The sequence below is a fragment of the Ascochyta rabiei genome, chromosome 11 (assembly GCF_004011695.2).
Source record: "Ascochyta rabiei chromosome 11, complete sequence".
NCBI lineage: Eukaryota > Fungi > Ascomycota > Dothideomycetes > Pleosporales > Didymellaceae > Ascochyta > Ascochyta rabiei.
The window spans coordinates 12089-80155 of record NC_082415.1 but is presented as its reverse complement, the minus strand read 5'-3'; the positions used below and the strand labels follow the sequence as shown (position 1 = coordinate 80155).

At 37.3% G+C, this 68067-nt stretch overlaps 6 protein-coding genes across 6 annotated transcripts, besides 134 other annotated features; all 6 read left to right on the top strand.

Annotated features, from left to right (window-relative positions):
• Window positions 1–259: 259 nt before the first annotated feature.
• Window positions 260–916: a mobile genetic element.
• Window positions 387–437: a tandem repeat.
• Window positions 917–1028: 112 nt separating the features above from the next.
• Window positions 1029–1179: a mobile genetic element.
• Window positions 1178–3044: a mobile genetic element.
• Window positions 1183–1186: a direct repeat.
• Window positions 1187–2423: a long terminal repeat.
• Window positions 1187–11167: a mobile genetic element.
• Window positions 2146–2312: a mobile genetic element.
• Window positions 2149–2315: a mobile genetic element.
• Window positions 2482–2639: a mobile genetic element.
• Window positions 3045–3371: a mobile genetic element.
• Window positions 3381–3437: a dispersed repeat.
• Window positions 3438–8573: a mobile genetic element.
• Window positions 8032–8085: a tandem repeat.
• Window positions 8565–9070: a mobile genetic element.
• Window positions 9066–9090: a tandem repeat.
• Window positions 9070–9227: a mobile genetic element.
• Window positions 9264–9923: a dispersed repeat.
• Window positions 9316–9355: a tandem repeat.
• Window positions 9356–9379: a tandem repeat.
• Window positions 9380–9397: a tandem repeat.
• Window positions 9930–11167: a long terminal repeat.
• Window positions 9930–11796: a mobile genetic element.
• Window positions 11168–11171: a direct repeat.
• Window positions 11797–14262: a mobile genetic element.
• Window positions 12184–12240: a tandem repeat.
• A 35-nt stretch (window positions 14263–14297) lies between the features above and the next one.
• Window positions 14298–14734: a dispersed repeat.
• Window positions 14365–14405: a tandem repeat.
• Window positions 14405–14778: a dispersed repeat.
• A 15-nt stretch (window positions 14779–14793) lies between these two features.
• Window positions 14794–15319: a mobile genetic element.
• A 229-nt stretch (window positions 15320–15548) lies between these two features.
• Window positions 15549–16355: a mobile genetic element.
• Window positions 15805–16656: a mobile genetic element.
• Window positions 16657–17047: a dispersed repeat.
• A 119-nt stretch (window positions 17048–17166) lies between these two features.
• Window positions 17167–17356: a mobile genetic element.
• Window positions 17350–18986: a mobile genetic element.
• Window positions 17353–17356: a direct repeat.
• Window positions 17357–17884: a long terminal repeat.
• Window positions 17357–24301: a mobile genetic element.
• Window positions 17521–17598: a tandem repeat.
• Window positions 18987–23105: a mobile genetic element.
• Window positions 20503–20702: a mobile genetic element.
• Window positions 20530–20678: a mobile genetic element.
• Window positions 20953–23937: a mobile genetic element.
• Window positions 21423–21472: a tandem repeat.
• Window positions 23762–24301: a long terminal repeat.
• Window positions 23938–23988: a tandem repeat.
• Window positions 23989–24301: a mobile genetic element.
• Window positions 24300–24625: a mobile genetic element.
• Window positions 24302–24305: a direct repeat.
• Window positions 24625–24683: a mobile genetic element.
• Window positions 24680–24683: a direct repeat.
• Window positions 24684–24852: a long terminal repeat.
• Window positions 24684–25595: a mobile genetic element.
• Window positions 24684–31809: a mobile genetic element.
• Window positions 24807–24841: a tandem repeat.
• Window positions 24842–24856: a tandem repeat.
• Window positions 25590–25664: a mobile genetic element.
• Window positions 25740–27706: a mobile genetic element.
• Window positions 26090–26099: an inverted repeat.
• Window positions 26090–26140: a mobile genetic element.
• Window positions 26131–26140: an inverted repeat.
• Window positions 26297–26691: a mobile genetic element.
• Window positions 26300–26691: a mobile genetic element.
• Window positions 26363–26649: a mobile genetic element.
• Window positions 26381–26640: a mobile genetic element.
• Window positions 26384–26649: a mobile genetic element.
• Window positions 26696–26820: a mobile genetic element.
• Window positions 26696–26823: a mobile genetic element.
• Window positions 26831–27048: a mobile genetic element.
• Window positions 27460–31803: a mobile genetic element.
• Window positions 27945–28001: a tandem repeat.
• Window positions 29780–29831: a tandem repeat.
• Window positions 31641–31809: a long terminal repeat.
• Window positions 31806–32788: a mobile genetic element.
• Window positions 31810–31813: a direct repeat.
• Window positions 32760–32797: a tandem repeat.
• Window positions 32796–32942: a mobile genetic element.
• Window position 32943: 1 nt separating this feature from the next.
• Window positions 32944–33328: a mobile genetic element.
• Window positions 33329–33778: 450 nt separating this feature from the next.
• Window positions 33779–34132, top strand: EKO05_0006724 (uncharacterized protein; the record flags this gene model as incomplete). The annotated part of the gene is made up of 1 exon (XM_038940642.2): window positions 33779–34132. One exon carries the CDS (start codon window positions 33779–33781, stop codon window positions 34130–34132), a length of 354 nt encoding a protein of 117 aa, XP_038797262.2.
• Window positions 34133–35182: 1050 nt separating this feature from the next.
• Window positions 35183–35593, top strand: EKO05_0006723 (uncharacterized protein; the record flags this gene model as incomplete). The annotated part of the gene is made up of 1 exon (XM_038946196.1): window positions 35183–35593. The coding sequence occupies one exon, from the start codon at window positions 35183–35185 to the stop codon at window positions 35591–35593; it is 411 nt and encodes a 136-aa protein (XP_038797261.1).
• Window positions 35594–35636: 43 nt separating this feature from the next.
• Window positions 35637–35882: a mobile genetic element.
• Window positions 35871–35942: a mobile genetic element.
• Window positions 35879–37745: a mobile genetic element.
• Window positions 36670–36782: a mobile genetic element.
• Window positions 37746–38691: a mobile genetic element.
• Window positions 37887–37947: a tandem repeat.
• Window positions 38687–38691: a direct repeat.
• Window positions 38688–45985: a mobile genetic element.
• Window positions 38692–38891: a long terminal repeat.
• Window positions 38692–45982: a mobile genetic element.
• Window positions 40311–40346: a tandem repeat.
• Window positions 43487–43722: a mobile genetic element.
• Window positions 43487–43737: a mobile genetic element.
• Window positions 43487–43743: a mobile genetic element.
• Window positions 45783–45982: a long terminal repeat.
• Window positions 45983–45987: a direct repeat.
• Window positions 45983–46741: a mobile genetic element.
• Window positions 46742–47403: 662 nt separating this feature from the next.
• Window positions 47404–47450: a tandem repeat.
• A 725-nt stretch (window positions 47451–48175) lies between these two features.
• Window positions 48176–48209: a tandem repeat.
• Window positions 48210–48836: 627 nt separating this feature from the next.
• Window positions 48837–48901: a tandem repeat.
• Window positions 48902–49225: 324 nt separating this feature from the next.
• Window positions 49226–49237: an inverted repeat.
• Window positions 49226–49327: a mobile genetic element.
• Window positions 49316–49327: an inverted repeat.
• Window positions 49328–49395: 68 nt separating this feature from the next.
• Window positions 49396–49416: a tandem repeat.
• Window positions 49417–49487: a tandem repeat.
• Window positions 49488–49513: a tandem repeat.
• Window positions 49514–50158: 645 nt separating this feature from the next.
• Window positions 50159–50191: a tandem repeat.
• Window positions 50192–52040: 1849 nt separating this feature from the next.
• Window positions 52041–52073: a tandem repeat.
• A 457-nt stretch (window positions 52074–52530) lies between these two features.
• Window positions 52531–52565: a tandem repeat.
• Window positions 52566–52619: 54 nt separating this feature from the next.
• Window positions 52620–52658: a tandem repeat.
• A 1052-nt stretch (window positions 52659–53710) lies between these two features.
• Window positions 53711–53777: a tandem repeat.
• A 212-nt stretch (window positions 53778–53989) lies between these two features.
• Window positions 53990–54027: a tandem repeat.
• A 348-nt stretch (window positions 54028–54375) lies between these two features.
• EKO05_0006722 (uncharacterized protein) lies at window positions 54376–56028 on the top strand (the record flags this gene model as incomplete). Its single annotated transcript, XM_059636863.1, has 1 exon — window positions 54376–56028. The coding sequence occupies one exon, from the start codon at window positions 54376–54378 to the stop codon at window positions 56026–56028; it is 1653 nt and encodes a 550-aa protein (XP_059492846.1).
• A 117-nt stretch (window positions 56029–56145) lies between these two features.
• Window positions 56146–56184: a tandem repeat.
• A 271-nt stretch (window positions 56185–56455) lies between these two features.
• Window positions 56456–56667: a dispersed repeat.
• A 199-nt stretch (window positions 56668–56866) lies between these two features.
• Window positions 56867–56895: a tandem repeat.
• A 41-nt stretch (window positions 56896–56936) lies between these two features.
• Window positions 56937–56989: a tandem repeat.
• A 519-nt stretch (window positions 56990–57508) lies between these two features.
• Window positions 57509–57583: a tandem repeat.
• Window positions 57584–57727: 144 nt separating this feature from the next.
• Window positions 57728–57736: an inverted repeat.
• Window positions 57728–58187: a mobile genetic element.
• Window positions 57771–57808: a tandem repeat.
• Window positions 57913–57969: a tandem repeat.
• Window positions 57930–57938: an inverted repeat.
• Window positions 57930–58199: a mobile genetic element.
• Window positions 57977–57986: an inverted repeat.
• Window positions 57977–58278: a mobile genetic element.
• Window positions 58155–58227: a tandem repeat.
• Window positions 58179–58187: an inverted repeat.
• Window positions 58191–58199: an inverted repeat.
• Window positions 58269–58278: an inverted repeat.
• Window positions 58279–58707: 429 nt separating this feature from the next.
• Window positions 58708–58751: a tandem repeat.
• Window positions 58752–58917: 166 nt separating this feature from the next.
• Window positions 58918–59108: a mobile genetic element.
• Window positions 59109–59305: 197 nt separating this feature from the next.
• Window positions 59306–59496: a mobile genetic element.
• A 94-nt stretch (window positions 59497–59590) lies between these two features.
• Window positions 59591–59737: a mobile genetic element.
• A 911-nt stretch (window positions 59738–60648) lies between these two features.
• EKO05_0006721 (uncharacterized protein) lies at window positions 60649–62592 on the top strand (the record flags this gene model as incomplete). Its single annotated transcript, XM_038940723.2, has 1 exon — window positions 60649–62592. The coding sequence occupies one exon, from the start codon at window positions 60649–60651 to the stop codon at window positions 62590–62592; it is 1944 nt and encodes a 647-aa protein (XP_038797259.2).
• Window positions 60886–60911: a tandem repeat.
• Window positions 61981–62247: a mobile genetic element.
• Window positions 62356–62432: a tandem repeat.
• A 1269-nt stretch (window positions 62593–63861) lies between the features above and the next one.
• EKO05_0006720 (uncharacterized protein) lies at window positions 63862–64086 on the top strand (the record flags this gene model as incomplete). The annotated part of the gene is made up of 1 exon (XM_059636862.1): window positions 63862–64086. One exon carries the CDS (start codon window positions 63862–63864, stop codon window positions 64084–64086), a length of 225 nt encoding a protein of 74 aa, XP_059492845.1.
• A 2168-nt stretch (window positions 64087–66254) lies between these two features.
• On the top strand, window positions 66255–67511 carry EKO05_0006719 (uncharacterized protein; the record flags this gene model as incomplete). The annotated part of the gene is made up of 2 exons (XM_038940873.2): window positions 66255–66616; window positions 66686–67511. The coding sequence occupies 2 exons, from the start codon at window positions 66255–66257 to the stop codon at window positions 67509–67511; spliced, it is 1188 nt and encodes a 395-aa protein (XP_038797258.2).
• Between the last annotated feature and the right edge of the window lie 556 nt (window positions 67512–68067).

Genomic DNA, 68067 nt, shown 5'->3' with positions numbered 1-68067 from the left:
CAATTATAGGTTTTGTTACTTAATTACTATACTAATACTAGTCCTGCCTAGAGCTCTTGTAGAGGCCTATAGGGTTATCTGTATTTATTTAGTCTACGCCTTTAAAAGGGGGAGGGAGGTTGATTATAGCTTCCTTAAGGCGGTATTGTCTAAGTGTGCTTATTGCACGCTTAAAAACAAGAAGTGTTACCTAGTAAGTATAATCTTTTCCTGTTCTTACCTAATACTAACAGTTTCTAGGTTCTAGTTTACGCTAGTCTGGTATTGTTAAATAAAAGGTATTGGAGAAATAGGTTAGGCGATATACCTGCTAAGAAACTGTGTATAGGCCCCCACCAGAACCTAGATAAGACGAAAATCACCCTTACATAGAACAACAACAGAACATTAATACATTATTATTAACTTATTACTATTACTATCTAATCTAACAATTAAGAGTCTTACTGCCACTACAATAAGCGCTAATAATAAGCAAAATAGCAACTAGCTAAAGCTAAAGGGACGCGACAGTTATTCTTACTAACTTAAGCAACTAGGTCTCCTAGTACTACTAACTTAAGATTAAGTGCCAGTTGTAAGATATATAGCTACTAGCAGACCCTAAAGAGGTGCAACTCTAACGCATACAACTAAAGGCGCTACTACCTCTAGAAATTACGTAATATAAACTAGTAATAAGCATAAGCAACACCTTAACTATATTATTACAGACTATCTAAGTAGGTTAAAGCAGGACTTACAGAATAATATATAAAGTAATAGACATGTTAATAACTATACTGTAAACACCTATAATCCTAATATAGGTATTAGACCTTTTAGAAAAGGGACAAGAGGTATATAAAGAAGATTGTAAAGAATATAAGCTTTACCTTAAGTTATATAAGATACTTAAAAAAAACTATTAAGATAAGAAAATTAAAATATTAAGAACAGTTGAGAACATTCTTGCGTAAATAGATAACTACCCTCTAAGACACTATTAGAGTAGATATAGACAATGAACAGGTGTAAGTACAAGAAAGATACTACGCTACACTTAGACTAATACAAATAACTACAAATTAGGAGACATAGCTAAGTAAATATAATTAGGCTGTAACTTAAGCTAAGACCCTTAAGGTAGCTGAGGTTATACAAACACAAGCTGTTATAAATAATTTTCTAGGCTCTATAACGTACTCCACGGGTAAGCGGATCAAACGGGTGAGCGGATCACTCTGCCAAGACCACACCAAATTTCTACCCTATTATAGCTCGCATTAGCCCACTTTGGCCTTGTATACAGTAGTGCAGTACATAATATTATTTAGAAATATCTTCTATAGCCTTCTTACATGTACGCAAGTTATGTCTAACATTGTAGCACTTTGTACAGCGTCTTTGGGTTACTTCCCCTCCTTTAGCGCGCACTCGCTTCTTTGCCTTCTTACCATCACCACGCGCCCTAAACTTAGTTAGAGTAGTTAATTAAATGCCTTCCTTAGCTGTTAGGACTCTCTCCTGCTGTAATTGCTTTCTTTTATGCGATTTACGTCGCATAGCAGCCTTATTTACTGCTCGAAGCCTAGTAATCTCCCTTTAAGCCAACACCAGCTTATGCGCTACTATAGCTGCGCCTTTAGCAAGCTTTTTAAAGGCCTTAACTATTAAAGTTAGTAAGCTGCTTGCATGCCTTTGAATCCTCTCTCAAACCAGCGTTAATTGCGACCCTAATTGCAGGGTAGTGCTTGGGGTTTGGGACTGCCAGGGCTTATCTTCTACAGTAGGTAGCGGTAGGGTACGTAGGCGGACATCAAGACCTATTATAACCCGTTCTAGGTTAAGGGGGACTATTCTAGCGCCTTAGAAGCCTCCTTAGATATTGCTAGAAGTAAATGTCTCCTTATAGGCGTCTATAAAGCATAGTAGGAACTTAGTTTTAGTAATATAAGTAATGTAGTTATATATAAGATTCTTGGCTTAGCGCCTATATGCCTTCTTTAGAGGGGCAAAACAACCTATATTTAGTGGTTATAAGAGGTAAGATAAGTGTAGAGGCATACACAGTGTAACAATCTTTACTTCCTTGCAGTATTGTTAGAAGTTAAGGGAGTTGTGGCTCTTGTGGCTGTTAATAAGGAGCAGCTAGTGTACTCCTTAGGTGCGCGTCTTTGTATAGGCATTAAAGTGCTTCAACCAGTCTAGACCAAGCTTGTTGGTAGTCCATCTGTTCTCAGAGACTCTAATAACCCAGTCATGGGGCAGATTGTCCTCTTTGTACCAGGCAGAGAGGTGGTTGCGGCCTTTGAAGATAATAAAGGGTAGAATAGCCTACCCTGTGCTATTGATGCCCTGTATAACCGTTGTCCACTCTTAATTGCCCTGCTGCACTGCCTTTAGCCGTCCTTAACGCTCTAAGCCTGTAATAACTGCTCCTGTTAATATCTGGCCTATTATAAAGCCTGTCTTATTAAAGTTGTATATGTTATTGTCCTAGATGCTATACTTAGCTTTAACATTTGCTACAAGCCTAAACCAGCCCCTAATAATCTCTAGATCCTCACAGAGGGCTCTCTTGTAGTCGTACTTGCGATTAAACCTTACTTTAAGGTTAGGGCGGCGCTTAATAAACGTGTTAGGCCAGTTTATGCCAACATGGCCTATATTGCGCTCAGCACGCAAAGAATTAGCTATATCAGCTACAGCAGCCAGCTAAGGGGCAAATCCTTGTGCATCTAGCTTAAGGATGTACTCAGTAATCACGTCCTCCTTAGTCTGGTCTATAATCTGTTGAACTGGCGTACAATTAGCTTGTGCAGGTCGTCCTGTGTATTAAGCGTGTAGTGTGCTGTAAGGCGCGTTATATATAGCTGCAGCGCGTTACAGGGTAAGCGTTGCGTCTTGTTTAATTGCCTAGAGCGCAAGCTGTATTGCAGCTTCTCTTAAGGGCGTAGATTAATGTTGTTGTTGAGGCATTGCGTGGTAAGGTGGAGGTTTGGTGTGGTCTTGGCAGAGTGATCCGCTTACCCGTTTGATCCGCTCACCCGTGGAGTACGTTATCTAAGATAGCATTAACCTAGACTACAGCATTCTAAGGGCTAGGATATAATAAGAAAGCTATAAATAGGAAAAGAATAATAAACCTCTTCTATATTTATATAAGCCTTTAACATCTACTAAGAGGGAAGCCTAAGAGCGCCTTTGTAGTAGAAGAGGCATTATAGGCAGTAAGTAGTAAATCTAACTTAAACCTATAAAGAGACGCCTTTAGTAGAGAACTAAAAGCGCTATCTAACAACAATTATTAAGGCTAGGGAAGCCCTAGGCAAAACAAAAGAAAGATAGATAGCTAAAGTGCCAGAACTAAGCAGTTTCTAGAGAGGAATTGTCAGATAACCGACCTTGCCGAACCAAGTTGGGGGTTTAGGGTTAACGTTGGTTAACTTAGGGGCTAGCGGCACACACGCATAAAATGGGCCATTAAGACAGATAATTATTAATTAATTACCTTTATTATTAGCTTTGCACATTAAGCATATTATCTAATAATTAAGAGTCTTGCTAACACTACTAAAATACCCTTTTAATATGTTGCTATTAACTATACGCAATTTAATAATAATTCTTATAAATTACATAACCTACACACCTTAGTTGCATTAACTACAGACCTGCTACGCCTCTCTGGACGTATAGGAGAAGATAGACCTAAACCAGACTATCCCTCTAAGGACTAAGCTACAAGTACCTAACGCCCTAGACATTACTAACTATAAAAGGAGGCTAGCCCTTAGCAATAATAAATAAGGAAACCCTTAGCTTCTAGAAATCCTATCTAAAATATTAGCTAACAGCCTAAAGGCATAGAAGGAAGATAATAACTATTAGAAGAGCTCCCTTAAATCCTATAAGATAGCGGATAGAGACTACTATAAGAAAAAAACTAACCTAGATAAGGTAGTAATATCTATCTAAAGCTTAGTATTACCTTAACTTATAAAGAACTACTACTAACTAGGTAAATTAATTTAAATATAGCTTATTAGCCTAAAATACATAGTTAGTATTAATGCTAAAGAAGAACAATTACGCGCACGCCACTAATACCTAGCAGCCCTTAAACTAATAAGATAACCTAGGTGCTAAGATACCTAGCTTCTTAAGTATAATTATGCTGTAACTAACACTAAAATAGAGGGCGTTGCTAAAATATACAATATAAAAGACACTTTCTAAGACTTCTTAGATTTAGTAATAAAAATAGCGCTAACCTAGGTAACAATATTCTAGGACTATAGTAGATAAGAACAAAGTATAACTTATAAAGAAATAATGAAACACTTCTAAGAGCATATAAGCAAGTACTACCCTAAGGGGAGATAGTAAAGAGGCGCCTTTGCTGCAGGGAATAACTTAACTCTTACTACTGGTAGTAAATCCACCCTAGACACTAACAGGGACGCCTTTTATATTGTTAAAGACATATTATCCACTCCTACTACGCAGGGGAGTTAGGGAAGCCTTGTTAAAAACAGAACATTAGTTAAATAACTACATCTAAGCAGTCCCTAAGAGGGGATACAGCAGCAGCTAGAGGAGCAAAATGCCCTACTTATAGACAACGCTATAGACTAGAGGATTGCTACTACGTCTACAAAGATAAAGCACTAGAATATTTTACCCTATGTAATAGAATTACTAAAATAGTACAATTTAGGATAGAACAAAATGCTAACCTTTAAGATTAGGTTAGATCTGCAAAACAAGCTTACACTAAGACACTAGCTATTAAGACATCCTAAACACTAGAGGCACCTCTAGAATAACTACAGAGACAGAAGATATTAATAATTAATATAAGTCTAGTTAAAGAATTATATAATATAGAGCTACTAAGCTACCCTCTTAGGAATTCCTTTATTCTTAACTAAGGATTAATAATCTACATTATAAACAACAAGGACTAAATATAAGACCTTACTCTACCTACATTAAATAACTACCTATAGGCAGGAAACTCCTAGGTATAAATATAGAGATATAGCACTGTCTATCTCTATCTATTAAACATAAGCTAACTAACTACTCTTAAACTACACAATATAGCATAGTACCTAGACATACCTTGCGACCTTGTCTCTTTCTAATAACTACGTTAATAGGGCATCTAGTAGGTTACAAAAGGAGATCTAACTTAGCTTAGACAAGTAGACAACACAGCTATTATATCCTTAGATAAAACAATATAGACAATAGGTACTTAGAAAACAGCTACAGACAGTATTTGTAATATAATTAACATAAGGCTAAATACCTAAGACTGCTACTGCTCTGCTATAGCACAAGCAAATAGGGCACCCTAGAGCTGCTACTATTAAACACCTTATCTAACAATCTTAGGGGGTAAGAGTTAGGGGTATGACTACAGTCTAATGTAATACTTGCAGATAAGCTAAGACTAAGAGGCAAATTATTTAAATACCACAAATAAGCAATAAAGACTAGGAGAATATATAGTAATTAACTTCAACTTATATAAAGAAGAAAGCGTTACTAAGGAAAAGAGCAAATTACTTGCTATTAATAGGCAATCTAGCTTCCTCTAGGACTTCTATTTTAAAAACAATTAACTAGGAAAGACAATTATCTACTTCCTAGACATTCTTACATAATTCCTGTTAAAACAATACAAGATCTAGGTTAAGGTAATTAAGTGTAATAGTAAAATTACTATAATAAAACTAGAAGTATTAAAATAGTGCGCTGCACAATTAATTAGGCTTAAGCCTTCTGCACCAGACACCTAAGCACAGAACAGAGGTGCTAAACGCTTAGAGGGTGTAATAAAAGATAAGGCACGCACTATAAGATTAGACGTAAACCTACTATAGGAAATATAGCTAGAGATTATAAGGGCAGCAGTATACCTACATAACTAAATACTAAGGTTATTAAATAACTAGAAAATACCCTATAATGTGTTCTTTACCTATACAGCTTAACTAGCTAGCCTAAACATATAAAGTAGGAAACTAAACTAAGTATATCTAAAAGTATATAGATGTAAAGCCTTTGCTCTTATAAGTAACACCCTTTAATAAAAATTACAACTCTAGTAACTAGACCTAAGAGTATAGGTAGGATACCTAGTAGGATACTAATCCTTAAAGATATATTAGATATAGATTCTTACCTTAGTAAAAGTTATTAGCACAAGAGACGTAATCTTTAATAGGGATACTGTCTTTAGCAGCTAGACTTAGGACCTAATAGACAATCTTATGCACAGCACTCTTAAAGAGATAGCAATATAGACAAGAAGCGTAGAGCCTCTACCTCTACCCTAAAATAAGGCTAAAATCTAGTTATTCTATAACGACAACACTATTACACACTTAAATACTACAGAAGATTAACTAGAATATAATAATAGACAGAAGGCTAGACATATATATCTAACCCCTCCTCTAACTCTACTACTAGTTACGCTGTTAATAAACATGTTATTGCTATCCTAATTAGCAAGAGGTAACAGCTAATTAGGAGTTAGCAGGTAGCACTAGTTAACTGCTAATTAGTTAGAATTAACGCTAGCGCAATCTTAAGGAACTTTATAAACTATCCTGTAGAAAGCTGTATTTATAGCTAGCATATAAGGCAAATGCATAGGCACATACTAGGGCAATAATATTAATAAGGCTAGGTTAAAACAAATGTTAATAAAAGGGCTTAAGCCTTATTAAAGCCAACCTCTACTAGAGCTAACAGCACAATTAAACCTAGAGGACCACCTGCTTTACTAATAGTTTAAGGAAGCTAAGTAAGAGCACCTTAGCAGCTATTAGAACATAAAGTTATAGTCTAAAGTACCCCTAACAAAGCCTAGGGTAGTAGGATACTAGATACTTAACTGTATGTAGGTATACATATATAAGCTTAATAAGAACTACTACCTACTTAAATATAAGGCGCAACTAGTAGTCTAAGGTAACTAGCAACAAAACATTACTTCTAAAGATACCTACGCAGCAACACTAGCTAGCAGGTCCATTAGAATGCTTATAGCACTTTTAGCCGCACATAACCTAGAACTTAAGTAGTTTAATATTATAAACACCTTTAATTTATATATTAATTAACAGAGAGGTCTATATAAGGATGCTACGTAGGCATTAGAAACTAGGTACAGTTCTACAGCTACACAAGGCACTATATAGACTAAGAATCTCTGTACTCCTCTAGCAGAAGGAATTTACATCTACTCTAACAAGCTATAGATTTGCAGTTGTTCCCTATAAACCCTACTGCTTACTTAAGAATAGAGTTACTATCTTCTTCTATATAGACAATATTATTATAGCTTATTACTTAACTAGAAGACATAAGGCAGATAAGGCCCTTAGCTATATTACTAACAAATACTCTGTTATAGGAGGAAACAATCTGCAATAGTTCCTAGGAGTAGAGATAACCTAAGATTAAGACAACCTAAGGATCCTCTTCTTATAGGCGTTATACATTAACAAAATTGTCTCCCTAGTAGATAAGACAGACATATAACACAACACACTAATATTAAGCATTAAGCTTCTACTAAATAAAGGAGAAGCTGCAGCATTAGAAATTAACAAATACTAGAGAAAGATTAGATCTCTCCTCTTTACTGTAGTTACTACTAGGCCTAACATTACCTTTGCTATATCTAGGCTGGCACAGTTTCCAACTAACCCTAGACAGCAGCACTATAACACAGCAGATTAAGTACTATTGTACCTATAAGGAACACAAGACCTGTCCCTTCCCTTTAGAGGCAACAAGCACTTAGTAGTTGCTAGTAATACATTATTTGCTAATAATACTCTTAATAGGAAGAGCTTCTAAGGATATACTATTAAACTATATAGAGGACTTATTACCTAGAGAGCTAATAAATAAGACACAGTTACTACATTAACAACTAAAGCAGAGCTACTTACCCTAGTATAGGTAGCTATGGAAGCTATCTTTATCTTATAACTATTATTAGAACATAGTATACACCTCTTATAATTAATAATTACTATTTAATATAATAATACCTAGACTATCTAATTAATTAATAAGAAAGTCTAAAAACTCTAAACTAAACTATAACATGTAGACATTTATAACTACTAGCTGTAATAAGAGGCAAACAAAGGCACTATAACAGTAACCTAAGTCCTATCTACTAAAATGTTAGCTAACAGACTTACAAAGGCTCTTCCTGTAAGCAAGTAGTTAACCTTTTTAAGGCAGCTAGGACTAGAGAAACATACTGAACGAAGAAAGCCAGCCAACACCTAGATGGAATTACTTAACTAAAAGCTCGCTGACCTAGAGGTATAATAAGAGCCAATTGTGTCCAGCTTTAATTAGGGCCTTAAAGCTAAGGGGGTGTGTTAGATAACTGACCTTGCTGAACTAAGTTAGGGGTTTAGGGTTAACCTGGGTTAACCTAGGGGCTAGCGGCACACACACATAAAATGAGCCATTAAGCCAGATAATCATTAATTAATCACCTTCATCATCATCTTTGCACATTAAGCATATTATCTAACAGGAATATAGTAAGAGCTAAAGACATATATCCTGCCTGTAAATAGCATTATAATATATCTAACTACTACTACATAAATACAGCTAAGGCACCTAAGTAGTTTAAGCTAAATAGAGGTGTTATAAAACTAGTATAGTATAAGCTTAAATATAACAGTAACTTATAAAAAAGAATATAGGTAATGTCTTAAGGAACTAAGTAACTATAAATAACAACAGCGTTATAATTAATTACTCTAAACATTAAGACATCTTAAACACTAGATAAGATTATTAAGTAACTAGATAGCTAGGAAATTGCTTAGGTTAATATAGGTAGTATAATTTTAGTATATAGTGTAAGTAATTAAGGATATCTAATAAGGGGGCATTTCTTCTAGATTCTAGCTTAACTACGTATATCTATAATAACCTCTTAAGACTTAGAGACGTACGCTAGCCTGCAATAGAAGACTATATCTAGACTAGGAACTTTAAGGTCTAGATATAAGGATATAGTACTGTTGATTGATTAATTAATTAATTAATAAGTTTAACGTCCTGTGTGAGTCTAAGACTATATAAGACAAGAGCAGTTAAGCTACTCTAGTAACTTAAGGAGTGTGTTTCTTTAAAGGGATAGTAAATGTGTGTTCGTAGTCCAAAAGTGAGGGCCTGTCCCCTGGTTTGTTGAGAAGAGCCGTTGCCCTGTTAAATTAGGGTTGTGTAGTACTATCCTACAAGTAGGTAGTTCTAGCGTTTGTTGTTTGTTATCTATTGCTAGCTATTGCTATTGCAGTCGACGGTCTATGTATTGTTGTTGTTGTTGTTGTTTGTTTGTCTATTACTATTGCTAGTAGTAGACTGCTGGGGGTGTTTAAGCCGTTGCTTAGTCGATTTCGTAGGATATAGCTAGGGATATAGACCTGCTACTTCACTAAGGCAGCAGGTATTTATAGGCCTAAGGAGAGAGCCGTTGCTTTGTCGATATAGTGTTCCTATTAGGTAGGTTTAAGCCGTTGCTTAGTCGATTTTGTTGTCTAGGTATAGGAGGTCGGTATAGCTAGTTATGATAGGAGGTATTCGTAATAAAGTAATAGCTGTATAGCAATTGCTAGGCAGGCAATAGCTATCGCTAGGAGTTCTCTGTTTGTTGTGCCTTCGACCGGTCTAAATCTTCAAGCGCACGGGCCATTGCAGAGATTTCATCTCAACTAAGACCAGATAACCACTCTGTTTAGCTTACAATAGCCAGCGCGCCTGTTCCAGCGCCTACACTACAAAACAGACGCTGGAAATAGATGTTAGGAAGGCATGTTCGTAATATTGGGATAAAAAATCGATGGAAATTGACCTTTCTCCAACTATGAAAAGTTGGTGTTTGGTGGTAACGTATTCAACGGGTGAGTCGGCCACACAGGCAAGTCGGCCACTCTGCTAAGACCACACCAACATTCTACCCTATTATAGCTTACATTGGCCTATATTAGCATTATTTATAGTAGTACAGTATATAATATTATTTAGTAACACCTTCTTTAGGCTTTTTATACGTGCGTAAGTTATGCCCTACGTTGTAGCACTTTTTACAGCATCTTTAGGTTACCTTACCTCCTTTAACACATACTTGCTTCCTTGCCTTCTTACTATTACTACACGCCCTAAACTTAGTTAGAGTAGTTAATTAAAGGCCTTCCTTAGCTGTTAGGACTTTCTCCTGCTGTAATTGCTTTCTTTTATGCAATTTACGTCGCATAGCAGCCTTATTTGCTGCTTAAAGCCTAGTAATCTCCCTTTAAGCTAACACTAGCTTGTGCGCTACTATAGCTGCGCCTTTAGCAAGCTTTTTAAAGGCCTTAACTATTAAAGTTAGTAAGCTGCTTGCATGCCTTTAAATCCTCTCTTAAACTAGCGTTAATTGCGACCCTAATTGTAGGGTAGTGCTTGGGGTTTGGGACTGCCAGGGCTTATCTTCTACAGTAGGTAGCGGTAGGGTACGTAGGCGGACATCAAGACCCATTATGACCTGTTCTAGGTTAAGGGGGACTATTCTAGCGCCTTAGAAGCCTCCTTAGATATTACTAGAAGTAAATGTCTCCTTATAGGCGTCTATAAAGCATAGTAGGAACTTAGTTTTAGTAATATAAGTAATATAGTTAGGTATAAGATTCTTAGCTTAGCGCCTATATGCCTTCTTTAGAGGGGCAAAATAACCTACATCTAGTAGTTGTAAGAAGTAAGATAAGTGTAGAGGCATATATAGTGTAATAATCTTTGCTTCCTTATAGTATTATTAGAAGTTAAGGGAGTTGTAGCTCTTGTGGCTGTTAATAAGGAGCAGCTAGTGTACTTCTTAGGTGCGCGTCTTTGTATAGGCATTAAAGTGCTTTAACCAGTCTAGACTAAGCTTGTTAGTAGTCCATCCGTTCTCAGAGACTCTAATAACCCAGTCATAGGGCAGATTGTCCTCTTTGTACTAGGCAGAGAGGTGGTTACAGCCTTTAAAGATAATAAAGGGTAGAATAGCCTACCCTGTGCCATTAATGCCCTATATAACTGTTGTCTACTCTTAATTACCCTACTACACTGCCTTTAGCTGTCCTTAACGCTCTAAACCTATAACAACTACTCCTGCAGATATCCAGCCTATTATAAAGCCTGTCTTATTAAAGTTATATGTGTTATTATCCTAGATGCTATACTTAGCTTTAACATTTACTACAAGCCTAAACCAGCCTTATATAATCTCTAGATCCTTATAGAGGGCTCTCTTATAGTTGTACTTACAATTAAACTTTACTTTAAGGTTAGGGCAGCGCTTAACAAATGTATTAGGCTAGTTTATGCTACTTTGGCCTATATTGCGCTTAGTACGCAAAGAATTAGCCATATTAGCTACAGCAGCTAGCTAAGGGGCAAATCCTCGTGCATCTAGCTTAAGAATGTACTTAGCAATTACATCCTTCTTAGTCTAATCTATATTCTGTTAACTTAGCGTACAATTAGCTTATGTAGGTTGTTCTATATATTAATTATATAGTGTGCTGTAAGGCGCGTTGTATATAGCTACAGCGCGTTATATAGTAAGGTTTACGTCTTGTTTAAGTGCCTAGAGCGCAAGCTGTATTACAGCCTCTTTTAAGGGCGTAGGTTTATGTTGTTGTTAAGTTATCGCGTTATAAGGTAGAATGTTAGTGTGGTCTTAGCAGAGTGGCCGACTCGCCTGTGTGGCCGACTTACCTGTTAAATACGTTATAGTACTGTTAATATATTAACATAGAGATCTTAAGGTAAATAAGTACTACGCTTAGACAATGTTGTATAGTGCCTAGATTTCCTCTTTAACCTGGTATTATTTAGGCTACTCTAAAGACAAGGAATATAGTAGGATGACTAAGAAGATCTAACAACGCTATGTTAAAGAAACAGCAATATTATAGCTATCCTAACAGAAAGCTTTAGATAGTAGGTTATTAAATAACTAAATATAGCTATAGTAGCACTCTATATACGTATAAATTACAATAGAAGATTACTATAGAGAGTAACAGCTATAATATAGCATAAGAGGCTTAGATATCTAGGACTATCTGTAATTAAGCACCTTATATATTAATCTAAGGGGGTAAAGATTAAAGGTATTATAACAGTATAATATAACGTATGTAGATAATTAAAGTTAAAGTATTAAATATAAAGAACCCTATAATTAAATAATAAAGGCCTAGGCAAATAAATAGCTATAGACTTCTATGAATATAAAGCAGGAAGCTTTAATAAAAAAAAGAGTTAAATACTTAATACCTGCTAACACTCTTAGTACGTGTGGGAGTTCTACTTTAAGAACAAAAGGCCTGTAAGATCTATTAACTGTCTACCTAGGATCTTTGTCTAGTTCTTAAAGAAAAAGTTTAATATTACAGTTAAGGTAATTAAGACAGATAACAAAATTATTACAGTTAAACAAGACGTTAAGAGATAGTGCACGTCCCTCTTAATAAGACTTAAGCTTTCTACTCTAGTTATATAGGCTTAAAATAGAGGAGCTAAATGCTTAGGGGGTGTAATAAAAGAGAAGGTATATGCAATTTAACTAGACGCAAATCTACTATAGGAACTCTAGCTAGAAATTACTAGAGTGGCAGTATACCTATACAATTAGACACTAAATTATCTAAATAGGTAGAGATTACTATGTAAAATATTGTTTACGCACGCAGCCGCTATAAATAGCATAGATACTTAACCTTAAATACTAAACTAGGCTAACCTAAGAGTATACAGATGCAAAGCATTTACTATAACTAATAACCCCTATTAAGGAAAATTAAGACTGTAAAGACTAGACCTTAAGGTATAGAATAGATACCTGGTAGGATATTAGTCTACTAACATTCACTAAATCTAGGTCTATTAATAGCTAAATTAATTAGTACCTGTAATGTGGTGTTTAATAAAGAGTTAATACTTAACAGGAAAATAGAGGATATTATAGATAACCTTATGTATAATATGTTAAAGGGGATTATAACTTAGATTAGTATAGTTAAACTCCTAGCTACACACAGCTATATACCTAAAACTAAAACGTTCTATAAGGATAAGATAACGCAGGAGAATACTCTGCGTGCTAAACAACCCTGATTATACTATGGCAGGAAGATTGTAGAGGAATACCTAACGCCTCTACTTACTCCCCTACTAGCAGTATTCCTTACTAAATAGATTATCTATAATAAGACAACAAGCTAACTTAAACAAGACTAAGGAACGTCTGTAATAATACTGTAGGCCGCTGCATTTATAGCACGCGCTAAAGCAGAACACCTTAGTTAATATAAAGGAAAAACGTTTAATAAAGCTTAATTAAAGAGGATTATAGTAAAGGGAATTTAACTGAATTAGAACAAACTCCTGCTATTACCTACAGCATACTTAAAGCTAGAGGAGCACCCTCTTTACAAGATGTTTAAATAAGCAGAAAATAAACACCTATAAAGCTACAAACAAATAGAGTTATAGACTAAAGTTCTAGTAGCTCTAGTTTAGAAGTCTAAATAATAAATACCTAAATGTATATTAGTGTATATATACAAGTTTAACAAATACTACTACCTTAATAAGTATAAAGTAAAGCTTGTAGTTAGAGAAGACTAATAATATAATATTACGTTATAAGACGCATCTATAGTAACACTTACAGACTAATTACTTAGAATACTAATGGCAATTGCTGCAAAATATAATCGTAAACTAAAGTAATAGGATATTATAAATGCGTCTATCTATAAAGCTATTAACTGCAAAATATACATAAGGATGCTAAGAGGATACTTAAAGACAGGCACCTTACTAAAGGTACAGAAAGCCCTGTACAGACTGTACATCTCCCCTCTACTATAGCAGAAGGAATTTACAGCAATATTAGCTAGAATTAGATTTAAATAAGTGCTATAAGAGCTATACTATATTATTAATAATATAATAATTGTCTTCTTCTATATAGATAATATTATAATTACGTACTACCTAAAGCATAAACAAGAGGCAGATAACGCTTGTAAAATAGATTCGGGAACAATACCTGTGCACTAGAGGAGACAACCTTTAATAGTTTCTTAGTAGAGAAGTCTAACGTATTAGATAGTAATAGATAATTTAACTGTTTTAAGCTACATACGTTAATAAAATTAATTAATTAGTAACTAGACAGGATATAAGTACGCTGGCAAAAGGGTAGAGGGTACCCCGGGGTTGGGTACGGGTTAGGTACGGTCCGCACGGACCAGGGGTAGGGGTAGGGTAGGGGTAGGGTCAACATAAGGTAGGGGTAGGGGTTGGGTAGGGGTTGGGTAGGGATTGGGTAGGGTAGGTGTCAGCGTCCAACTCTTTAACTAAAGCAGTTATTGCAAAACTTTGTACTACAAAAATGTAGAGCAAAACAAGCGCTTTCACACAGTACATATACTATAAGATTCCAATTAGAACTAGTAGAGTTACAGCAGTTTTTGTGTAAATCCTAGGTCGTTACTACGTAGGCCTACATAACAACTGCTGTACCTCTACTAGTTCTAACTGGAATCTCACAGTACATGAACCGTGTGAAAGCGCTTGTTTTCCTCTACATTTTTGTAGTACAAAGTTTTGCAATAACTGCTTTAGTTAAAGAGTTGGACGCTGACACCTACCCTACCCAACCCCTACCCAACCCCTACCCAACCCCTACCCAACCCCTACCCTTTTGCCACCGTAGATATAAGGCATGATACCCTAATGTCTAGCATTAAACTTAAGCCTAGGAACAGTCTAGCTAAACTACTAGAGATTAATTAATATTAGCAAAAGATTAGATCTCTGTTATTTGTAGTAGTAACTACTTAACCTAACATAGCGTTTGCTACTTTACAACTTAAACGCTTTCTAGTTAACCTAAGTAATTAATACTAAGATGCTACTAACTAAGTGCTCCTGTACCTACAGAAGATAAGGAATCTGTTACTTAACTTTAGACAGGGTAAAGAACTTAAAGTTACAAGTAATATATTATTTGCTAGCAACACTATAGACTAAAAGAGTTCCTAAGGATACGCTATTAAGCTATTTAGAGGACTTATTGCCTAGAGAGCGAATAAACAAGATACTGTTACAACATTAACTATTAAGGCTAAGCTCCTAGCACTGTCTTAAGTAGCTAAGGAAGCAATATTTACCTCTTAACTATTAAAAGAGCTTTAGGTAACCCTAAGCGATCTAATAATCATAATTAAATATAACAATAACGTGTTTTACAACCAAGCAGTCACCACCACTAAGCGGTTACCCCTTACCAATATTGCGACTATTACAGACTATTACAACAATACTACTACAACGCAACGCGCAATTAACCTACAACAAAGGCACACTCTACCTTGCTATCTAGGCTACCTCAGCTACCCCTCCTAATACTACAAAACATGCGTCTAGAGCATTTAACGTCTTCTAAACAACGCTAATATAATAACGTGCTAGAAAGCGCGCCTAACGTAACTGTTAACCTAACTTAAGCAAGCTAGATAAGACAGAGGAGGAGGTAATAGTAGTATGTATACTTAAGCTAGATATATAAGAAATAGGCGCTATAAGGACTACAGTGTAAGAAATAGCTAATAATCTCCTTACTGCACGTAGTAAAGGACCTGTTAGCAAGAACTAGGTAGACAGGTTTAGGACGCATACTAAGGAGGTTAAGCTTTAACGCAATTGCTTATATAATTGTTAATAAGCCCTAAACAAAGATCTACATGTTATAGAGCCCTAGTTTAAGCTAGTTAGAAATATAAAGGAGAAGTACAGGATCCTAGATAAAGACATATATAACTTTAATAGGTCTAGCTTTATAATAGGTATAATTACTGCTTAGATAGTCTTTATAGGCTCTAAGAAGCAAAGCAATCCTAAGAAGATATAGCTAGGCAATTGCAACTAGGTTATAATTATCTAGGGTATCTGCGCTAGTAGGTAGGCTATCCTACCCTTTATTATCTTTAGTAGTAAGGTCCTTATATTAAGCTAGTATACTAGACTACCTTATAACTAGGTAATTAAGACTAGCGCTAACAGCTAGACAATAAATAAGCTTAGTGTAAAGTAGCTAAAGCACTTTAATATGTATATAAAGGAGCGTACTATAGGCGCGTACTATCTACTAATTATAGATAGCTACAAGAGCTACTAGAGCTACAAATTCTATAAGTACTGTAAGGAACAGAAGATTGTTACTCTCTATATGCCTTCTTACTTATTGCACCTACTGTAGCTGCTTAATGTAGGCTGTTTTGCCCCTTTAAAGTAGGCGTACTCTACCAAGATTAATAGCTAGGCAAGGTACTCTGTCACGTAAGTTAAGAAAGAGACGTTCTTACTAGCCTTTTGTATTACTTTTAATAAGGCAATTATAAAGGAAAATATCCTAGTAAGCTTTAGAGGCTCTAGTTTAGTACTCTACAACCTAGAGCAAGTGCTATTAAAGCTTAATGTGGTGCTTCGCACGCTAACACCTCTATTACTAGAGGCTACCCTATAGGAGCTAAAAACGCCAGCCACCCTAAAGGAGATAGAGGCGTAATTAACGCTAGTTTGTAAGCGCATACAAAGGCACAGAGAATTACTAGTCTCTCCTCTTCTATAGGCTGTTAATTTGCTTATAAAAGGTATAGCTATTATAGGTTATAATTTAGTGTTGTAGGCGCAGGAACTAGCTGGTATTTGTAAGGCAATATCTACTCTAACAGAGCAGAGCAGTTACAAAAGAAAGTATATTTAAACAGAGGAGAGTCTTATAGTAGGTAACGTACAGGATTTAATAGCTAAGAAGGACTTTAGTAGTAGGGAGGCAGCTAAACAGCCTGTAAAGAGGGTACGCAAGGAGAGGCACTGTAGGCGTTATAGTAAGACTAGCTACAACACGCATACCTATACAGCAGAAATTATAGATATAGATAATAGAAACGCTTCTAAATAGTATATTAGGCTAGAGTAATTATTAGTACAGTGTTGTAGTGCAGTGGTAATAGTCTGTAATAGTCGCGATTTTAGTAAGGGGTGACCGCTTAGTGGTGGTAACCGCTTGGTGGTAAAACACGTTATGCAGACAATACGTCTAGTTACTATAGACATTACTAAGATAAAAACTAAGCTTGAGTATATTAATATACATAACTACTAGTTATAAAAAAAGTTAACTATAAAATAATTAAAGTAGAATACACCCTATCTAATAACATAATTATAGATAGATTTACAAAGTTGTTACTAATTAGCAAATAGGCTAGCTGTTACGATCTACAGAACACGGGAAGGATATAAGCTAATTACAGTGTATAGGGCACAGTAAGTACAACTAGTCATTAGGCTCAGCATAAGCAAACATAACAGCGTTAACACTTGGTAAGAAGCTGAGAATCACGTAATATAATCAGGCTTGGCATAATTAGTACAATTAGTGATTAGTGTAATCAGTGATTAGTGTAATCAGAGATCAGTGTGATCAGTAATTAGTGTGATTAGTGATTAGTGCGATTAGAGGATCCTTAACACTAATTAGCCTATATTACTACTACTATCATTAAAGTATATAGTTACGTAGGAACACAACCCTTATAGTTTGTGTTTAACCTTGTTAATTAAGTTTGTCTTTAGAATCTTAACCTGTGCTTAAACTAGACAGTCTACTCTGTACTATTTAGTGCACCCTATCTTTACAAGCTTTGCTTAGTTAATAACCCTAACTAATCTACTAGTACTTATCCCTAAGAACTAATAGAATTAGTGCTTACGGTCTTTAACTAAAGTACAACTTTAATATTTTAAACACCCCTAAAATAGGTACTATTAGATCCTGTGCTACCCCTAGTAACTCTACGTCTAGCAACATTAACATAGATGTAACTGTTACCACTAGCACTATAAATATTAACAAGCCTAACCTTTACTACAGAGATTGCAGCAAGCTTAATAACTAGCTTATGCAGTAGGACCTCTTCTTTACCTTCTAATGTAAGAAGGTTCCTAAGGCTAAATAAGTAGTCCTTGCAGCTAGCTACATGCGTAGCAAAGTATTTACATAGATTAAGCCATTTGTGCAGCAGTACTAAACTAGTAAGGCCCTAGACAATGTAGATAAATAGATAAAAGACTTTAACCTATTTAAAGAAAAGATTAAGCTAATCTTTAAAGTCTCTAACAAACTACACATTGCTTAACGCAATATTTAGAAGATTAGATAGAACAAGTTAGCCGCTAACTACGCTACAGAGTTTTAGCAGCTTACTGCTAACGCTAACTAGGACAACACTGCCCTAATTACTATGTTTTAATAAGGATTAAAGCCTAAGGTTAAGGAAGAACTTATGCGCACTAGCGCAAGCACAGAAACCCTTAACAAGCTTATTAATACTGCTATTAACATTAACATACAACTTTATAAACTTTAGTAAGAACTTTAAGATAACCCTAGAGCCTGTACTACTGTTATTGCTACTCACAGGCTGCTACTAAGGAACTAGTAGCGTAATAACTTATATTAAGGACAGCAAGTAGGTTATAATTAGCTAAATACTAGTTGTTGCACCTACAGCAACACTTAGAGTAGATACTACAGACCTAAAGTAATAGACCTCTTAAACTGTAACAAGGGACCACTAAAGCAATAGAATAAGAAGCCTAAGGGGGGCAACTAACACAGAGGCAGCAGGGACTGCTACAACTGTAGCAAACCAGGCCACTTTGCTAGGGACTGCTAGATAAACAAGGTTCACTGCTAGTTAAATATACTTACCTGTAATTATAATAATACAGATGCTAGTAAATAGGAAATTCTTACTAATAACATAGAACAACTACTAGAAGACCTAGAGTCTAGTCTAGAGGACAATAACAACTATATTGTACCTCCAATTCGTGTGGCAACACCCTACTAGGACGCCTAGACAGGCAAAGAAACAGAATACTACTCTAATAACAACTAGCAAAAGATAGACAACCTACTCGACACCTTAGAGTAAGAGTTTAACTAAATTAGCGCCCTACTAACACGCAAACAAGAACGTATAGCTTAACAACGCTAGAAGCATAACAATAAAGAAGCCCCTTACTAAATGTGTTAAGAACTTGTTAGTCCTGTAGGAGTACCTAAAATTACAGAAATAATACTAGAACTCTAACAGCTTCTTTACTAGTTCAGAAAAGGAAGCAACAATAGCAAACAGTTTGCTAATAACCTAGAAGAAGCTAAAGACTAGCTTTAGTGTAAGTAAGAAATACAGCTTAGCCTAGAACATATGCAGAAGTAGAAAGAAGCACTACTAATAATTAGCCTACAACTATAGTATATCCTAGACTACTAAAACCTAAAATATAGAAACCTTACGTAGATAGTATGCACTAAGAACAAATACATAATCTACTACAACAAGAAGCTTAGTGTAGGATAGTTCCTGGCACAATAAAGCCTCTGTTGCAGTTAATAGTACTAGTGTTACAATAACCTGTGTAAACTTTATCTTATTAACAAACGCTAGAAAGCATATTTTCCTAGAATAGATAACCTACAGGCTATAATACAAATACAGCTAGTAGTTAATAGAAGTTGCTACAATACACGCTGGCAGAACTGCCTTAACATAGAATGTAAAAAGCATTACAGTACAAAGCAATTTAAATGGTTTAGTAAAGAGGGGACTTTTTTAGGCCAGCGCCTACAAGCCCTAGGGATTAATTATTAATAGCATTAGGAATAATCACCTTATTAAGCTACCTATTAAATTAAATAGGGTAGCCTTAACAGCACTCTTAGACTTAGGAGCATAAGTAAGTTATATATCCAGAACAGCAATATAGTAAGCCAGACTTAGATTATATTATAAGGAGAACCCGTACTTACTCTAAGTAGCTAATAGAGAATTAATACTAGATAAACAACTAATTATACTTAAAGTAATAGCAGTACCTCTACAGATATAGAGGCACTATAAGGAAATAAACCTAGACGTCTTTGCAAAGGCTACGCACAACATTATATAAGGACTTCTCTAGTTATAAAAGTACAACCTAAAGATAGACTAGGTATAAGAAAGACTTTTGTTAGAAGGCTACAAATACAGCACTAATGCATCTACGCCTACGCAGCGCACGCAGTAGCTAGTAGATAAGAAGGAGATTAACAATGTCTCTTTGTTACATAAGACGTGCTAAGATAGAGCAGTTAACTCTATAGATGCTGAACGCCCTACAGATTACAAAGTAAGAGTTAAGGAGGAAAGGAGTGCACCTTCTGCCATCTCTAACGTGTACAGACAGTACGCAGAAATATTTAGAGAAGAGCTTACAGTAAAAGCCCTACCTAAGCATAAACCCTAGGATTATAAGATTAAGCTCTAGAAAGGAAAGACACTAACTTTTAGGCTATTTTACTAGCTATTAGAAAAGGAACTTAAAGTACTTTGCAAGTATATTAAGGAGAACCTTAAGAAGGGATTTATTAGAAGATTAGAATTACCTGCAGGGTACCTAATTATGTTTATTCCTAAGAAGGATAGCAAGCTACAACCTTACATTAACTTTAGGAAGCTTAATAAAATTACTATTAAAAACTGCTACCTGCTCCTAAACATTACAGAGTTGTAGGACTAGCTAGTAGGAGCTTAGTACTTTACAGCGTTAGACCTATAAGGCGCGTACAACCTTATACATATAAAAGAAAAAGAAGAATAGAAAATAGTATTTAGGACGTAATATAGACTCTATAAGTACCTAGTTATACTGTTTAGTCTAATAAACGCACTAGCAAGGTGCTAGGAGTTAATTAACAACGTCCTAAGAGCACACCTTAACAGAACTGTAGTAGCGTACCTAAATAATATCCTAGTGTACTTAAAGACACTAGAAGAGCATAAACAACACGTTACAGAAGTACTAGAATGCCTAAGGCAGGCAGACCTATAACTTAAACCTAAGAAGTGCAAATAGTATAAGGAGGAAGTTAAATTTCTAGGGTACATTGTAGGACGATATAGAGTTAAGATTAGTCTAATAAAGGTAGAAGTAGTTAAGACCTAGCAAACGCTAAAAACAGTTAAACAGACCCAGGAATTCTTAGGATTTGTTAACTTTAACTAACACTTAATTAAGGACTACTCTAAGATTGTAATCCTGCTAACAAAGCTTACGCAGAAGGATACACTATTTAAGTAGGGACAAGAATAGAATAATGCATTTAAGGCACTTAAGCAAGCCTGTATTACACCTCCTATATTAATTATATTTTACAGTAGCAAGCTAATACGCATAGAAACTAACGCCTTAGATCTTATATTAGGCGCATATATTACATAGGAAAAGGATAGACTATAGCACCCTATTACTTACTACTTATATGAGTTCTTAGTACCTAAAGAACACTTTAATATGCACAACAAAGAATTACATATAATTATATTAGCCCTAGAACATTAGCAACTATACGCAGAAATCTGCTTAGAACTTACTATCTACACAAACTATAAGAACCTAGTATACTTTACTACTACTAAGGTCTTCAATTAATAACAAGTACGTTAGTCTAAGATACTTAGATAATACAAATTTGAAATATTGTATACACTAGGCAAAGATAATAGTAGAGCTAATGCGCTTAGCAGACAACACAACCTTACTAGAGAAAAGACAATAAACTAGTTCGCAGTACTAGGAATTAATAATAACAGGTTACTTAGACTATTGTAATAACTAAACAATATAATATAAATTAAAAACAAACAGCGCATTACATTAGACATACTAGAGGAACTTTAGGAAAAATTTATAGCTAATTACTACAATAACCTACTACACAGACACCCTAGAATTACACGCATAATAGAACTTATTAAGTAACACTATAAGTTTAGCGATATAAAAGACAAGGTTACTAAATACATTAAGAACTATATTAACTATTAGCAAAATAAACATAGTACACACGCAAAATATAGAGAAATGCAGGCAATAGAGCTACTAACAGCGCTATAGACAAACATTACAATAGACTTTGTTACACAGCTACCTATCTTAAGAGACCCTGTAACTAGATACAACTATAACTTAATTTTTGTTATAGTTAATAGATTTACTAAGTACACTAAAATAATACTGTTTTAATATAGCTATACTGCAGAGCAGCATATATAAGTGTTTCTAGATTAACACATAAGGCATTATAGCATACCAGAATTAATTATTAATAATTAAGACAAACTCTTTACGTTGAATTATTAGACTACGCTCTTGGCAGCTATTATTACTAAGAAGAAGCTCTTAACAGCCTATTATCTGTAGACAGATAGACAGACTAAAAGAATAAATTAGACTATAGAAACATACCTACAGATATACAGCAACTAGCAGTAAGATAACTAGGTTTTACTGTTACTAATAGCATAAATTGCATATAACAACAAATTGTCAGAAGTAACAGGAGAATTACTATTCTTCCTAAATTACAGGATGCACCTAAATCTCTTTACTAGAAGTCTGGACACAGTAATTTAGACTGGATTAGTAATATCCTTAGTAGCAAGACTAAAAGAAGTGCATAAAGGAGCACTAGAAAACATTAGTAAGGCTTAAGAACAAGCAATCTTATATGTTAACGAGAAAAGAAAAACAGCACCTTAGCTAAAAGAGGGGGATAAGGTCTATCTTCTTATTAAAAACCTTCGCATATAAAGACTAACAAAAAATCTAGATTATGTTAAAGTTAGACCCTTTTTTATTTTAAAGCAGATAAGCCTAGTTAACTATAGACTTAATCTGCTAAAAGATGTAAAGATCTATCCAGTATTCCACATATTGCTATTAGAACTAGCTAAATCTAGAACGCCTATCTAGAAGAACTTCTATTACTAAGCTAATAGTAAAGACTAATAGGAACTTAAAAAAATAATATAATACTAAAAGGAAGGTAGCTAGGTTAAATATCTAGTTAAGTAGTTAGGATACCCTAACTTAGAAAACACATAGGAACTAACTGCACACCTTCTAAACTATCAGCAGTTATTAAAGCAATTTAAAGAGACTAATTAGGCAGTGCTACGTTGCTCTCCTAGTACTCTAAGGGATAGCCTTTAAAGGCGCCCTAGGTACTAGGCAGCAACAAGAACTTATTAGGTGGATTAGTTAACTTAATGGTCCCTGCCTCTAACTGTTCCTGCTCTTCTATACCGCGCTCCTCTGCCGCAATAACCTCCTTAGCACAATAGTCTAACAAATCTATTTGTTGTTGTAACTGCTCCTTGTGCGCATAAGCTACACGCAAGTCCTCTATAGCTTTTTCTAATATTTAAAGCGCTTTAGTTTGTGCTTTGCAACTCTCCTTTATACGCACACGTAATTTTTCTTTCTTAGACATTAGCTAGGTAAACTTAGATTATGTTACCTTTACGTTATAATGTTGCCTAAGGCAAACGCACTTACTACACTTCCTAGATTAAACGTAAACCTTGTATACGCAGTTATACTTTATATAAGTTTTATATTTTAACACTATAATCTCTCTTAAGGACTTAACAAATTTGTATAGATAATAACAGCAAGCTAAACTTAAGATAGTTAGTTGTTTTAGCATTATCTAAACTGCCTACTAATTAAGGACAGGCCCTGCGTCATATAAATAAGCTTAAGAGACTAAGCTAAGACAGAAGGGGGATAGTGCTACAATCTATAGAACATAGGAAGGATGTAAGCTAATTACAGTGTATAGGGCACAGTAAGTACAACTAGTTATTAGGCTTAGCGTAAGCAAATATAACAGCGTTAACACATAGTAAGAAGCCAAAAAATTACGTAATATAATCAGGCTTGGCATAATCAGTACAATTAGTGATTAGTGTAATTAGTGATTAGTGTGATTAGAGATTAGTGTGATTAGTGATCAGTGTAATCAGTGATTAATGCGAATAGAGGATCCTCAACACTAATCAGCCTGTATTACTACTACTATTATTAAAGTATATAGTTACGTAGGAACATAACCCTTATCGTTTGTGTTTAACCTTTTTAATCAAGTTTGTCTTTAGAATCTTAACCTGCGCTTAAACTAGACAGTCTACTCTGTACTATTTAGTGCACCCTATCTTCACAAGCTTTACTTAGTTGATAACCCCAACCAATCCACCAGTACTCATCCCCGAGAACCAATAGAATCAGTGCTTACGGTCTTTAACTAAAGTACGACCTTAACACCAGCTTTCTTAAATAGTTAGGACTTAACAAGGGCTAGAAGGGTACATTAAGGGATATCCTGCTTAAGAAGATGCAAGAGCAACTAGAGGACCTTACATTAAAGAGTTAATTAACTAGTTTGCGCAGCTTACAATAGGACTCTAAGCTTAGAGGGTGTGTTAAATAAAAGGTATTAGAGAAATAGGTTAGGTGATATACCTGCTAAGAAACTGTGCAGGGGCCCCTACTAGAACGTAGATAAGACGAAAATCACCCTTATATAGAACAACAACACAACATTAATACATCATCATTAACTTATTTCCATTACCATCTAGTCTAACAGAATCACAGTCCTAGACTACAAACAAGAGCCTTAGGAAATCTACGCTATAAACTACAACTGTTAAATAAAAGGCATTGGAGAAATAGGTTAGGCGATATACCTGCTAAGAAACCGTGTAGGGGCCCTTACTAGAACCTAGATAAGACAAAAATCACCCTTATATAGAACAAGAACAGAACATTAATACATTATTATTAACTTATTACTATTACTATTTAATCTAATAATTAAGAGTCTTACTGCTGCTATAATAAGCGCTAATAACAAGCAAAATAGCAACTAGCCAAAGCTAGAGGGACGCGACAGTCATTCTTACTAACTTAAGCAACTAGGTCTCCTAGTACTGCTAACTTAATATTAAGTGCTAGTTGCAAGATACATAGCCGCTAGTAGACCCAAAAGGGGTGCAACTCTAACGCATACAACTAGAAGCGCTACTACCTCTAGAAATTGTGTAATATAAACTAGCAATAAGCATAAGCAACACCTTAACTACGTTATTATAGACTATCTAAGCAGGTTAAAGTAGAACGCGTAGAACAACACATAAAGTAATAAACACGTTAATAACTACGCTGTAAACACCTATAATCCTAATATAGGTATTAGACCTCTTAGAAAAGGGACAAGAGGTATATAAAGAAGATTACAAAGACTATAAGCTTTACCTTAAGTTATACAAGATACTTAAGAAAGACCATTAAGATAAGAGAAGTAAAATATTAAGAATAGTTAAGTATATTCTTATAATAATAACACTATATCTGCAGCTAAGCTGCTGCGTAGAAAACAGAACGCTGCATAAATAGATAACTACCCTCTAAGACACTGTTAGAGTAGATATAGACAAAGAACAGGCGTAAGTATAAAAAAGATACTACGCTACACTTAGACTAATACAAATAACTACAAATTAGGAGACATAGCAAAGTAAATATAATTAGGCTGTAACTTAAGCTAAGACCCTTAAGGTAACGTGTTTTATAAGCGAGCGCCGCGTACAAGCGAGCGCCGCACCCCACTAGGTTTGCACATATCTGTAAGCGTGTATCTCAACAACGTAATAACATAACAGTTAGACAATTATAGAGTAGATTAAGCAGTATCTAAAGTATCTTTCTTACACGTGCGTAAGTTATAACTAGTCTCTCTGCACCTTGTACAGCGCGCAAGAGCCTAGCAGCTGAGGCCTGATTGCTCGCCTCCTTAACGCTCTTCACGAGCAACCTGCTAATCAGCCTTACGTTAAGCAAGTATATCCTTACCAGCTCCCTTTGTTAAGACTCCTTGCTTCTGTATACGCTTTTTCTTGCGTTGTTTCTGCTCTAATGCTGCCTTATTAGCCTTCTTAAGGCTAGCAATCTAATCGCTTATTAGCTTAGCAGAGAGCATTATTACCTCAGCGCCCTTTTTAAGCTAATTAATTGCTTCAATAATTAAGGCAGGTAATAAGCTCTTGTGCTAACGTACACAATTACGTATTAATATTAATTAAGTATTAAGCTTATGTACGTTGCTTAGCGTATAGGCCTCCTAGAGGGTCTCTATAAGAGCAGCAGGAGAAGGTGTACGGAGCTGTACGTCTAGCTTTAATAGAACAGCGTCTAGCTAGAGGGGAACAAGGCCTGCGCCTTAAAAAGCTGAGCAGATGTTGGCTAATGTAAATAATTAATCAAAGGCTGCCTTAAACGCTGGTAGAAACTCAAGCTTAGTAATGTGGTTAATGTAGTGGCAGATTAGGCTCTCAATCTCACAACTGTACGCGCGCTTCAACAGCAAGAAGCAGCCAACGTTAAGAGGCTGCAGCAGGTGTAATAAGTAAGGCGGCATACAGAGCGTGTAGATGTTATTCTCCTTGCAGAGCTGCTTAAATTTAAGAGAGTGGTAGCTCTTGTGGCTGTTAAGGATAAGCAGGCGACGTGCGCCTACTACCCGAGCCTCCGTATGCTTAATAAAGTGCTTCAGCCACTCAACTCCAAGCTTGTTGGTTGTCCAGCCGTTGTTGCTGACTGCGATCGCCCAGTCGCGTGGGATCTCTGCCTCCTCGTACCAGGCAGACAAGTGGTATTAGCCAGCAAAGATAAGGAAGGGTGGGATTGTCCAGCCAGCAGCGTTAATTGCAGCGATAACTGTCACCCACTCGCAATTGCCAGGCTGAACAGCTTTTGGCCTGCCTCTCCTCTCTGACCCTGTCACAATAAGCTAAGTTGTGATCTTGCCCATTATAAAGCCAGCCTCGTCGAAGTTGTAGACGTTATTATTGCAGATGCTGTACCTGGCCTTTGTCTGCTCTATAAGCTCAAACCAGTGGCTAATCAAGACTAGATCCTTACAGAGGGCTCTCTGCCTATTGTACGCTCGGTTAAAACGCGTTGTAAGACTCTCAGTACGCTTAACAAAGTTGCGTGGCCAGTAGACGCCAACCTAACCTGCACCGCGCGCAGCTAGTAGCTTATTAGCTATATCACGTACGGCTGCGTACGTAGGCCCAAATCTACGTTAGTCTAAGTTAAGTATATACTAGACTATTACCTCCTCTTCTATCTAGGTCAACTTCTTTAAGTTAGGTTAGTAATTGCGTTAGGCAGGATTACCAGCGCGTTGGCGGCAGATTGTTTGTTCAGACACGTTATAGATAACAGCAGTATTGCAATTACTCTGTATTTAATAGGAATTAATAGATAAGATAGCAAGCTGGATATCTGCTTCATTTGAAGCTAATATAGTAGCGCTGCGTTGAGCCATTGTACGTTAAGATAGGAGAGGTGCGCAAACTTGGTGGGGTGCGGCGCTTGCTTGTACGCAGCGCTCGCTTATAAAACACGTTAGCTAAGGTTATACAAACACAAGCTGTTATTAATAATTTTCTAGGCTCTATATCTAAGATAGTATTAACCTAGACTGCAGCGTTCTAAGGGCTAGAATATAATAAGAAAGCTATAAATAGGAAAAGAATAATAAACCTCTTCTATATTTATATAAGCCTTTAATATCTACTAAGAGGGAAGCCTAAGAGCGCCTTTGTAGTAGAAGAGGCATTATACGTAGTAAGTAGTAAATCTAACTTAAACCTATAAAGAGACGCCTTTAGTAGAGAACTAAGAGCGCTATCTAACAACAATTATTAAGGCTAGGGAAACCCTAGGCAAAACAAAAGAAAGATAGATAGCTAAAGTGCTAGAACTAAGCAGTTCCTAGAGAGGAATACAGTAAGAGCTAAAGACATATATCCTACCTGTAAATAGCATTATAATATATCTAACTACTACTACATAAATACAGCTAAGGCACCTAAGTAGTTTAAGCTAAATAGAGGTGCTATAAAATTACTATAGTATAAGATTAAATATAACAGTAACTTATAAAAGAGAATATAGGTAATGTCTTAAGGGACTAAGCAACTATAAATAACAACAGCGTTTTAATTAATTACTCTACACATTAAGACGTCTTAAACACTAGATAAGATTATTAAGTAACTAGATAGCTAAGAAATTACTTGGGTTAATGAAGGTAGTATAACAGCAGCATGTAGCGTAAGTAATTAAGGATATCTATTAAAGGAGGTATTTCTCCTAGATTCTAGCTTAACTATGCATATCTATAATAACCTCTTAAGACTTAGAGACGTACGCTAACTAGCAATAGGAGACTATATCTAGACTAGGAACTCTAAGGTCTAGATATAAGGATATAGTACTGTTAATATATTAGCAGAAGGATCTTAAGGTAAATAGGTACTACGCTTAGACAATATTGCGTAGTGCCTAGATTTCCTCTACAACCTAGTATTATTTAGGTTACTCTAAAGACAAGGAATAATGTAGGATAACTAAGAAAATTTAACAATATTATGTTAAAGGAATAGAAACATTATAGCTATTCTAAGAGAAAGTTTTAGACAGTAGGTTATTAAACAACTAAATATAGCTATAGTAGCACTCTACGTGCGTATAAATTGTAATATAAGATTACTATAGAGAGTAACAGCTATAATGTGGCATAAGAGGCGTAGACATCTAAGACTATCTGTAATTAAGCACCTTATGTATAAATCTAAGCAGGTAAAGATTAAAGGCATTATAACAGTACAATGTAATATATACAAATAATTAAGATTAAAGCATCAAATATAAAGAAACCTTTAATTAAATAATAAAGGCCTAGGTAAATAAATAGCTATAGACTTCTATAAATATAAAGCAAGAAGCTTTAATAAGTAAAAGAGTTAAATACTTATTACCTGCTAACACTATTAGTACGTGTGGGACTTCTACTTTAAAGACAACAGGCCTGTAAGATCTATTATCTGTCTACTTAGAATCTTTGTTTAGTTCTTAAAGAAACAGTTTAACATTATAGTTAAGGTAATTAAGACAGACAATAAAATTGTAATAGTTAAATAAGGAGTTAAGAGATAGTGCACGTCCCTCTTAATAAGACTTAAGCCTTCTGCCCTAGACACATAAGCTTAAAATAGAGGAGCTGAACGCTTAGGGGGTGTAATAAAAGAGAAGGCACACACAATTTAACTAGACGCAAAACTACTATAGGAACTCTATCTAGAAATTACTAGAGTGGCAGTATACCTATACAATTAGACACTAGATTATCTAAATAAATAGAGATTAATATAGAAAATATTCTTTACGCACGCAGCCGCTATAAATAGCATAGAAACTAGACCTTAAAAACTAAACTAGGCTTACCTAAGAGCATACAGATGCAAAGCATTAGCTATAACTAATAACACCTATTAAAGAAAATTAAGGCTATAAAGACTAGACCTAAAGGTATAGATTAGATACTTAGTAGGATACTAGTCCACTAACATATACTGAATCTAGGTCCTATTAATGGCTAAAGTAATTAGCACCTGTAATGTAGTGTTTAATAAAGAAATAATATTTAACAGCAAAATAGAGGATATTATAGATAACCTTATGCATAATATATTAGAGGAAATTATAAATAGATTAGTATAGTTAAACTCCTAGCTATACAGAGCTATATATCTAAAATTAAAACGTTCTATAAGGACAAGACAACACAGGAGAATACTCCGCGTGCTAAACAACCCTAATATTACTAAGGCAGGAAGATTGTAGAGGCATACCTAACGCCTCTACTAACTCCTCTGCTAGCAGTATTCCTAACTAAATAGATAAGCTAAAATAAGATAATAAACTAACTTAAACAAGACTAAGGAACGTCTGTAATAATACTGTAGGCAGCTGCATTTATAGCAGGCACTAAGGCAGGACACCTTAGTTAATATAAAGGAAAACCTTTTAACAAAGCTTAATTCAAGAGAAGTATAGCAAAGGGAATTAAGCTGTATTAGAACAAACTCCTGCTATTACCTACAGCATACTTAAAGCTAGAGGAGCACCCTCTCTACAAGATGTTTTAAAAAGCAGAAAATAAACACCTGTAAAGCTACAAATAAATAGAGTTATAGAATAAGTTCTAGTAGCTCTAGTTTAGAAGTTAAGATAACAAATACTTAACTGTATGTAGATCTATATATACAAATTTAATAAATACTACTACCTTAATAAGTATAAAGTAAAGCTTATAGTTAGAAGAGACTAATAATGTAATATTACATTATAAGACACGTATGCAGTAATACTTACAGGCTAATTCTTTAGAATACTAATAGTAATTACTGCAAAATATAATCTTAAACTAAAATAATAGTATGTTATAAATGGGTTTGTCTATACAGCTATTAACTATAAAATATACCTAAGGATACTAAGAGGATACTAGAAGACAGGCACCTTACTAAAGGTACAGAAAGCCCTGTACAGACTCTGTATCTCCCCTCTACTGTAGTAGAAGGAATTTACAGCAATATTAGCTAGAATTAGATTTAAATAAGTGCTATAAGAGCTATACTATATAATTAATAATAGAATAATTATCTTCTTCTATGTAGACAATATTATAATTGCGTACCACCTAAAGCACAAATAAGAGGCAGAAATGCTATTATTTAGATACAGGAGCAATACCTGTACACTAGAAAAGACAACCTTTAATAGTTCCTTAGTATAGAAGTCTAACGTAATAGATAGTAACAGACAATTTAATTGTTATAAGCTGCATATGTTAATAAGATTAGTTAATTAGTAACTAGATAGGACGTAAGGCATAATACGCTAATATCTAGAATTAAACTTAAGCCTAGGAACAGTCTAGCTAAACTAATAGAGATTAATCAATATTAGTAAAAGATTAGATCCCTGTTGTTTATAGCAGTAACTACTTAACATAACATAGCGTTTGCTATATTGCAACTTACACGCTTTCTAGTTAACCTAAGTAATAAACTATTAAGACGCTGCTAACTAAGTGCTCCTGTATCTACAGAAGATAAGGAATCTTTAACTTACTTTAGACAGGGTAAAGGACTTAAAGTTGCAAGTAACGTATTATTTGCTAACAACACTGTACACTAGAAGAGTTCCTTAGGATACGCTATTAACATATTTAGAGGACTTATTACCTAGAGAGCAAATAAACAAGATACTGTTACAACGTTAACTACTAAGGCTAAGCTCCTAGCACTGTCTTAAGTAGCTAAGGAAGCAATATTTACCTCTTAACTATTAAAAGAGCTTTAGGTAACCCTAAGTAATCTAATAATAATAATTAAATGTAACAATATATAGACAATACGTCTAGTTACTGCAGATATTTCTAAGATATAAACTAAACTTTAGTATATTAATATACATAACTACTAGTTATAATAAGAAGTTAACTACAAAATAATTAAAGTAGAATATATCCTATCTAATAACATAATTATAGATATATTTTTAAAGTTGTTGCTAAATAGCAAATAGGCCAGCTTTCTTAATTAGTTAGGACCTGTTAAGGGCTAGAATGGTATATTAAGGGATATCCTACTTAAGAAGATGTAAGAGCAACTAGAGGACATTACGTTAAAGAGTTAATTAACTAGTTTACGCAGCTTATAATAGGATTCTAAGCTAAGGGGGTGTGTTAAATGAAAGGTATTAGAGAAATAGGTTAGGCGATATACCTGCTAAGAAACTGTGTAGGGGCCCCTACCAGAACCTAGATAAGACGAAAATCACCCTTACATAGAACAAGAACAGAACATTAATACATCATTATCAACTCATCACTATTACCATCTAATCTGACAACAACATTAGCAAAGGCTAAATTGTGTACAACAGAGAACCTAAAGGCATAATAAGAGGCTTTAAATTGCAGCTATTATAGCTACTACAGGACTAGACGTCTAAGTCTTTGCAGATAGCTAGTTAGCTATCCTAAGATTTAAAACTCCTACAAACAAGCCTAGACAGGCCTAGCAAATATGCTGCATAAAGGCAGCTAAAGCTATTAAAGATAAAGGAGCCACAACCAGCCTTAAATAGGCCTCTAGCCACCAGGACCTTGCAGGAAACAAGAAAGCAGACTCTCTATTAAAATAAGCAATAAAAAAGAGGCCTACCCTTACCTTTATAAGCATTGCTATAACTAGAATTTAAGTTAAAGCTATTATATAAGACAAATAGGATTATAAACTAGTTACCTATACAGCTAAAGCAATCCTAAGGAAAACAGACACCTATACAGCAAAATACTAGCTAGGACTAATAAAAAGAATAAAACTACCTAAAAACACTATAAGAGAGGTAGCAAGTGCCTACCACTAATTAAAATTAGGACATAGATATAACAAAGCATACCTGCATAATATATAGAAGGTAGATAATAATAGATATATCTGCAGCTACGCATAAATAACACAACACCTTCTACTTAGCTGTAAAGAATACAGACACAAAAGGAAAATAAAACAGGACAGCCTATAAGGACAACAACTTTTAATACAACTACTACTACACATAACCTAGAGAATTCTAGCTACTCTAGCTTTAATTTTAGACACTAAAATAGGCACCTGTAAGTGGTACCTACAACAAACAACAGACACCTAAAACCTGCTGTTAACTCCCTAGAGCATAGGTTCTCACTACAGGACTTTAAACACACATTTACTATCCCCTTTTACAAACACGCTTCTTAAATTACTAGAGTAGCTTAACTGCTCTTGTCTTATATAGTCTTAGACTTACACAGGACGTTAATCTTATTAATTAATTAATTAATCAATTAGCTAATACATAGGAAAGCTTATATTGTCTCTACCCCTTCTAGTACTTTATATAATAATAGGATGGTTACCTAGTCACTATTATTGTATTTACGTCTAAGTTTACAGAAAAAGTTCCTTACAGTCTTTTGTCTCCTATAACTATTTACGCAAAGTGTAGTAAGCCTGCTACAGCGTCCTTAGGTTCTCTAAGAGGTACCTTGTACTGAAGTTAATCTTTTATTCTTCTATGAGGAAATTAACTAGAGATCTAAGGAAATATCCCTTACAATCTCTCTTCTAACAGTTATACTTAGCGTAGTTATGCTTTATATATTTCTATAGGGGTTTAGGTTTTAGAAAGATTACAGATAGGGAAGCTTATAGCTTCTCTACCCCTTCTAGTACCTTTTAGAAGGATATGATAGTTACCTAGTCTCCTTTGTTATACTTACTTCTAAGCTTATAGACAAAGGAAAGTTCCTTATAGTCTTTTATCCCCTATAACTATTTATAAAAAATTCTAACTTCTGTTATTATTTACCTACTTCTAGGTTATTATGAATACCCTTTGCGTCAACGTTAATTAGACAGAATTAACGCTCTGTGTATATGAAATATGGCCTAGTACCAACCTTTCAACTACCTTGTTCGATATATCCCGCGTCTGGCCTATAGATGCATTTGGTGGCGAAGGCCAAGGCTTCGACGAGGTGTTCGGATGGCGCAACCAGAAGCAAGCACCTGGTCTCGCAAATGAAACAAGACCAAGTAAGAATAGCAGTCTAAAATTCCTGATCACCAAGCTCACATTTCCTGCAAGTCTTCATGAAGTACCCTCTGCTAGGGAATACCGTAAGCCCAGATACCGCTCCCTAGTATGCTGAATACTGACTTTCTAGATTAGGAACTTGAAGTTCAGCGGAGGATCCATGACATATCTGCTTAGAAAAAGTACACCGCACAACGACGGAAGAGGATTAGACGACTACTTCATGTGCTCCCTCAAAATGGGCGTTACAGAAGAGTGCAGTATTCGCTACGCCTCTGCAAGTGGCCACACCCTTGAAACTTTATGCGGCCCGGAATACCGATACACCGGCGTTAATTCAACTGGCATTGACTGCGTTCTCCCTGACGGCGGCTACATACCATTCTGGATCCTCAATGCCATGACCTTCTTTGCGTGGATTATCGACAGCAGTTCATCCTGGCCATATATGCTCTCTCAATTCCATCTTTCAGCTCCGCACCTCGACACTAAGGTGCCGTCGCTTGCAGAAGGCCTGCTCTTGGTCGGAACATGCGGCGCACTGGATCTTATTAAAGACATGCCGTTCGATCCGCGCACGGTACCGTTATAACTTTTGCAAGTAGCATCTTATTGAGCTAAGCAGACCTAGAGATTGATTAGATATAAGAGAAATATGACACAGCAATACTTCAGCGCGACGGCGCGTGTTACGCGGTACATGTCTGGCAGCCACGTGCCGTACCAACAGGAACTGTGATCACCAATCATTTAAATTCAGACCAGCTTGTTAACTTGCTCTAGGCGTTCCTTGTTATAGTTGCACTGACTTTCGTTATTAACATTAACATCCTTATTTACTACGCCTTTCTGCTGCGCATGCGCCTCGTTGTGGACATTTGCAACCCGCTGCTCACGTTCATGCTGGGGTACAGCTTGCCGCGCAGCGACCTCTTGGTGGGTTCAGCCCTTAGAGGGTTTGATCGCACAGACAACGCGAGGATGTTTGTTGTGAAGGACTGGGGTTGAGAGGTTGCTGTTGTGGAGAAGGACGCGGCGAGTGGGATTGGAATGGGGAAAGAAAAAGATTTTTTTTGCGGCGTCAGTTGCGGATTTGAAGGAAAGATATCGGCGAAGGGAAGTTAGGTACTTGACAATGGCTCAGCGCAAGCGTCGCGCTTCACCTAAGCAATCTTTCCAACCTAATTGAAGCACCTTTCACTTGTGGCGATGGCGTCTTGAAAGGCGAATGCCGAGTCAGTTAGCGCATCGGATCTGGGGTCCCGCAGCTTAGGTTTCCCTCACAATCGTTATCACGAACGCTCTATGTTATCATTAATTTCATCAAAGTCTAAACTTCCCCCATGTGGAAATAGTTTCACGGTTATTAAGGTCTGAAACGCACTGTGGCCTGCGCAAGCGTTGAATTTCAGTTATTTAACGTTGTCTGCGCCCTAAGCTGCTCCGCTGTTAGTTATCATCCAGCGGGTCTCAGCCTCGTCCTCAAAAGGGCCGTCTTCCTCCCCTAGTCTCAACCTTTTGGCCCATTATCCGCGCCTATCCGACACATATCTACAAACATTTATATCTTACGCGCTATCCATTCTATCATCCTCGCTTTTACACATATACCAATTCCTTACGTACCCAAACAACCCCCACTATGGCCTCTCTCCTGCACTCCCAGTCCCCCTACCTTTGGCACGCCTCCGGTATCATGTCGCTCTTCCCGCTCAGTCTCGGCTTCATCGGCGTCATCAATCCTGCGTCTGGCTTCGCGCTTTTTGGCTTTGGCAAGCCAACCTCGCCTGAAGCGCGGAAACTCGGTACCAACTTGCTGCTCTTTTGGGTTTCGCGAGACCTGTATATGGCGGCATCATGCATGGCTGCGTATGCGGGTGGGAGTCGAATTACGATGGGGTACATCTACCTAGCGGGAGCGGGCGTTGCGGTGTGCGATGGCATCATGAGTCAAAAACAGATTGGGAAGGATTCGTGGAAGCATACGATGTGGGTTCCGGTGGTGCTAACAATGGCGGGAGGGTTGTTGGGTTGGTGGGATCAGTGGCTGTGATGTGCAAATCATAAGTTATAGATGTAGAGATGCGAGTATGGTGTTGATTGATTGATTGGTAAGTTTAACGTCCTGTGTAAGTCTAAGACTATATAAGACGAGAGCAGTTAAGCTACTCTAGTAATTTAAGGAGTGTGTTTGTAAAAGGAGATAGTAAATGTGTATTTAGAGTCCTGTAGTAAGAGCCTATACTCTAGGGAGTTAACAGCTAATTTTAGGTGTCTGTTGTTTATTGTAGGTACCACTTGCAGGTGCCTATTCTAGTGTCTAAAATAAAAGCTAGAGTAACGTATTCAACGGGTAAGTCGGCCACACAGGCGAGTCGGCCACTCTGCCAAGACCACACCAACATTCTACCCTATTATGGCTTGCATTGGCCCACATTGGCATTGTTTATAGTAGTACAGTATATAATATTATTTAGTAACACCTTCTTTAGGCTTTTTATACGTGCGCAAGTTATACCCTACGTTGTAGCACTTTTTATAGTATCTTTAGGTTGCCTTGCCTCCTTTAACACATACTTGCTTCCTTGCCTTCTTACTATTACTATGCACCCTAAACTTAGTTAGAGTAGTTAATTAAAGGCCTTCCTTAGCTGTTAGGACTCCCTCCTGCTGCAACTGCTTTCTTTTATGCGATTTACGTCGCATAGCAGCCTTATTTACTGCTTAAAGCCTAGTAATCTCCCTTTAAGCTAACACTAGCTTATGTGCTACTATAGCTGCGCCTTTAGCAAGCTTTTTAAAGGCCTTAACTATTAAAGTTAGTGAGCTGCTTGCATGCCTTTAAATCCTCTCTTAAACCAGCGTTAATTACGACCCTAATTGCAGGGTAGTGCTTGGGGTTTAGGACTGCTAGGGCTTATCTTCTACAGTAGGTAGCGGTAGGGTACGTAGGCAGACATTAAGACCTATTATAACCTGTTCTGGGTTAAAGGGGACTATTCTAGCGCCTTAAAAGCCTCCTTAGATATTGCTAGAAGTAAATGTCTCCTTATAGGCGTCTATAAAGCATATTAGGAACTTAGTTTTAGTAATATAAGTAATATAGTTGTATATATAATTCTTAGCCTAGCGCCTATATACCTTCTTTAGAGGGGCAAAACAACCTATATCTAGTAGTTGTAAGAGGTAAGATAAGTGTAGAGGCATACACAGTGTAATAATCTTTGCTTCCTTACAGTATTGTTAGAAGTTAAGGGAGTTGTGGCTCTTGTAGCTATTAATAAGGAGCAGCTAGTACACTCCTTAGGTGCGCGTCTTTGTATAGGCATTAAAGTGCTTTAGCTAGTCTAGACCAAGCTTGTTAGTAGTCTATCCGTTCTTAGAGAGTCTAATAACCTAGTTGTAGGGCAGGTTGTCCTCTTTGTACCAGGCAGAGAGGTAGTTACAGCCTTTAAAGATAATAAAGGGTAGAATAGCCTACTCTGTGCCATTAATGCCCTGTATAACTATTGTCTACTCTTAATTACCCTACTGCACTGCCTTTAGCTGTCCTTAACGCTCTAAACCTATAACAACTACTCCTGTAGATATCTAGCCTATTATAAAGCCTGTCTTATTAAAGTTATATATGTTATTATCCTAGATGCTATACTTAGCTTTAACATTTACTATAAGCCTAAACTAGCCTTGTATAATCTCTAGATCCTTATAAAGGGCTCTCTTGTAGTTGTACTTACGATAAAACTTTACTTTAAGGTTAGGGCAGTGCTTAATAAATGTATTAGGCTAGTTTATGCTAACATAGCCTATATTACGCTTAGCACGCAAAGAATTAGCTATATTAGCGACAGCAGCTAGCTAAGGGGCAAATCCTTGTGCATCTAGCTTAAGAATGTACTCAGCAATTACATCCTCCTTAGTCTAATCTTTATTCTGTTGACTTAGCGTACAATTAGCTTGTGTAGGTTGTTCTGTGTATTAATTATGTAGTATACTGCAAGGCGTGTTATATATAGCTGCAGCGCGTTATATAGTAAGGTTCACGTCTTGTTTAAGTGCCTAGAGCGCAAGCTGTATTGCAGCCTCTTTTAAGGGCGTAGGTTTATATTGTTGTTAAGTTATCGCGTTATAAGGTAGAATGTTGGTGTAGTCTTAGCAGAGTGGCTGACTCGCCTGTGTGGCCGACTCACCCGTTAAATACGTTAGCTAGAATTCCCTAGGTTGTGTGTAGTAGTAGTTGTATTAAAAGTTATTGTCCTTATAGGCTGTCCTACATTATTTTCCTTACTTGTCTGTATTCTTTATAGCTAAGTAGAAGGTGTTATGTTATTTGTGTATATCTGCAGATATATCTATTATTATCTATCTTCTATATATTATGTAGGTATGCTTTATTATATCTATATCCTAGTTTTAGTTAGTAGTAGGCACTTACTACCTCTCTTTTAGTGTTTTTAGGTAGTTTTATCCTGTTTATTAGTCCTAGCTAGTATTTTACTGCGTAGGTGCCTGTTTTCCTTAGGATTACTTTAGCTGTGTAGGTAACTAGTTTGTAACCCTATTTATCTATTGTAATAGCTTTAACTTAAATTCTAGTTATAGCTTTGCTTGTAACGTTAGAGGTAGGCCTCTTTTTTGTTGCTTCTTTTGCTAGAGAGTCTGCTTTCTTATTTCCTGCAATGTCCTAGTGGCCAGGGGTCCATTTAAGGCTGATTGTGGCTCCTTTATCTTTAATAGTTTTTACTACCTTAATGCAGCGTATTTGCTAAGCCTGTCTAGGCTTGTTTAAGGGAGTTTTTAGTCTTAGGATAGCTACCTAGTTATCTGCAAAGACCTAGACGTCCTGTCCTGTTGTAGCTATAGTAGCTGCAATTTTAAAGCCTCTTATTATGCCTTCTAGTTCTCTGTTGTACATAATTTAGCCTTTGCTAATATTATAGTTTATAGTGTAGATTTCCTTAGGCTCCTGTTTGTAGTCTAGGACTGTAATTCCTACTCCTATACCTAGGCCTCCCTCTATAGAAGAAGCGTCTATATAGATAGCTAGTATATTACTTCCTACTTTTTATAGCATCTATGTTTTATATACTTTTACTTCTTCTTCTTTTAGTAGTCTTAAGATTTCAATTTATAATGCTATAGCCTTGTTCTTGTAAAGAGTGTACAAAGCGATCACGAGGAAGGATAGGGTTAAAGAGGATAGCAGGTGTATTAAGGTACGTAGTGTGTAGTAACGAGACTAATCGCTAGAGTATTAGCGATAACCTTAGACACCTTTATATAGTCTAGGCTGGCTAGCCCTATAGTAGTTTACCAAGACTAGCAGAGGTACCCCTAGGCCTAGCGCCTAATAATGCCTCCCTTCTCTGGATTATTTGGCTTAAATAATAGTATAATTAGCAATACAATATTATTTTAGCCTAGCTTTAGACGTGTTTACTCTATCTGTCCTGTTATAGCCAATTCTAACTAGTTTTAGGCATTTTAGACACCTTGTAAGGCTAGATATAGCTTAATACTAATTCTGCCTTTACCTAGTAAAAGTTAAACAGAAATCCTCTCTAAACTCTTACTTTACCTCTAGGGTCTAGGCAGCCGCCTGCGCAGGCTAAAGCTCTAACTAGGTAGCTAGCAGCATATAAGCTATCTATACCCCTAGTTTTATTAGTTACTACTATATCCTACTTTATTTTAGTAAGTACTAACCTATTCTGTCTAGCACTTTTATAAGGATAGCTGAGGGATTTTCTAGGTCTTTCTAGTACGTTCTAATACGTTTTAGCAGATAGCACCGCATAAGACGCCTTAGTAACCTTTCTAGACTGTTCCTAACTGCTACTGCCCACTACTAACTGTTACTAACTGTTACTAACTACTATTTACTATAGCCGTTATGTTAATGCCTGCTTACTACAAGATTAACATTGCTAAGAACAGTAGGACTACTAAGCAGTGCTGCATGCTCTGCCTCTACTACATTGCTAATAGTAATGTGCATAGGGACTGTTATTTCTCTGCTAACCTAGCTTTGTAGGGTAGCCTACGTTATAGGGACGCCTAGGCCTACTACTACAGAGAGTGTTATAATAGCAACAAGAATTGCCTATTAGTACGTGTTTTGTCTCCTTTTAGCTTGTTTTAGCATCTTTTAACACGTTTAGGGCCCTAATAAGTACACTAACAGCTATTTAAGGCTTTCTAACAACGTAGCGCGCCTTTACTCTAGTTATTGCCTAGTTACTACTACTTATGCTGCTATTGTTAATGCAGCTAGCGTTAAGACTACCCCTGTAGCATCTTCTACTACTGCGCCTATGTCTATTAACAAGAAGACTACAATAGGCAAGTCTATTGTTAACTAGGCTAGCTTGTTGCTAGGTATAATTTAAGAGTACGTTCTAACACGTTTTAGCTTATTATAGCATAATCTAACCTTTATAGGAACTATTTACTATAGGAAGAGCTACTTACACTATATAATAGCAATACTTATGCACGTAAGTTAAACTTGTCTAGCATCTACATTAAGAAGCAAGATTAATCTAAGGCTAGCGCTGTTAAGGCTAAGATAAAGCGAAAGAAGTTGTTAGAGGAGAGCAGTAGTAGGTCCGATCTAGACGCGCCTATTACCCCCTACAAGAAGGTATTATAGCACGTTTTAACCTGTTTTAACAATATCTAACTTTCAGTTAGGGTACCAGATTGCAGGCACTAGAAAGACCCTTAGTTAGCTCTAGGAGGAACAAGAGGAGCAGGAGGCTGCTAAGCAGGCCGCCGCCAACGCTGCCGCCGCTGCTGCTGCTGCTAAGAAGCCTTGTAGTAGTTGCAAGGCTGCTACTTATGCCTATAGTAGAGGTTATAGTTAATAGATGTTCCTTATAATAGAAGGTTTAGATTAATAATACCTAAGTTTGTAGTTAGTAGACAGTTTTAGGCTAATATAGCAATTAGGTGCATTACACTCTTAGATAGTCTAAATAATACTAGGAAGGTGTTCTTCTATACTAATTCTCCTATATTTACTTACAATTATAACTGTATAACGTAGCGTGTAACTTTCTTTATCTCCTTATATTAGAAATAGCTATAATAGGCTAAAAGATGTCTGCTTTAGCTAGTCTGTATTTCTTAGGGTAAGGTAGGGTTATGTTTTCCCTTAGCGTAATATATTAAACACTTATTAATTAAAAAACCCCTATAGGGGAAAATAATAATTAAGTAAAGGTATTTAGCCTTTTTAGTCTCCCCCTTTTTTAGACTTTAACCTTAACGTCTTATTACGCAGTCTAAGCAGTTACTTTATAGTTTTCAAGTATTATTTTAGTACCTCTTTAGAAAGATTTGTGCTAATTTCCTAGGAATTTTCTAAGTTAGGGAATCTGTCCTACTTAATAAGGTATTCCTACTGTCTGTTGTCTAGTTACCTTCTGTTAAAGACTTTCTCTACATCCTACACCTTCTCTTCTCCTTTAACTATAGGTTCTTGTATTTATTCCTGTATAATTAGGAGTTAACTTCTTAGTGTATATAGGTCTAGTAGTAACACATAGAATACTAGATAGATCCCTTTTATTCCTGGCAGGTCTACTCTATATGTACTGGGGCCAAACTAGGCTATAATAGTCCTAGGTCCTAGGTATTTCTAGTCTAGCTTCTTTTTTAGGTGTACTGTCCTAATGTTCTTACTAGAGACTAGTACTTTGTTGCCTACTTTAAAGGGTGCTAGTAGTCGTTTCTTATCTAAGTGTTTCTTTTAATACTTGTTTAACTTCTCTATATTTGCTTTGCAGGTAGCCTGTAAGGTAATAACTCTAGCAGCTAATTCCTTTATAAGGGGAGATTCTCTACCTTTTAATGCTAAAGTAGGCTAATCTGTGCTCCTTAGATCTATACTATAACAGGCTTAGAAAGGTGTTATGTTTGTAGATACGTAAATGCTATTGTTATACGCAAATTCTGTAATTAAAATCTATAGGGCCTAATTGTCTTATTCTAGAGTATAGTAGCAACGTAAGTACTGTTTAAGAGTCTAATTTTGCCTTTCTGTTTAGCCATCTGTCTAGGGATAATAGGCTAACGTTAAGACTTGTCTTAAGTTCAAATAGTAGTTAAAGGTTTCCCACGTCTTTAAGTTTATTAGCAGCCCCTAATCTAAGATAATTTGTGCTAGCGCGCTGTATAAGCAGATAATTTCTCCAATCTAGGTATGCGCTAGATTATTCCTATCCTAATTAGCTCTAGCTGGTATATAGTGTGACATTTTAGTTAATTTACACACTACTACTAGTATAGAGTTATACACCAGCCTAGCCACCTTACTAGAGGGTAATTCTGTAATAAAATCTATTGTTACGTCCTCCTATAGTTAGCTTAGCACTAGTAAAGGTTGTAATAACCTATACAGTTTGTGTTAGGTAGTAGTTAATCTCCTACATACTAAGCAGTTGTAGCAGTAGTTAGATACATCCTTATTAATGCCCTTCTAAGTGTATCTGCGCTGAATCTTCTCTAAGGTCCTTTGTGCTCTAAAGTGTCGTAACATTAGGTTATTGTAACGTTCTTTAATAACTCGCACTTTATCTTTTAGCCTCATAAGTAAGATACGCCTCTCCTTAGCTATATTATATTTTTCTAGGTTATTTTGTCCTATTTTAATGTTGCTTAACTCTTTTTTAGTGCTAGAGAGTTTGTCTGTGTTGTCTGAGTCCGTTGTTAGCTCTATCTAACTGTTCTCTCTTAATTCTTCTCTTTTAAGATCTCTTATGTCCTTTCTTCTTTTTACAGACAAACAAAGGGTTATAGCTGCTACTAGGGGAATATTAGAGTTCTTCCTAGTTAGGATCTCCTAAAGTAGTTGTATAAAAGCCTTATTGTACTTTTATAAGGGGTCTTACGCCTCTCTTATATAATTAGGACGCTGTAAGGGTCTATCTACAGGGTTTATAGACCCTAGGTAATAAGTAATTATAAAGTTAAACTTAGATAACACTAAGTATACCCTTACTTACTAATAGCTAAGAACCTTTGTCTCTATAAATTATTTTGGGTTTTAGTAATCTATTAAGATCTTAAAGAAGGTACTGTCTAAGTATCTTCGCTAATACTGTAGGCTCTAGACAATTGCAAGAAGTTCCTAGTTGTAAGTATTGTAGTTGTACTCTGCTTAGATTAACTTCCTTAAATAGAAGTCTACAGGCCTCTATTAGGCTGGCTTCCCCTCTCTAGGGACTAGTTAACTAAGGATTCCTAAGATAGCGCCTCTAGAGGCATCTACTTCTATCCTCGTCTGTCTCCTAGGTACAAAAAAAACTAAGATAGGTACGTTAATAAATAAATCCTTTATATTCTAGAAAGCTTATAGGGATTCTATGCTTAGCTTAAGAGGCTAACTCTCCTCCTTCCTTATTGCTTAACCAGATTTGGCCAAATTTAGCCCTTTCTAGGTTAATTAGGTTAATAGTACGGCTACTTTAGAAAACCCTATAATAAATCTCTAATAGTAGTTTATAAAGCTTATAAATACTTAGATATTGCAAACTATACGCGGAATTAGCTATTCTTAGATTATTTTAACCCTGTCTAGGTTAATGCTTACCCCTTTAGGAAAGACTATGTACCTAAGGTACTCTATGCGTTAACAGTGCTATTTGCACTTATCTAAGCGCACATAGAGGTTCGCTTTGCAAAGCCTCTCTAAGACCTCCTTAACGTGTCTAACGTGGTCTTCCTCTGTCTTAGAGTATACTTATATGTTGTCTAGATATACAATATAAGTTATATTAACTAATCCTATTAGTGCCTTATTTATATAGGCCTAAAATTAGGCAGGAGTATTTGTAAGTCTAAACAGGATTACTATATACTTAAAATGTCTATACCTAGTTTAAAAAGCAGTCTTCTACTTATCCCCTTCCTTAATTTAGATATAGTAATATGCCTAACATACATCTAGTTTAGTATAGAACTTAGCTTGCGCTAGTTGTTCTAGTAACTCTGTAATTAGTAGTAATAGGTAGTAGTTTTTAACTATTATCTTGCTTAGACCTCTATAGTTTACACACAGTTGTAGGTTACTGTCTTTCTTCTTTAAAAAGAGAATAGACGCCCTAGCTAGTAACCTTAAGTGTTGTATCCAGCCACGTTGTAGATATTCTGCTAGATACTTCCTAAGTATCTCTAATTCTGTTACAGATAGCCTGTATAATAGTTAGTAGGGGGGAGTAGCTTCTTCTATAATATTAATTGCTAGGTTATACTCTCTATACTCTAGTAGGACCTAAGTATTATCCTCTAATCCTAAGTATACATATTTACAATACACTTCTAGAATTAGACCCTTTTTAGCAGATATTAGGTTATATGTACCTACTAAGTTCACTATATATATATAAACGTCTACTAAGGAACTTCTTATAGTGCGTTAAAACTCTTTAGCATCTTCTAACGCTATTTTCTCTAGTTTAGGAGAGTCCTTATACTTCTTCCCTTAGAAGAGCATACGCCAGCTTAAATAGCTTAGCTTAGGGTTTATCTAGTTTATCTAGGGTAATCTAAGGTATATCTTATACCTTTGTAGGTCTATAACTACAAAAGGTATCTGTTAGACCTTCTGTCTTCTACAGGAGTTAACAATAGATACTTCTGCTGTAGTTACTCTATAGATAGGAAATTCTGCTCTGCCTACACCTTTAGCTACTATTTTATTTAATAGTGTAACCTCTAGATCCTGCTTCTTTGCTAGAAGAACTAAAATTAAGTTTAGTTGTAACCCTCTATCTATTAAGGCTTCTACGTTCTCTGCGTTGCCTATAGATGCTTTAACTGTAAGCAGGCGTGTGTGTTCTAGGTACACTACCTTATAAAGAGAGATATTCTCCTTCTTCTTCTTAGATAATTTAATATAGGCTACAAGAGAGGAGATTAGCTCTTAGGTCCCTTGTCTTTTCCTAACTTATCTAGAGTAGGGTCTTTCTAATTTAACTTTAGCTTTAGGCAGTTAGGGCAGTTGTAACTAGTTTCTCTGCACTTAAGGCATGCGTTTTAGGTCTTATGTAGCCTGTCTTAGCCCTTTTTACCCTTTACTAGCTCCTTAGAGAACTTCTTAGACTTAAACAACTTTTTTAGAGTTTTTATATTCCCCTCTAACCTAGAGTTACTAAATTAGCACTTCTGTAGTCCTTTGTTAGTTGTCTTGCCCTTAGCTAGAGTCTTCTTAGGTAGCTGTTAGCTATACTAGCCCAGCCTCTAGTTAATAATATTAGCTTGTTCCTCTACCTTTAGGATTGTGTCCCATTAATTGTAGGGGATAAGGAATAAGTCCTTTTCTATACTAGGGAGCAGTACAGTAATATATTCTAGGACTTAAAGCTCTAGCGTATATAAGTTGCCTAGTTCCTCCTATAGTAGACGTATAAAGTCTAACAGGTCTATAAGGGACTAAGATTTCTGCTGCTTATATTGCTTTAAGGATTTATACGCTGCTTACTTATGTTTAGCTAGTGTTCCTAGAGTATCTAGTATAATTCTTTTTAGCTCTTGCTACGTTAGTTCCTAGGTTAGCTAATTACAGTAGTTAGTTGTGCAGTAGGCCTGCTACAACGTCTTTAGGTTCTCTAAGAGGTACCTTATACTAAAGTTAATCTTTTATTCCTCTATAAGGAAATTAACTAGAGATTAGAGGAAGTATCCCTTATTATCTCTCTTTTAATAGTTATATTTAGCGCAGTTACGCTTTGTATACTTCTATAGAGGTTTAGGTTATAGAAGGTTTATAGATAGGGAAGATTGTAGTTTCTCTACCCCTTCTAGTACTTTTTAGAAGGATAGGATTATTACTAGATCTCCTTTATTGTATATACGTCTAAGTTTATAAAAAGAAGAAAGTTCCTTACAGTCTTTTGTCTCTTACAACTATTTGCGTAAGTTTTCTAACTCCTGTTATTAATTACCTACTTCTGGGCTATTCTGGCCTTCTCTGGCTAAAGCTGCCCTATAGATGCAAATTCTGGGGTAAGGTGTACTGCCTAGAGGACCTACAGATCCTTTTAAGGTACTATAGACACTTAGTGTCTGTTAAGGTATCTCCTTATCTGCAGAGGGAGGTGTTACCTTACACTCTACTAGCTCTCCTACAGGTAGGTTGTCTTAGTCCCTCTCTAAAGATAGTAAGCCTAGATAATTTAGGTTAAGACTTATAGTAGCTTAGGTCTATCTTTAATTATAATATAAGAGTAATTAGAATATAAAGAGTGTATAAAGCAATTATAAGGGAGGATAGAGTTAAAGAGGATAGTAGGTGTATTAAGGTACGTAGTGTGTAGTAATAAGACTAATTGCTAGAGTATTAGTAATAACCTTGGACACCTTTATATAGTCTGGGCTGGCTAGCCCTATGGTAGCTTGCTAAGACTGGCAGAGGTACCCCCGGGCCCAGCGCCTAACAGTTCTAGGGGCAGAAGTAGAAGTCTTTTAGTTTCTCTTCTCTTATACTAGGCATAGCCTTTTCTATAGACTATATAATTTGCATAAGCTGTGTAGGAGGTCCTATTCTTAGCTTAGTATAGTTAACCTCTCTTTACTCTGCGCTAGAGTCTAGGTCTGTATTTTGTAGGGTAGATTTTAGCTGTGTTGTAGCAGTGTAGATAGGGTAGTTCTTTAGAAGCTTCCTAGCTCTAAAGGTGTACTTTCTTATTACAGTGTTTAGCCTTATAGTAGGAGGGGCTAGTGCTTCCTCTACCTCTTAGGGGATTATAGGTAAGGTTTAGAAGGTGCCTAAGATTTTCCTAAGTGCTAGGTTCTGTAGTCCTTGTAGTTGTTTTGCTATTCTAGCTTGTTACTTCTAGAAGACCTAGCATCTATAGTCTGCTATGCTAGTAACACAGGCTAGGTATATTTATTAGAGGGCAGTAGGTGTAAGGCCTCTATTACTGTTTGCTAGTCTGCACATTCTGTAGAAGGCGTTTCTTACTTAGCTAAGCCTTGTAGCAGCATGCTCCTTAAAGGAGAGCCTGTTGTTAAAGTAGATTCCTAGCTATTTAACAGTCTTTTTTAGAGTTATTATAGACTTGTCCAGCAGGGTAAGGGTGTAGGTTTCTGCTTTTTAGGTTGTAGTAAAGTAGATAAGTTCAGTTTTTAGCGCATTAATCTAAATTGCACAGCTAGATCCTTTTGCAAATAGGCTAGCTATATCTCTTTCTAACAGCTTATCCAGGAGGATAACTAGCGGTTTGGAATAACTAGCGGTTTTTTTTTCTCTTCTTCTTTTTCTCTTCTTTTCTAGCTGTTTTGGCCTATGCTAGGCTAGTAGAAATCGTTAGTATAGATAGCAATAGCTAGTAGATGTTTCTAGAGAGAATAAGTAGCGTTTTCTCTCTTAGGTAATTACTAGAGGGAATGACTAGCGGTTCGGAATTACTAGCGTTTTCTCTCTCAAGTAATTACTAGAGGGAATAACTAGCGGTTTGGAATAACTAGCGGTTTTTTTTTCCTTCTTCTTTTTCTCTTCTTTTCTAGCTGTTTTAGCCTATGCTAGGCTAGTAGAAATCGTTAGTATAGATAGCAATTGCTAGTAGATGTTTCTAGAGAGAATAAATAGCGTTTTATCTCTTAGGTAATAACTAGAGGGAATAACTAGCGGTTTAGAATAACTAGCGTTTTTCCTCCACTATCTTATTTCTAGCTATTATAGCTAATCCTAGGCTAGTAGAAGTAGTAATACTAGATAGTAATTGCTTATAGAGTTTAGTAGAGAGACTGTCTATCTTTTTTTCTCCTAGGTAATAACTAGAGGGAATAACTAGCAGTTTAGAATGACTAGTGTTTTCTTATATACTATCTCTTTTCTAGCTACTCTTACCTACTCTATACTAGTAGAAATAGTAGTAATAGATAGTTACTACTAGTAGATAGTATTTAAGAGAAGAACTAGTGTTTTTTCTCTTTAATCATTACTAGAGACAATAACCAGTAGTTTAGAGTGACTAGTAGCTTTTAATTTATTTCTTTTATAGCTATTCTAGCCTCTTCTAGGCTAGTAGAGAGAGTTAATCTAGTTAGAAAGTACTAGTAGAAATTACTATAAAGAATCTCTAGTATATTCTAAGAAAGAAATAACTAGAGAGAAATAAATATTTTTTCTTATACTTAGTAGCTATAAGAATAACTAGAGTTTACTAATTATAGCTAATAGTAGGTAGTACTTTTAAGATATAGTAATAACTAAAGATAACTATCTTTCTTTTCTAACTAGCATATAAGTAGAGTCCGTTATAATAGATTAAGGCTAGGTATATATGAAAAACAAACTCTTCTAAGACTATTCTTTTAGAACTATAACTAGTAACTTTCTATCTATATAGGAACTAAAGAGAATAACTAAGAAAAATTCTATAAGAGAAATAGCTTTAACTAGTCTTTCTTTTATTCTATTTCTATTTATATAACAATACTGTAGCTAGAGATTTTTTATTTTTTTTTCTACTTTAGTCTTTTTAAAAGTAGATTTAATTCTAGAACTAATCTTAATCTTAAAGAGCTTTTACTTTAAATAGAGCTATGGTATTTAATAGTCTATAAAAAGGTCTTCTTCTTCTTCTATACTAGTAGAGCTAGTAGAGCTAGTAGAACTAGTAGCACTTTCTTCTTTCTCTTCTTCTTCTTCTTTCTCTCTTAAATTCTCTAGGTACTCTAGTGTTTCTCTACTAAAGAAGGAAGGGCTAGACTTATTAGCTACTATAGTTACTATTTCTGTATAGAGACATACCTATTATCTAGCTCTAGAATAGTATAGAGTCTATTACTAACGTACTCTTCTAAGAATTCTTTACTAGTAACTAGAGTAACTTTGTCTTCTACTCTAGTATTATAGTAGGTAATATAGTATTCTTCTTTCTTAAAAGAGTTTACTATAATAATAAAGAACCTAGTATAGCCTAGTTCTAAGCCTAGCGTCTACTATTAGCATAGATACTTCTACTATAAGATTATGCTACTATACCTTTCTTATATATATAGTTTACTAAGCTAGGTAGCTTTCTATAGCTAACTAGATAGCCTAGAAAGCCTACTACCTTATTACTAGCTTTGTCTCTTATATTATAAACATTCTTGCCTAGTAGATAGGTAGAAGTTAAAGCTAAAGAGCTAAGATTTTCTTTAAGAAAGCTTCTAGCTATAGTAGTACTATAGTTAAGATTCTTATAGCTTTTCTTAATGCTAGACATCTAGAAAAGATAGAAGTTAGCTTCTAGAAGATAGTAGTATATAGAATGCTTACCTTAGTATTTTGCTTAGTACCTTAGTATAAGTAGTTATTACTGTAGAGAGTAGATCGTAGAGTAGTAGTATAGAATAGTAAGAGAGTTTCTCTACCTTTATACTATCTTCTTTTCTATTACGTCTTAGCTAGTAGTTCTCTATTTACTATACTATAATTAAGAATTAACATATTCTTCTTTACTTAATTCTAAATTACTAGTATAATAATTAAGAATTAACAAATTCTTCTTTACTTAATTCTGAATTACTAGTATAATAATTAAGAATTAACAAATTCTGCTTTACTTAATCCTTAATTATTGTACTAGTAATTAAGAATTAACAAATTATTTATTTCTTAATTTCTAATTACTAGTAGAAGAATTAGAAATTAACAAATTTCTCTTTAATTAATTCTTAATTATTCTACTAGTAATGAAGAATTAATGAATTCTTCTTTTATAAATTTCTAATTACTAGTAGAATAATTAAGAATTAACTAATTTCTCTTTAATAAAATCTTAATTACTAGTAGCAAAATTTAGAATAAAGGTAATTCTCTAGCGATAAAACGCTAATTAGACTTACTAATAGCTAGAGCTAGCTATCTATATAAACACGTCTTTCTTCTCTCTACTATCTTTCTCTACTCTACTCTCTACTTTACTCTCTACTATACTATTCTATCTATAAACCTCTATCTTCTCTATCTATTACTTAACGCTATAAGAGTAAGTATTATCTATTTCTACCCTTAGCTATATCTTCTACTAGAAGCCTACTAATATACCTATGGAAATACTATAAAAAAGCTCTATATAACTAGCTAAGTATACTACTATGTCTACCTCTAACTACACTTCTACTATAGAGCTAGGCTATAACCTATCTTAGTTTAAAGATCTAGAGCTTCTATTCTGCTTTAATAGTAGCTGCCTTAGTAGTATTAATAGTTATAAAAGTACTACTATAGTAGATATTATAAAGAAGCACTTTTTTAAGCATAAGATTACGCTAAGAGATAAATTGATTATAAAGTTTCTAGAAGAGATTAAAGACTATAAAATAGCTACTATTAGTAAGTCTACTACTATAGAGAACTATAAGTATTATTTTAAAGAGTTACCTCTTATAGAAGAAGGCTATCTATGCCTAGCTAAAGAGTGTAATAGAATATTTAGTAATAGAAAAGTACTCTATCTACACCTAGAGGAACATAGAAAGAATAAGGAAATACCTTTTAGTAGTAGTAAAAGAAGATTTTATAAAGAGAATATTAAAATACAAAGCTTATTTAAGAAGATAGATCTTATAAACTACTTTATTATAAAAGACAATAGTAGTACTACTAGTGTTATAGAGCCTACTTCTACTACTACTATAAGTAACTCTACTAGCCTTATTAATAGCTATAAAGAAGAGCTAGAAGCGTTTACTAACAATGCTAATCTAAGCTTTACTTTGTTAGAGAATAAAGAGATACCTTCTACTATTAGTAAAACTAAGTTCTATCTCTTTCTTAACAATAAGAGTCTTAATAGCTTACTTAAGCTAGTTACTATTCCTATAAAGAAGAGTACTACTATAGAAGAGAGAGTAGAATACAATCTACTTAGGCTAGTAGAAGAGACTCTATACTCTATAGAACCTCTAGTAGAGAAGCTAAATAGAAGGCTTAGGCAGCAGCTACAAACAGAGGTACTAGCTACTAATAAAGAGAAGAACCTAAAAGACTTTAGTCTACTCTCTAGTAAAGATGTTAAAAGAAAGTACTATAAGTATTTTAGTCTATTTATAGTCTATCTATATAGAGTTATTAGAGAAAGAGCTAGAGATAAGTCTACTACTAGTAAGCAACGTATTCTACCCTCTCTAGTAGAAGAGCTAGTAGCTACTATAGTAGAGAATATAAAAGACTTTCTAGAAGCTAGTAAAGAAAACCTAGAAGATAGTATACTAGATACTCTATTTACTACCCTAGTTGCTAGAAGCAAAGAGTATTTAATAGCTATAGTAGACGCTCTGCTAGAGCCGCCTCTAGCACAAGACAACCTAGAAGAATACCCTAGCTTTAATAGTGCTATTATTACTTTTCTAGCTATTAAAAGTATAGATCTAAATACTAGAGTTACTAAGGCAGCTATTAGCATAGAGCAAGATTGCTCTTATCTAATCTATTCTCTTAGGCTATTCTCTATAGCTATAGTTAATAGTAGATATAACAAGTTACACACTAGTAGTAATTCTACTAGCTTAGAGGAGATCTTTCTAGACTACTATAGTAGAAACCTAACGTTTAACTCTAGTAATAGCTTTAAAGAATTAACCTCTTTAAGAGCTTATACTAGAGCTATAGCTACTAACACGCTAACTAAGCCTAGAATAAGAGATATTAGTAGTAATCTATTTATAGTAGATAATAGTCTAGAAGTAGATATTAAGAAGCTTAAGAAGTTCTTTATCTACATAGAAGATACCTTAGAAGAGTTTCTATTCTCTAGAATTCTCTATCTAAATCCTAGTAATTTAGATCTAGACTTTAACAAGCTAGAAGATAGTATAGCAAATACTAGCCCTAACTATAGCTCTTTAGAAGATACTACTAATAATAGAGACTATAACCTAAAAGACTATAGCTTCTACCTAATTGAAAGACTAGAAGATACTAGCTCTATCTTCTCTAAGTTCTTTATTAATAGCATTACTAGTACTAGTATAGATTTTAATATCTATAATATAAGAAAATATCTAAAAGATAGGCAAGAGTTTATTAAGCTACTAGGTCTAGCTTTCTATCTACTAGCAGCTTGCCCTATTAGAGGCACAGAGGTAGAGTTACTAAAGTATACTAATAGCCTAGAGCTAGGCTCTAGAAACCTATATATAGATAGCATTACTAAGCTAATAAAAGTAGAGACTAGCTATAGCAAGTCTAATAGTATTACTAATAGAGATAATAACATAGTTAGGTTCTTTAGCCCTAAGTTTAGCTACCTACTAAAAGTATATATAACTTTAGGCATACCTTTCTATAACTACCTAAACTTTAAGGTGTTTAATATAAAGAAAGCTAGTCCTTATTTACTAGAAGTTAATAATAAGCTTATTACTAGTAAAGATATCTCTAATCTACTTAGTATTAAAAGCCTAGAGTTTCTAGGTATAAAGCTCTCTATCTCTACTTATAGACAAGCTATAAAGTATATTATTATTAATAGATTAAATATAGATCTAGAAGGTATACTAGAAGAAGAGGAGGAAGAGAATAATATAGAAGATATACTGTTTAATCACTCTACTAAAGTAGCACTAGGTAACTATGCTAGAGATAGTAATATCCTAGCTAGTAAAACTAGTAGCCTAGAGCAAAGGTCTATAGATTTTACTACTAGAATCTTTAACTTTCTAGAGCTTAGTAGTAGAACTATAGATAAGAAGCTAGTAGTCTTTAACGCTATAGCTACTAGGCTGGAAGACTCTATTCTACCTAGCGTAAAGCCTATTAGAAGAGAAGAAGCTTAGAGTATAGAAGAGTTAATAGAAGATATAAACATTATAAGCTCTAGTAAAGCACCTTCTTCTAGTAGTAATAGAGAAGAGGAGGTAAGCTATAGTAGTATAGACTTTAATAACCATACTACTTTAAAAGATAACTTTAACTATAGTACTAGTACACAGGATATATTAGATAAAGTATATAATAATACTTCTAGTAAAGATACTATAAGAAGAGAAAGTAGTAGTAGTAGCTCTAGTAGTAGCTCTAGTAGAGAGAAGAGCAGACCTCCTACTACTATAAGTAAGAGAAAGAAGTTTATAATTAATAGCTCTAGTTCTAGCTCTAGCTCTAGCTCTAGTTCTAGAAAAGAAGAGGCTCTTACTACTAGTAGCCCTAAAGTAGTTATACTAAAAAAGCCTATTAATAAGAAGCATTATACTAGAGTAGATACGCTACCTAGTAAAGAAGAAGATATAATAGATATCTCTAGTAATAGTACTACTAGTAGCTTAGCAGATAACGCTAGCTTAGAAGAAGATAATAGTACTAGAGTTTATAGGATAAGAAATAGAAGAAGTTTATATAAGATTAATAAAAGCACTAAAGAAGGTACTTCTAGTCTATATCCTATCTTTACTACTAGACTAGAGGCTACTTCTACTAGTAAGAATAATAGTAGAAGGAATAGTAGAAGCAATAGCTTAGACTCTAGTAATAGCTTTACTAGTGCTAATTATATACCTAGTACTTCTATAGCTACTACTAGTGCTAGTAAGAAAAAGAGTGTAGAAGAAGAGAATAAGTATAGTACTATTCTAAACCTAGTAGAAAACTATAAGAGTAAAAGCCTAGCTTCTAGTAGAAGTAAAGAAGTAAAAAAGCCTCTAGTCTATACTACTAGCACTAGTAAAAGTAGTAAGGATAATAGAATAAGGGAAAGAATACCTACTAGTACTTTTAGAAGTAGTAGTAGCTCTAGCGCTAGTGCTTCTACTACTAAAGAGAATAGATCTATAGAAGATAATCTTAGTAGTAATAGTAACTTAGCTATAGAAGAAGATGCTATTCTAGAAGAAGACTCTAGTAGTAACTATAGTCTAGATATAGAAGATAGTCTTCTTCTAGAAGAACTTAATAGAGATAAAGAGAATCTAGTTACCTCTACTATAGAAGAGAATAGTAGCAGTAGCACTAGTAAAGAAAAAGAAGATGCTAACTCTAGTAAAAGTAAAGAGGTACTACTAGAAGATAAACTATATCTAGCTAGGCCTTCTTTTAGAACTAGCTCTAGTATTCTTAGTAGTAATATTGACTATATAAAAGATCTTACTACTAATAGAGAAAGAGAAGCGCTATTAAATAGAAACACTACTATAAGTCTTAGTAGTAGTATTCTACCTAGCTTAGACTTTAATAAAGAAGAAGAAGAAGAAGAAGAAGAAGAAGAAGAAGAAGAAGAAGAAGAAGAAGAAGAAGAAGAAGATATCTTTTCTAAAAGCTCTTCTGCTAGAGAAATACCTTCTAGTAGCTATAGTAAGAAAATAGAAGCTATTATAAATAGAGATATAGAAAAAGAAAAGACTAGTCTAACTAGCACTTTACCTATTCTACCTAGTAGTCCTAGTAAAAGAAAGTCTAGTATAGACTTAACTAGCCCTATAAGCGCTAAGCTTAAAAAGCTAAACTATTTAGAAGGTATTATTACTAAAACTAGTAGTAGTAATAGTATAAGTCTAGAAGAGAGAGAAAAGATTATTAGAGAGAATATTAAACTTAGAAGCTTAACTAACTTAGCTATAAGTAGTAGAAGAAAGACTCTACTAGAGAGCTTAAAAGAGCTATATAAAAGTATAAATATAGAAATAGAAGACTTTAAAAGCCCTAGGCAAGAAGAAGCTATTAAAGAGATAATAGATTCTACTCCTTTCTTAACCTATATATCTAAAACAGGAGGAGGAAAATCCAATCTCTTCTTTCTACCTAGCTACTTATATTCTAATAGAAAGTATATAGTAGTAGTACCTAGAATAAGCTTACTAAAAGACCTTTATAATAGATCTAGAAGCTTAAAGCTTAATAGTATGCTAATAGATGCTAGTAATCTAGATACGCTAGATACTAAAGAGATAAAAGCAAATCTACTGTTTATATCTATAGATTTATTACTAGAGGTTAGCTTTTTAAGCTACTTGTATAGTCTTAAGATAGATAGAGTATCTACTACTATCTTCTTAGAAGAAGCACACTTACTGCTACTAGAAGAAAGCTTTAGGCCTAGGCTAGAAAGTATTAATAAGATTCTTAATCTAGAGTTTAATCTAGTATTTATAAGCGCTACGCTACCTAGTAGCTTACTTAATCTATTAGAGTTAAAGTTTAGTATCTATAAGCCCTATACTATAAAAGAGTCTACTACTAGAGATAATATAAGCTACATACCTATAGAAAGTAATAAGCCTACAGAGATAGCTAGAAGTATTCTAATAGGAGAAGTAAAGTCTTTAAAAAGTAAAGAGAAGATAATTCTCTATACTAGAACTAAAGAAGAAGCTAGAAGGGTAGCTAAGGCGTTTGCTATACCTTACTACTATAGCACTATAGATCTAGAAGAAAAAGTGCTACTAGAGAAAAATCTAAGCTTATTTCTAGATAGTAATAATAGTACTTATACTAGCATAGTAGCTACTAGCGCTTTAATAGTAGGGATAGATTATCCTTTTATTAAGAGTATTCTCTTTATCTATATCTATAATAGCTTTATTAATACTATACAAGGTATAGGTAGAGTAGCTAGATTGTTAAAAGAAGGCAAAGCTTTTCTAATTTATCCTAGTACTATAAAAGATAGATTAGTAGAGACTTCTATTAACGCTAGTAGTATAACTACGTTAGAAGAGTTTAAAGTAATAGATAATAACAAGTTAATAGAGTTTCTACTAGATAGAACTTGTAATAGAAGAATACTAGAAGAATATCTAGAAGATAAGCAAGAGCTAACTTGCTCTCTAGAAGTAGCTAAGTGTAATAGTTGTTTAAAAAGAAGTAAAAGTCTAGAAAAAGCTAAAGAAAGCCTAACTAGCAACTCTATTCTAGTAGAGACCTTAAAAGTTAAAATAATAGAAAAAATAGAAGATTTTACTACTAAATTTTGTATTAACTGCTTCTTTAGATATAAGTATACTAGCTATAGCACACACTCTTTAGAGGATTGCTCTAACTATAAAAGTAGCTTAGAGAATAGAGTAAGATCTATCTTTAAAGTTATAAAAACACCTATCAATAATAGAGGTATTATACCACCTAACTTAGTATGCTACTATTGCTATTTACCTAAGTTTATCTACTACTCTAAGAGTAAAGCTACTTGCTTATATAGAGATATAATAGTTAACTATATAGTATTTCTACAAGAACTAATTAAGAGAGATATCCCTATTTCTAGCTTAGAAACACTATCTAAGCTTAAAGAAGACTATTTAAAAGATACTAGCTATACTACTAAAGAAGACTTTATAATAGTAGAGCTACTAAGTAAGGTAGTAGAAGTAGATACTAAGAAGGTTCTTTTCCTTTATAAGATTCTACTAGAAGTTACACTACTAGACCTAGAAAAAGATATAAAAGAAGTAGAGAGTAAATCTACTACTAGTTCTACTAGCGTAGTATCTAGCAATCTAGCTACTAGTATAGAAGAAACCACTTTAGAAAGCTTAAAATCTATCTTCTATACTTAAAAGCTCTACTTTTCCCTCTACTATAGTAGCTTCTAAATAGTAAAATATATATATGTATTTTATCTTCTCTATTCTCTTTAGAAGGGAATGCTATTCTAGTAGTTAGCTTTATTAATATATACTCTATACTCTACTCTATAATCTATACACTCTACTTCTTTTTAAGCAGAAGAAGAGTAGCTACTAGCTATTAACTTTAGTAAAGTAGGTAGAAAAGCTACTCTATAGCATATCTACCTTACTACTACTAGATCTCTACTCTCTTTATCTTAGTATTTTTCTACTAGTTAATACTACTTTCTTTTTTTACTTTATAGTACTATCTTATAATTCTTTCTATATAGTAAAAAAAGAAGTTACTTATATAGTACTAGAAAAGTAAGAGTAAAAGCTTTCTATTCTACTTATAATAAGAGATGTCTCTTTGCTTTAGAGATAAAACTAGTAAGTATAAGCTAAGTATAGTAAATAAAGAATAGAAAGTAAGTATAAACCAAGTATAGTAAATAAAGAATAGAAAGTAAGTAAAAGCTAACTTAACTAGTAAATAAACTATAAAACGCTTTTCTTCTACTACTTATCTATATAGACTTTCTATACTTAGTATAGTAAGAAGCTTTATCTCTTTATCTCTATAGTCTTTTCTTTTCTTATCTATCTAGTAACAAACTAGCGTAGCTAATCTTACTATATAGTATTTTCTTTTTAAAGCTTACTTTACTACTTTCTAGCTAGTTCTTTCTTTTAGCTAGCTCTTTTACTTATTCTTTATACTAGTTACTCTATTCTTAAGCTAACTAAGAACCTACTTTTCCTTTCTTTTTAGTAAAGCTAGAAGTTTTTTTTTTTTTTTTTTTTTTTTTTCTTATAAAATCTATTACTATAAGTAAGCTTCCCTCTATCTTTTATACTATGCTACTAGTAGTAGTACTTCTAGTATTCTACTAGTAAGAATAGTAGTTAGCTTACTACTTTTAAGCTTAAGTAAAGTCTTTACTTTTATTTATTTATAAGTAAAAAGTAAAGTAGTTCCTATCTATCTCTATCTAGTAGTAAGGAAAGATAAAGTAGCTTTTACTTCTTTATAAAAGTATACTAAGTAAAAATAATGGTTTTATTCTTTATATAGCTATAAGAAAGTAGACTCTATAGAAGTATAGCTAGCTTCTTATAGTAACTATACTAGAAAATAATTCTTACTCTTCTTTATACCTAAAACCCTTCTTTTTTTTAGACTCTACGCAAAAATTAGGCCTAGAAAGCATATAAAACTTTAGCATTTAGAGAAATAAAAGCCCTTTAGTATAGTTTCTACTATTATAGAAGTAATCTATAGCTAGAAGCAAACTTTCCTATTTAGGAAGCTTAACTAACATATCTTATATTCCTTCTGTCTAAGCCTGGAGAAGAGCTAGAGAGAAGATAAAATAAGAATTTAAAAGCTACTCTTTAGTAGTATCATTCTATAAAGTAGCTTTTTCTATGTACTAGTACTTTATACTAGCTAGCTATATACTTTATTCTAGCTAGCTATAAGCTTTACTAAGTACTAGTAGCTTAGAGAGAAGTAAATACTACGTACTTAAAGTAAGTAGAAGTTTAAAGTAGTAGAATAGAAGAGAAGTTAGAACTAAAGAAAAAAGAGAGATACTATAAGCTAGTAGATAAACTCTATCTACTTCTACTAAGTAGGTTTCTATAGCTATAGTAGAAATAAGTAATTTAGTAGATAGTTACTTTACCTAGCTTCTATCTTCTTTCTATCTAGGTTATTTTCTATAAGGTTAACGTAGCATAGTTATAAGCTAGTTTACTAGTACTACTTACTCTATAGTTAACTTATCATTACTATAAATAGAAAAGAACTACTAGCTTTACTTAGCTTAGTAGTAGTGCTACTATAGTAGTAGAGAAAATAGTAAAGTATAGCACTAGAACTAGCTTTTTCTATTTATACTTATAGTAACTTCTACTTTTAGTACAACTACTTTTACTAGTTATAGATTTTCTTAGTATAAAGTAAAGAATACTAAACTTATCTATATTTATTTTCTTTATTTTTATTCTATAAAAGTAGTATTCCTCTTTTTATTAAGTATAGAAAAAGTAAAAGTACTTTTCTTAAGCTACTCTCTATTTATACTACTAGCTATAGCTATTTCTACTACTTTTACTAGAAGGAGCTCTATACTATTACTATAGAAACTAAGAAAAGATATTACTAGCTAGCTATCTATCTAGTATAGATAGCTTTTTTCTAGTAAAAGTAATCTCTTTTCTCTATATTGCATCTACCAAGGTATCTCTTTGCAAAATCAAGAACATTTCTTCGTTCTCCTGGCCGCTAGTGGTTTTCGAATTAGACCCTAATTCATTTGTTTCTGGCCTGTGCGGCCCCCTCGGTTTGTATGGCGGGGCGACCCTAATTCATTTATCGCTTCAACAATAGAATAAGACCCCAGCGCCACGCCGCCGGCTGGATGCGACCCCGCAAGAAGGTGCAACCGAACCCTGCGCACATTTTGCACTTTTTAGAATTGCCGTCCAACCACTGCGTGGATAGAAAAAGGAGATAATATGATGTTGCGGTTGGGAGGTAAGGTTAGGTGATTTGTGGGCCAGCCCTCTTCCCTACCTGCGTAAGCGAGCGCGCGCGCCCCCTACGCGTTAAGACCAGCTATATACCATAACATTATACAATAAGCACTAGCAACTACAATTTAGATACAATAACGTTCTATGCTATATAGCTTTAAACAGCTTAGGCAGCGTTGTCTGGCGCAGAGACGCCGCTGGCGCGCTCTTGAAGCGAACCTGCGACTGCGCAATCTTAACGCGCCTGTCTGCTTCCTCTGCTTCCTCTTCTTCTTCTTCTTCCTCCTCCTCGCTGTCGCCTTTGCTGTCCTTAATCTCCTCCACCTCGTAAGTCGTCTCTGGAGGCTTGACCTCAATGCTCAGCGTCTTCTTCCCCTTGATCTCGCCTCCCGCGATGCCCTCTAGACCCAACCATTCATCGAATTGCTCCGCTGCGAGACAGACATCCAGACGCTCCTTCCTAACCAGCTTAATAAAGACGTTCACGCCCTAGGAGCGGATCTTGTGCTTAATCTAAGTCTTTAGTATAGCATCGTCCGGCATAACAAGAAGCGCGCCCCAGCCTAGGCCTTAAGCCACTCTGTACCACTTAGATGCTCTAGCAAGCTGTGCCCAGAAGAGGTCCCGCTCTTTCTTAGAAGGGTTAGGGTAGGAGTTAACCAGCTGCAGGAGAGAGTCTATAGCCTCCGTTCAGCAGAGGCCCTTGCTAAATCAATTTGTCTTGTCGCTGCTGACAAGCTTGTCGCTGTGTTCGATCTGCGCTAGCTTGTCGGCCAACGCCTTGCCTAGGAGCGCCTGCGCCTACCTGTACTTAATGTGCACTGACTTTATTACCTTGTTGTAGACGTTGCACCGCTCCCACGCAGAGCAGAACGCTCGATCTGCGCTGCTCTGCCGCAAGGGGTCGACCAACATTGCACGCAAACGCTGCAGCTGCGAAGAAGGGGCGTTGTACCGCGCAGCCACTCCACCATTAAAGAGCGTTCCGCGCTTTCGCCAGACCTGGAGGAAGTGGGCAGCGTGCTCTCAAGACGACGAGCTCCCAAGAGCGCGCGCCTTAGCTACAAACTCGCGTGCCTTTAGGTAAGGCGTCTTAACAGCGTCGTAGAAGTTCAACTTCTTCTTCTTATTGTTGCCGCTTACAGCTTTCTGCTTAAAGAGCCACAATATAACCTCCTCGTCCTTAGAGGATATAGACGCGTAGGCGCCACATTCATCGTCGCCTGCTCTCTAGTCTGGCGCGACAAGGCCAAGATCCAGGCTGCGCTCTATTAGGGCAGCTTCGTGTTTCTTAATGCGTTCCTGCTCAGCGCGGCGGTTGTTGTTTGTTACTGTTAAGGTGTATTGTCGTTGTAGGTGTCCTCCCACCTACACAGCAGCCACCAGGAGCTAACTGTAGCAGCACGGAAGGCGATTGCGCCTGCAGCCAGAACGCTTACGGGATAGGTAGTGTCTACAGACGAGGTTGTATATCCACTGTCTGAGGCACAGCCACTACCTTACTTAGCCCTATACAAAGATAGATTTAAGTGTAAAGTAGAGCTGTGTAAGTACATCGTGCGCGCGCCGCAGGGCATAAAGGACCACTGCAGGAAGGAGCACGGGTGGGACAACCCACGCAGGAGAGGGCGGCCGCATCAGGGCGCACAACCACCACCAGGCAGCCAGATGTGGACGGGGGAGGTATAGTGCCAGAAGTTCCAGCCCACTAGCCAGCTTAGACGGCTGTTTAAGGTCAGCCAGCCTGCAGATGAGGCCACGCAGGGCGTCGCTGTCAAAGGGGAAAACCTGCAGCGCGCCCTTAAGACGTCGTTTGCCCAGAGCAGCATAGCGGTAGAGAAGGCCCAGCAAGACGCGCACGGCCAGATTAAGCCAGACAGCAACCGCTACGTTTAGCGCAAGTGGCTAAGAAGAAGCTGCTAGGCTCGCCATCTTGGCCATTTCAACCGCAGCTGGCTGCTGACGCAGCTCCAGAGGCCCAGCAAGACAGAGAGAGCGCTCGCGAGGGTGTGCTGGGCGGTTGAGATGGTTATCTACAAGGCCCAGCAAGCCTTGTCGCCTAAGGTAGTTAGGTTCCCCGCTGTGCAGTACATCAAGCGCCGCGAGGTAGGAGCGCCAGACAGCGAGCATCCGTTCAACGCGCTCCAGACAGGGAAGACGATGAGCAAGTACAGTCGCTGCTGGCTGTCTATCGTCTGCTACATCTGGCGGACGCACAAGCTGGCTGAGCCAGAGCCAGAGCCACAGGCTGCCAGCGCCGCGGACAACGACGACGACGACGACGAGGATGTGCTCAGCCAGCGACCAGACGATGGTAGAGCAGGCACGCAGGAGACTTTAACAGCAAGAACAATCAGCGGGAGAAAACCGCGGTATCTGCTGACTGGCAAACAGTTGCAGGCGCTGTGGCGGATCCAGCAGGTTGTGTGTGCGGAGCAGCCCAGCAGCAAGAATACAGACAACGACCATAACAATAACAATAAAAGCGAGCTGGATGATGACACAGAGAAGGAGCTAGAGCGCCTTGTTCTCGCCTTTCTACTTTTGCTGCTGGACCACCACGTCAAGGACGATTACTACAGGAGCGCCCTGGTTAGCGCAACCGCCGTGCTAGGCGTCGACCGCGACTGCGGGTGGAAGAGCCCCCTCGTGTACACAACGTCGCTGTCTGCTATCATAACAGTGGCCAAGATGCTGGTGCTGTACAGCGCAGTGCAGGCGCGGAAGAAGGCGGTAGCAGATCTTATAGAGGCAGAGTCGTGGGCGCAGGAGGACGCAGAGGACATAGCGCGGAGCCACGTAGAGCTGGTGCAGGAGATAGTGAACCGCTTCATAACGCTCAGCACGCACGGCGGCCTGCCCACGCCTATGGACTGGGTGCTACGGCTGCGGGCGTACGGCAAGAAGATCAGGGGTGAGGTGACCGCGGAGGGCACCGTTCAGTGGGTGGGAGACACGATCCTGCACGGCTACACGCAGTACAGCATGCCCGCGCTGCGCTCGATGATCTACGGCCTGGTGGAGACAACGCGTAGGGAACTGGAGAGGGACTTGCTGCTTCTGGACGTCGACGAGCTCGGCCAGCTCGCTGAGGGAGCGACCCCGTTGCCGACGATCGAATGGGACAAGATCGTGGACAACCCCGCCGAGCTGCGGTCCGGGTTCAACTTCCTCCAGGACAAGCGCAACACGTTTGGCGGCGTAGACAGAAGCTGCTGGCTAGACCAACAGATTGTCAAGGAGAAGAGGCTGCGAGAGGCGTTTGTCGACGTGAAGGCCTTCGTGCCTGGTGGGAGCGGTGTGACGTGGGTGGAGAAGCGGGTGCAGAGATACAAAAAGGCGCTGCAGCTGTTCTGCGAGCACTTGCTGGTGCTTGTGCACATGACAGGTGGTGCGCCTGCCCGCAGCACAGAGCTGGTGACGGTCACGCACACCAACCTGCCCAACGCAGAGAGCCGCGGGCTGTTTGTTAAGGACGGGCTGATGGTGTACGTGACCATGTACCACAAAGGCATTAGGCAGACCAGCAACGCTAAGGTCATTCACCGCTACCTGCCGCGCGAGGTGGGCGAGCTGCTGTTCTACTACCTGTGGATGGTCCTCCCGTTCTGGCAAAAGCTGGAGCGCGCATCGAGCAGGCGCCACGTCCTAGCGCCCAGCGCCTTCATATGGGAGCCGGTCAGGGAGGAGGCGTGGGCTGGCCCGCAGCGGAGGAAGAAGCAGCGGCTCGTTGACGAAGATGAGGAGGAGGAGGAGGACAGAGAGGGAGTTGGAGAAGAAGAAGAAGAAGAGGAGGAGGAGGGAGAAGGGAGCAACAAAGAGGAGCGCCGCACCCGGACAGGATCAGGCAGGAAACGCAAGCGGGCAGCTGTGAAGAAGCCGCAGCGGTGGGGTACAGACCAGGTGCGGCGAGCCATCGAGCGCGTTACGCTGCACTGGCTCCAGACCAAGCTCAACATCCAGATCTAGAGGCACAACACCAAGGCCACCTTCCGCCAGTACCTTCAAGACAAGGACATCCTCAACAATATGACACGACGAACTGGGCCCGATACACGGTTTTACTAACCTAAGATCGCTTAGCGTTAGGGTTTAGGGTTAGGGTATTAGGCCCGATTCGTGGGGCCCGATTCGTCAGGAACAACAACACAACAAACATTGAAACTGCAGCGTAACTATTGCACGCACTTGCACATCTCTCTGCACAGCTTTAGTAGGCTACAGACTATTGTTGTAGTTGTGTTAGGGTATTAGGGTTAGGGTTCGCGATGGATCAGGCCCGGCAAAACCGCACGACAGCTCCGCAACAGCGCAGTAACAACAAACAACAACAACGCAGCTAACACAGTCGCAAAACTGGTACGCAGGTATCGCTTAACAATTGCAACAATATTCTCTGCTTCTTAGAAGAATATGGCGTGTTGGTATGCAAGGATCACTAAACAGGCGTTGTTAATCTCAACACCTATCTCTTACAGCATCACAACGTGCCCGCTGTAACTTAAAGGGAGATTGTTGAGCGCTTCAGTTACTACACGTTGACTGAACCTAACAATGTTGAACTTCCAGACGAGCCAGCAATGCCAATTAAAGAGCTTAGGGCGCTAGTAGACGCGCTGCAGTGCAGGACGTGTGCATTTATTACCGTCAGCAAGGACAAACTCCGCCAGCACTGCAAAAAAGATCACCAGCAAGCTTAGACAAGAGAGAAAAGCTCACTGTACAAGACTGTTAAAGTTCAGAGTTTTTTCCGCACAGCAGGGATGCAGAAGTATTTTGTTGTTGAAATAGACGATGCTGGCAATCCTAAAAACGCTAACGTCGAAGTTGCTGTGTAGGAAGAGCTGGCCGCGTACAGCTTAACACAACAACAAATTCAAGAAGAGCTGCAGATACTAGAAGCAGCAGCAAAGACCAACAAGACAGGCTGGTTTAAGCGCACAGGATGGTTAGAGTTCTTTAAGGGCCGGAATCTCAAGCATCTCGTCCACCAAGCCCGCGCGCCCGATCGCGGTGAAGACAAGATGAAGCTTGCTGCTAAGCTGACAGAGCGACTGGTTAAGAGAAGCGTTAGGGGACTGGCTACGCTTCCGCACGAGCTAAGGCGCTGGTTACGCAGTGCAAAACTGAGCAAGGCTGACACCTCCAGGTCGCGGTTGCCTCGTACTCTTTCGAGATTTGGAACACTGGCTGTTGAACGCGGCCTATTATTTCAGATGGGTAGGTCGCGTCCTGCTTATGCTTCTTGAGAGTCGACAAGTATGCGCGAACGTAATTAGCCTTCACGGCGCACCTGTATACTTTGTTAACTACCTTAGCAGTTTAAGGGTTAAATGGTGTAGGGACGCATCCGAGAAGCTCTCCAAGGGTGGTTGTGCATTGGACATCCTTTCCAGACTCGACATCGTTAATATCGAAACCACGAACGGAGGTCGGCATAATGTGTTTGAGTCGCTTCGTTAAACAGTAGGTTAGGGTTATTTAATGAAGGAAATCAACGTGAAGATAACTGATGAACAATAAGAGTCCTAGACACTTGGGTGGTAAGCTGACAAATGTCTTTCGCCTTAAAGGCTTATTAGGGACTGATGTACTATTGTTTAAGTACTTACAAGCAGAGGAATATTGCCCCAACTGTAGGCGCTCGGGAGTTGGGCTCCTGTACGGCCTGAGCATATGACCTTGCTGTGCCTCCTCAACAAAATCCTTTCGGCTGGTTGTGGAAGTTGCCAAGTACTTGTGTGGTTCCTTCCCACATTGCCGGGAGTTAGGGGGTCTGAGCTCCCGGACCTATCCAATATAAGGGCGCGTGGAGGACACCAAATCGCGGCAAGATAGGCTTAGCGTTAGGGTTTGCCCCTTTTTAAGCGAAACGGTTTAGTGGTCCCACGCGTTACCCCAACACCACCAAATCGCAACCATTTTGTGCTTAGATTAAGAAATGTTTTATACAAACTTGATTTTTACGTACTCTGTGCAGTAACACTGAAAGTTTTGTTAGTAAGTTTGGCGAAACGTGGTACTGTTAGGGTAAGTAGGGTTAGGGTTTCTACACAATGGAGCTAGTATAGGACAGCCAAGCAACAACACCCTATTAGGCAAACAACACAAGCAACAGCAAAAGCGACACTTTAAACCCCCGCAAGTGGCCCTGACAGCTTACGCTTAGCAACTGCAACGACGTATTCTGCTTTCTTAAAGACTTTAGCGTTGTAGTTTGCAAGCAGCACTGTACAGCCGTTGTTAGTCTTAACGCGCATCTTCGCAAATATTATGCGGCATCTGCTACACTACGGCAACAGATACTTAAGCGCTTTAGTTAATTTGAGACTGTTGCTCTGAGCGCAATTGAGCCCCTAGACGAGCCCGCGCAGCCGATAGAAGAGCTAGGGAAGCCGCTTAATGGGGCGCAGTGCGAGACGTGCAGGTGGATCACTATCAGCAAAGATGAGATGCGCAGGCACTGCAAAAAAAATCACTAGCAAGTGTAGGTAGGAGAGAAAAGCTTTCTGTACAAGACTGTGAAAGTGCAGAGCTTCTTCTGCACTGGGGGGCTGCAAAAATACTTTATTGTTAGTTTGGCAGATGCTGTAGATCCCGAAAACGCTAGTGTTAAGGCTGCGATTAAAGCACAGCTTGCCGAGTACAAAGTAACACAACAAGAAGTCAAGGAAGAGCTGCAAACGCTAGAAGACGCTGCAAAAACAGACAAGACCGGCTGGTTTAAGCAGACAGGCTGGTTGGAGTTTTTTAAGGATCGAAATCTCGTTCATCTGGCCCATCAAGCCTGGGCTCCCAATCGAGGCGAACGCAAGCTCAAGCTAGCTGCTTAGCTAACAGAGGGACTGATTAAGAGAAGCGTTAAGGGGTTAGCTACGCTTCCGCAAGAACTCAGGCGCTGGCTGCGGAGCGCAAAGCAGAGCGAGATCGACGTGCGGCCGTTAGGGCGACTGCAGAACCTGGAGAGTCAGGCTGTGTACGCAAGCTACATGGTCAGGTTTGTCTGCTTCTATCTACGGGTGCTGGGAGACGAAGAGCAGCAAATCATGCGTTTCTAACAGCGGCAAGACACAGCAGCTCTATCAGAGAGCAGTGCGGCGTTAAGCAGCGAGGAAGGCAGCGAGGAGAACAGCGAAGACGACGAGAATGAAGGCAGTAGAGCTAACAACGACAGCCCGCGGCCCTGGCGCAGGACACGCAGTTAACAGGCGCCAGATCTAATAAAGGACGCGCGCGAGCTCTTTACGTGGACAGCCAAGCAGAAATTATGTAGGATTAGGTTGTAGGACGCGCTGGATGGCGACGACAGAGGCGCTCAGACAGAGGCGCTTCTGGCGTCTATTAGCTCGTTCATCTTCACAACGTACTACCCCGTGGCGCTGTCTACTAGTTTAATTCAGTTTCTTGCAGTGCTTGGGATTGATGTAGACACAGACCGCTTGTGGACTGCAAAGAACTACTTGTACATACTGGCAGGGATAGTGTACTGCGTGCGGGTGCTTACTCTAGAGAAGCTGCTCCCGGGAGGGCAGCGCGACACGCAGACAGAACAGGACCGCGATCGTTTTCTAGCAGCGCGGCACAAGCATCTAGCAGACGGCACGTTTAGCCTGATAAGTGAGATAATTAGCATGCTGGCGTACGGCAAATACATTAGACTGACAGCTGGCAACTCAGGCAACGCATACTGGTTAGAGGACAAGCAGACGTTCTATCTGAACGGCCGACCAATCGTCATCAGCCGCTTCTGCAAGATGGCGCAGGACTTGTTGGCTGAAACAGAGCAGATGCTATGGGAGCTGTGCTGGGCAGACGGCAAGGAAGAGCGGGTTACCGTTGATTTGAAGCAAGTAGTCAACGACGTCACGTTTACAAAACGACGCACGTCGTTTGTCGACGCTCCAGGCAACAAACTGCAAGGCGGGCTGGCTTGGATGCTTAGGAGAGCAATGACTACAGCAGGCGGGCTGCGATTAACGCGTGCGGACGGGCAGTAGAGCGTTAAGGCGGTGCGGCAGTACATGCGACAGATAGATTGCTTCTTAGAACTGCTGCTCTGCAGCGTGCACATCACGTCAGGACAGCCCAGGCGTGGGTCAGAGATCACGACGATTTGGCACCGCAACAGCGTGCTGCAGGACCGCAACATCTTCGTTGTGGACGGGCAGGTGATAACAGTGGTCCGCTATCACAAGTCGCAGTTGCAGTGGGACAAGCCGAAGATTGTGCCGCGCTTCTTGCCGCTGCAGCTGGGGCAGGTGATAGCGGTGTACTTGGTCTACGTACAGCCGTTCCGCAAGTATCTGACGCTGCAGGTGCTGGGCGGCAGCTACAGCGACTACGTGTGGCACAACGCGCAGGGCGCGTGGGACACCAGCCGGCTCACGAGGGTGCTGAAGCGCGAGACAGGGAAGAGGCTGGGCGTGGTGCTGCACACGCTGGAGTACCGGCACACGGCAGTAGGTATCAGGCGAGTCAAGGTGGGAGAGTCGTTCAGCAGGGGCTATCAGGACGACGTTGGCGAGACAGAAGAGGCGGAAGTGGACGATGATGGCGAAGAGGTTCTTAAGCTGCAGAACTCACGCACAACCGCGATAGGGGTAGGCAACTACAGCGTGCCGATAGATATTGTGAAGCATCTCAGCGTGCGGTCTATTAATGCGTTCCGGCCGCTTAGCGCAGCATGGCACCGCTTCTTAGGGGTGGATGGGAGCGCAGCGAAGCCCGTAGAGCCGAGCAGGACAACGAAGCGACAGATGAGCAACAGCACGTCGTCGGCGCTTGTTGGGCTGCCGAAAGAGAAAGAAGTGCGGTTTGCAGACCTGCGGGCAGACGCAATACACAGGGGGCTGCAGCAGGTGCTAGGCAAGCAAGACGTTGGCTTTTGATCGGTGGAGCAGGAGCAGGCTTTGCACGCAGTGCTGGAGAAGCAGACGCTGCTCATTGTCGTGCTTCCGACGGGTGGAGGCAAGAGCTTGCTGTTCACGCTGCCGGCTTGCGTGGAGGAGCTGGGGGTAACGGTGGTCGTCGTGCCGTACCGAGCGCTGATTGAAGATCTAGTTAGGAGGATTCAGCAGTGCGGCGTGGAGTGCATGGAGTGGAAGCACAGCAAGAACAACCTAGCATCTGTGGTGGTAGTCAGCGCAGACGTAGCTGGCGACATGAAGAGCGCTGGCAACTTTCTAGGGTACGCGCGGATGCTGAAGGCAAAGGGGCTGCTGCACCGGATTGTGATTGACGAGTGTCATCTAGTGTTTACGGCGAGGCACTGGCGGGAGAATCTTATATTATTATACGAAGGTTGGAAGTGTAAACCTTTGTATTCCCTAGTAAATACTTAGCGTGTGCACTGACCCTGACGTGCAAACCTTTGTATCTTTAACGTGCAAACCTTTGCCCTTAACACGCTTCAATGCTAATGCAACTTAAACAGAACGTGTAGTA